The sequence below is a fragment of the Myzus persicae genome, unplaced genomic scaffold, assembly GCF_001856785.1.
Source record: "Myzus persicae strain clone G006 unplaced genomic scaffold, MPER_G0061.0, whole genome shotgun sequence".
In the NCBI taxonomy this organism is placed as follows: Eukaryota; Metazoa; Arthropoda; class Insecta; order Hemiptera; family Aphididae; genus Myzus; species Myzus persicae.
In genome coordinates this window covers 153,223-217,010 of record NW_019103941.1, presented here as the reverse complement: position 1 = coordinate 217,010, position 63,788 = coordinate 153,223, and the positions used below count along the sequence as shown (strand labels likewise).

Here is a 63,788-nt window from a genome sequence, read left to right as displayed (position 1 = left end):
GTTAAATCAAGACAATTTGTACTTACCATCTACTATTACGATATTGGGTATAATAATCAAATAACAAAATCACAATAAAATAATAGAAATTTAATGAATGAAAAAATCAATAAACAACATACTATTATTAAAGCCAAATAATCATAATTTAATATACTATAATGCAATGCACCATTTTAATATTTTATCCAGTTTACTCTATACCGTGTGTAGATACGAGTAATTGTAAATCATATTCTGATACAAGTTATTACTCTAATGTATTTTCCCAGAATATCAGTAACCATATTATATTTTAACCTCAAATAGTTTTTATTCTCCTTGAAATTCTGAATTGAATGATACCAAAATGTCAAAATCGAAAAATTGTCAGATACGAGGTATTGCCAAATCATCAACGATATTGTATATTATGATTTATACTTGGAATATAATAAAGCTGAAATGTGCACTGTTTTATTGAAACAATAAACGAACAGTTTTTTTTAATCTTGGCAAGTTAAATTGTTACATCAACGTAAATATTTATTATACAACAATTATTTTTTTTATATATAGACATATATAGTAACAGTTTTTTTAAAATTATAATGACATGTATTAAAAAGTTATTATATTAAAGATTTAACATCAATTTTTATTAATATGATGATTAGGTTAATCAGTGCAATAAACCATAGTTCTTTACATTGATAAATTATTTTTGTGAATATTCGTAATTTCTTATTCATTGATAATTAGAACTTATTTATAGAAATGAAAATCTGTGTGATAAAATTAATAACTGATGTATACGTTGTACAAATATATTTTAAAAATAACGATCGAGTTTATGTCAATAACAATATTATAGTATTATAAAAAATATAGTAGTTATCGATTGTTATTTACATTTCACCCAATGGCCGTTACTGCTCTCATGTCTACTATTTTTTAAGCACCAAAAATGTGCTTTAGGGGAATAATTGATATTAAATTTATTGTTTTAATTGTTTAATTGAACCTAGTAAATGTATATTGTGTTTGTGTAACTACATATTGCTAATTGTTTGCTAAAAAATACCAAATTGCTAAAAAACACCGAGGTAAGTATCTAACATAAATTATTAATCTTAATTAATCTTTTTTTATTATTATTTTTAATCTGATAGGTAATTGTAAAATTTGTAGAAGAATATTTTCTACAATAAATACAATTTTAGTTGTGAATTTAATTCATTTTTTATTTTAAGTTTTTTTCTAATATAAAATATAATCCAGTCAATCTGAAATTTCAACAAAGAATAAATTGTGGTCATAATATTTAATTTATTAGTTCTACTAAAAATGTATTGACTTATTTAAATTAATACATCATATATATATTTGAATTGTTATGAAAAACATAACCTTTTAAACGTTTTGGTAGCTATATTGAGCTGTTGGAGTCAAAACGAGCCCATACGTAAATGGTGTTCAGAGTCTAATGAAGTGCTACAACTCGTTTGTAGGGAAGAGAGAGGCTGGTCCACTACATACACCTTGCAAATAAGGGATGGTACCGTGAAGTTTTTTGGTTTTGCAGTGGAGATCATATCAAGATGAATTCGAATCCATTTCAACATAGCCATGGCTATGACTCAGCAAGATCAAAGATGTACCTACTAAAAGAACCCTCCTATCCGAGCAAAATCGAGTATTTGATCCACTGGGATTTCTAACACCCCTACGACTAAAGTGAAAAATATGCATGCAGCAAATTTGAGTGTCATAGTCCTCTCCCGCAGACGTTAAAGAAATATCGTAATACTCATACATTTTTTATGAGGTCAGAATCGGAGCCGGTAGGACCGCCTCAAGCTTAGCGAGCCGGCTGCAGGCGTCGTAGTACCTACTTGTCATACTCTAATTTGCTCCTTATACTTTAATTATATTGTTGTGGGTATGCGTAAAAAACACAAAATCAACGAGAAAACAACTATAATATTCTTACCTAAAAGTTCCAATATCGGTTGTTTCACTTCAATATCAAAACTAACAACACACTATTGAAACTACATAGCAGTGATCGAAAATTTGTTATGCGTCGTATAATGTTTGTTAGACGGAGAAAAGTCCACAACACATGCGGGTACGAAGTAATCTTAATATGTGTTTGATGCTGCTAATAAACCTATAGTTTTGGCTGTTAATATATACATGTTCTATTATTTTTTACTCTTATTGTAAGTGGTATTCAATATACTTCTTAAAGGTTCTAAGTCAGATTTTGTCACCGGTAGAAGCTCATCTGAAATCGATGTTCGCTAAAAAAAATGTAATAAACGTACAATTTGATTTATAAGATTATTATATATAAAATAGAAAATTCAAATCGTTCATCAATTTTGTACCTAAGTATATTGATACTTTTGTTTTATGTCTATTTTAATGATTATAATGACAACCTTCGTAAAAATCTTTAAGGTAGCAGGTTATTATATACATCACCCGCGTTTAATAAATCCACATCGTGGTAAATAGTTTTATCAATTATCAGCATTTTATACGAAAATATATATTGTATTATCAAATATAGGTAATTCATAATTTATAGCTAAAGTTATAACGAGTATTATATAGGTAGGTACCTATATAGATATTGTAAACGATGCCTGTCCGCAAGTCGTATATTATAATATTAATATATATTACATTGTGACGGGTGCTTAAATTATATTTATAATGTATATATATTAATACTTATGTACATAATATATATCATGATATATATAAATGCCTTCATAGTTATAGGTTCATGCGATCGCATCTCGGAGTTTTTATCATTATTATTGTGCGCCCGTGCGTATTAACTACCCGTATATGATGTATTATAATATTGTGGTTGTATATTACATTAAACCTGCGTAGTCCAGCGTGTGTCGGTCGCGTCGTTCGATTGGGTCTCTCGCGTTCTCTCCGGAAATCTGGTTAATTTATTTACCGATGCCCAGGTCCCTCTATATCGCACGCACTGCAGTAAATATACAAAAGTAATAACAATAATAATAATATGTTTATTTAGAGTTTGTCGACGACGGATCGATTTCTCCGAGTGCAGTCAGTATACCTATACGTATATGAATGTGCGTGTGTGCGAGCAAGGTATGTATATGTTTACTGCACACTCGCAGTCATTAATTTACATTTCTCGTTTTGTCTTCTATATACATTCGTGACGTTGCGGATCCCTTATATATAATACTACTACTACCCACACACGTATCTATCCACACAATACGTATACGTATTTGTGAAAAGGAGACGGCTGTGCAGTGGCGGCGGCGTTGAACGAGAGGTGTTGAGGTGAAGGAGCAGCAGAGAAGAGCATGAAAAGAATAATAATAATAATAATAATAATAATAATAATAATAATAATAATAACAAAAACAACAACAATATAGTGAGCGCTCGCGCGAGAGAGAGATGTACGCGCGGAGAAGTGAGAAGTGGTGTCGTCCTGCGCGCACTGAGGCGGTGGCGGGGTGAACGGACAGCTCAATCGGCCGGCCAATAGCGCTGGGCGGCGGGTCCGGTGGGCGTGGCCCGGCAGTCGCGCCCGTTGGCCCGCCAGCCCCGCGTTACCATGGCACGGTGGATGGGCGGAGCCTTCGCGGCGGCCGCGGAGGCGCGCGACCGGACGGCACGGTGGCGCCGATAGACTCGTTCCGACGACGACGATTACAACAGATCGAACCGCGGAGACGAGTCGCACGCCGCCTCCGTCGCCGCCGTTTTTCGGGTAATACGCGCGGCCGACCGCGAAACCGACGCCGCGCACACGCGCCACACAGACGCTATTTATGCAACGTTTGTATTATAATTATTATTACTAATATCGTACACATTGCCGACGACGTCGTATTGCTGTGTGTAGGTTTGATCTATTTATATACGTAAGGCCGCGATTGTAGACTTTTATCGTTTCACGACGGATCCGGGCCTGCAGGTCATGGCCCTGGAGACGGAACGTTGCAGCCCGAACAACGCTTCGAGCCCCGGCCCCACAGATAACAACCGGCGGCCCGGGCTGGACGACTGCAGCGATCAGACCAAAGAAGTGGTGTCGTCGTCTTCGTCATCGTCGTCGACGACGTCGCCGCAGCAGCCGCAGCCGGACGTCACTATCTCTGCGTTCCGGCCGGTGCGTGACGGTGCAGCCGCGGACGGTGACGACGATCGGGCCCCGCCGAAGGCCGTGGCCGAGGAATCGTCACTGTTGGCCTGCAGCAAGCCTCTGAGCATATGTTCGCCGCTTCAAAACAAGACTGCCGTGGCGGTCGACCCACTTTATAATCGTCACGCTTCGCCGCCGCCACTGCAGCAACCCGCGAGGAAAAAACCATCATCACACGTTCAGAAGGCCCAGCAAGTGACCGCCGACGTGCCACGATGGGTCCAGCAACAGCAGCAACAACACACCACCCACAACGGCGATCATGGCACTTTACAGCCACCGTCCACCGCAGCGGCCGCAGCCGCGGTCGAGTACACGATGGCTATGGCTGCGGCAGCCGCTGCTGCTGCCGGCGGTGGCGGTCACGTGCCGCCCGTGTTTCCGTTCAACTCTTGGATGTACCGGTTCAACTTCCTTCCGATCGTTCCAGCCGCGGCTGAATATTTCCGGGAAATGCAACACCACAACCTCCACCACCCGAACGACAGTGGATCGCCAGAAACGAGCGACGACCGACCACCAGTCGCGCTTCACTTGCAGCCACAGCACGCCGAATTCGCGAGGCAACTGCAGCTGAACGGTACGGTGGCCAACCTCCACCACCACCATAATCCGGTGGTACCGTCACCGCAAGTGGTGCAGTCGGCAGCTCACCAACCCCTACAGCCACCACCACCGCCGCCGCCGCCCCAACCGTCTTTGCAGCAGCCGCCGATGATGGCCTCCGGTTACGTTTCCCGGCCGGCCAGCACTTCTGGTTCGTCGGACGTATCGTCGTCTTACGGCTGCGGTGGCGGTCCCCCGACGGCCGCCGGCGCCGGAACTACAAAGAACTGCAGCAGCTACCGTTCGCCTTCACCTCGCTCGCCTAGCCCGTTCCGATTGGCGTTTTCCGTCGACAACATTCTTCGACCGGAATTCGGCAGTAAACTCCATCACCACCTACAGCAGCAGCAGCAGCAGCAGCAGCAGCAACACCACCATCACCTACATCACCATCACCACCAGCCTTTGCAACAGCACAACCGCCACGGCAGGCCGTTGTCTGCGTCACCGCCCCCGCCAAACTCAGCCAAACTGCACTTTAGCACTCTGCTGCAGAACAAGCCACACACGCAGCAGTCCACGCCGTCGCTGCACCGGCCCGCTCCGACCCGTCCCAAAGCAGCGGCTGTCGGTCCCAAAAGGCCTGCGTCCGCTGTCACGGCGGACAAGGCCAACAAGCGAAAGCCGGTCCAGCAACCGTTGCCGGCATGTTCGCCCGTCATTAACAACAACAATAACAACTGCTATGACAGCGACAACAGCAAGTCGGCAAACGGTGGCCGGAACAACCAACACCACCACAAGCCAGACGACTCGGGCAACGAACAGGAATCGGCGGGATCGGATGCGACCGGAAGCGGCGACCAGCAGTCCAACGACAAGGAGATGTGGCCGGCCTGGGTGTACTGCACGCGGTACTCGGACAGACCGTCTTCGGGTGAGTGCGAAAACGGACTTTTCATTATTATATAACATTATCGTATTAGTTTTTCGCTCCGTTGCACATCAGGCGCGAGGGTACGATATCGTCCATGCGGGGTTTTTCCAAAATTAGTGTTCTGGTTAGGTCCTTTACGGCTATATATATATCACGTAACAGTGCCTAGACCTGAGGTGCTGAGATGATGTGAGTTGTACCTATTGGTGACGACGATGTGCTGTTCCGATTTTTTATTAATATTCTCCGTCTGTGTTTGCCTATAATTTCTGGCAGCCAGATTGCCGCCGTCGCTCGCAATTATGTAAATTATATTTTATGTATATTATAATGTGTTATTTATGCACGCGCGAAATCGTTTTCAACGCGATTTAATCGAGCGAATAAACAGCAAATCATAATATGATGATTACTATTATATTACGCCATAATATTGTATATTATAAAAGCGTTGTCGCGTAGGTATAATATATATATATTTATATACGTGCAAACGTCGCTAAACGTCGTACAGTAATCGTAAATGTTTACATTATATTATGTATGCACACACACACGCACACACACACGCGCGCGCGCGCATATAATATATATATTTAGTCATTAGCGTTAAATAATATATATAAATTAACATACGAGAAATTAAGTCATTCGTCGCGTACGAGTGCAATGGCAAGGAAAAAAAAAATAATCCGCGAGATTTTCGATTCCGTCCGTACCTACCTACGTGTAATATATACGCGTTTGTAACGTATAATTTATGTAGATAAATACGGAAAAAATCAACAACAAAAAAATCGTCTCTATTCGCCGCCGTCGTATATATACATAATATTATACGCGCCGATACGGCCGTACGATATCATATTATATTATATTATTGTCGCACACGTTGAATACGATTAATGATTATGTACCTAGGTATAACGATAACGTGCACAGGTAGGAAAAAAATTATATTATACGCACATAAGGCATAGATGTGTCTATAACCTAATGTGTAATGCGCGTAGGTGTGTTATATTGGGCACACACGCGCATATAATGATATAATTATATGCATTAATGTACTGCAGTATATTGTGTGATTTCGCATTCGTGTCTTGAGCCGATTTTCGTAATGATATATATTCGTTGCACTTGTCGTCGTCGAATGATTGACGACTACTTTATCGTGTATACGACCTATACAGCTAATGTGTGTGTGCGTGTGTGTGCGTGTGTGCACACCGTTCCATTGTCTTTGGTCCGATTGTTCGCCTATTATAATATTGTTATACATTATTATAAATCGGCCGTTGAACGGTTTGTACGCACGCGCGAAACGTGCGGTGTTGCGCAATGGTAGGTGAAAAGTAAAAGTCATATGCCTACAATATAAAGGTAAAATAGCAGCAAACATACCTATTTTATACGCATGTCTATCGGACGTATTTAAAAAATCGCGACCCGGCGACGGCGCTATGACATTCCACGTGACAACTCGAGATATTATTTTGAAACTGTGTCCTATGCGTTCTCTGTATAGGCTAAAAACAGTGATTGATGTGTTGAAATCATAATACTAAACGAGTTTTTTGTTTGTTTCTCGACTATTGTCAAACGTCATTGTTTTTCCTGGCGACTGTCCGATATATTTTGCTGGCCGCCAAATTCATCGCAAGAATATATAGGTATATTAGAACTCTTATTTTTATTTACTTTATAGGTATTATCACCTTAACGTAATTATGCAATATTACATCTAATAGTTATCAAAACATTATATACCAATGTTGGTAAACTCGAGTAATTTTCGGGGAGAAAAATTCGATTTCGGTGTGGGCCCTAACCTATCATCGTGAAATCTCTGGCGTTTCGTGACCCATATAATGTACGCCGCTTTTTGGGCGTCTACGTGTCGGTATGGCTTGTCGTTGATTTTGGCACATTCCCGAAGCCCGAGCATACAGTACGATTCTTTTTTCTATACCTACATCTCAATGGGAACTTTTTCATAGTTAAGTTAGGTTGTATGCGGATAAAAATAATTTAAAAAGTGGTCGTATAATATTGTATTATTTTTAGTGATTAACATCGGGCGACGTCACAACTCACAAGTATTAGTCAACTAGATCAAAATCGACTGGCAAGTCTACCACATTATTAAGTAAACGGGAAGCGTGCCAATCGAATAACTGATTTTATTATTCGCACTCATCTAAAACATTAAATCGTCACCACATTATATTATGCACATCTACATATTTTATAATTGACGTACATTATGAGCATAATTTCAGTTGGCTTCGACTATCATAAAACATTTTCATATTGTAATATTTTTGGTTTAACTGCAGGTACATCAACGCCAACACCGTAGATCGGTTAGTGGTTATCGGCATATACCAGGTACTTATAGATATGGTAGATACATACGGTATTTGCCTAATGTGTGTGGTTCGGGTACATTTCGAATAACGTGCAGATTACAATGATATACGCGCGTTTGGCCCTGCACAATATTCACAATGTTTATGTACCTATTTAATGTATAATATTATTTATACGCAATAATACTCCACGGATGTGCTAATTGATAAATAATATTTAATTGTGGTGTCGCGTGACTCGTCATCTCATGCGACGTATAGTGAGAATTGTAAACGCGCCCCGTCACGGAATTATTTTTTCGTGACAAATTGTTTTTGAAACGGTTTGATTTGTCGCCAGAAAGAAATAAGTATCTATGTACAATTACTCCTACTAACGTGGGTATTCGAGTAGGACAACTAATTATTATATTGTGGTGGTCAATAATTACAAACATTTTGGAGTGTGGGTATTTCACTAAATCATTAATAACAAAGAATTTACTAATCAACTTATTTCACTTATACCGTAGTTGTGGTGACCGCTGTGCACAATATTTATAAATTATAATGTTTCAATACAGATCCATGTATGTAGATTGCATCGCGTGGCCCCTTAACCAATAGCTGCTGACAAAAAAATAAATACCTACTGATGTTCTAAGGTATTGTACTCGATTCGCCTACATCGTAATCACCGCGTGATGACGCGACAGCACAACATTTTTGTAATAAAAACGACGGCTGTGCAACCTACCAAAATGTTTTTCGACGTTATCGATTGGTCTTTAATGTGTTGTCAATAAATTTATGGGCTTATATATGTACATGCTCGATGATACGTTTATATTCTTTTTCAACAATCGTGGCACAATATTTATTAAGAGACACGACTACACAATTAATCATCAACTTTGTATACTGTGCACAAACTCTATTTGGTATAATTAATTTTTAAAGTCATTCGAGGTCGAGATTATAATCGACCACCAACGAACTATATAATGATGAAGAACAGCTAACGCATGCCCTTATTTTCTGTAAAACAAAAATATGATAATTTTATGAATGAGCCCTGCTTCGGGCTGTATGATTTTATTTGTACAATAGCCATCTTAATTTTTGTATCACGATACAATTATTAAACAGCATTTTGTATAAAGCAATCGTGCAAAAAGCACTAGAAATTATTTAGGAAGAGTGAAAAACATTGCTCAAACGTATAGGCGGTATAGGCATCTATACTAATTTTGTTTTCTTCTACGAATTTGTTATTCTATAGCAGTATTTTAGCGGTATTTTATACCTATCTGACTACCTATTACCTTATACCTGCGTCTATAACCATATTACAGATAGGTTAAAAATTCCAAATCGTAAGATTTGTAGGTACGTACATAAACATCATAAATGATGTAAAAATAAACGATGGAATAACTATTAAATATTTCAGATTCCGTTGAATAAGAAAACATTTTGTGAAAAAAATATAACTTTGAACAATAATATCTTCTTAAAAGTAAAAAAAAATAAACATGAGAAAAAAATATCTAAAAGAAATGTGTATTTTATTTATACGTTCTGTAGATATAAATGAATCAAATTTATAGCTGACGTAGTTGTTTCTCATTAGACAGACACAAAAAAAAAAATAAATAAAAAAATGCATACGAGGTTATTGCAGGACAATAACGTTTGATTTTACACGATACAATAATGCCTAATAATACGCGTATACCATCGTTTATTTAATATCTATGTGCTGTCGGATTGTGGTTTTGTATTATGTACGCGATATATGTTTATGTGTGCATAAAAACGACGGGGGTGGTTCATGCTCTCCGACTGCCGTTATACACATGCGACAAATCCCCAAACGTATATTCACACTCTAGCACAAACGCACACAATAAATGTTTATAAATAATACGTGTATGTGTGTGTGCGTGTGTGCGTGTGTGTGTGTGTGTGTGTGTACAAAACCACCCTAATCGCGTAATAGTCTCTCGTGTTTTTTTTTTGACATTATCTCCGTCGCAGCTTCTCACCACACCCCCTCGCTTCGGCCGGGCAGGGGTGGGCGTCGGCGGCGGCGGTGTCACACAACGCCGTGTTTAACACATGTACGCACATCGCCGACGGTACATAATGACATGATATAATATCGCGATAAATAAATGACTGTAATAATAACACAAACGACGTATAATGGTTCCCGGGCGGCTCGGGACCACATCGGCGGCGACAAAAGACGATTTTATTACATACTATATATATGTATATTATACTTCACGACAATGGCGGTTCTTTTTTATTTATCTTTTTTCCCGTTCCGCGTTTGCTTGTGTGTTATTGTACACACGGGCCTTATGTCGCCGAAACCGCAGCGGGGGCCGCGCGTACAAATTTCGAATCGTATATATAGGTATAGGTTTTTTGTACTGTTGTTGAAAAATAATGATATTTTTGATTTACCCCTCAGCGCACCCCCACCAAGAATAAATTTTTAAATCCTCGTTGATCCTCGGAGTCATATCATACAAGTACGTGAGGATCAATCGACGGATTATACGGTACTCGAAATCGATCAGGATTTAACAATCATCGCGGTCAGTGGCAGCTCGGTCTTATAGTATTTTATATAGATATTGTGTAACTGCAGATATATACAGTATAATGACTACTGTATTCAATCCACTTTCGGAATTACAATACACGTCATTTTAATCGAGAACAAATTTTTCAATTTTATCGTCACAATCCTTTAGGTATGTAAATAGATTATCCATTTCTATTCTAAAACGATTGCAAACATATTAAATTGTAAATATTTAAATGTATGATTGTATATTTATTTATGAACATTGTCGGTCACATTAAACGTATAATCCTTTAGCAAAAAAACTTGCAATTTATTCACCTATGTATAAGGTATTTCATACTTGAGAAAACAATAAATCTTATTAGGTTTTTTAAGTATACTTATAGTTAAAATGATGTCAATTATTCGGTTTGCAATTTACGAACCTCTACCAATTCTATATAGGTATCTAATACGTATATATTATATTTATTTATAAGCATCCTATAGATTAAATTCGCAATAAAAATTTGGCTTGTCTTTTCACACCGGTTTTCACAGGTTTCTTACGATTATAATTTTATTCGGCATACGTCCTTTTAATACGTATGTATGTAGTTATCTTGTTTACTTATTGTATAAACATATTGGTTATAGTCCACTGCAAAATCTTCTCATAATTTACCAAAATTGTACGTTCCATGGAGACTGTGTCTCTATTATTGTTGATGGAAAAAAATGTCAAAATTATTTACACACAGTGAGTCAATATAGGTAATAACTAATAAGGTAGTAGGTACAGCAATTACAGTACTTCGTTTACTTGTATTTATTCCATACTATCTACGGTCCTTTTGGGTTTTTGACCTTCCGAAAAATCTTTGTTTTCTCGAACTTCTTATGAATTCATGCTAGTTAAAATTAAACAAATAAATAGGTAATGTATTTAATATTTATTCGAATTTTTAATTTATGACAAATTATATAGGTAGGTACAAATTATAAAAATAAATATTACTATTACACACTACTTAGTCGCAATACATGGCCATTCGTTTAAAAGCTTAGTACTTTTGGGTCCTGCAATTATTTTTTATCCATTTATACGAAATAAAAATACATAGTAAGTAATATATAGAACAGTGACATACCGTACCACATATTTTTATATATGAAAACAAATTTAATCATTTCGCAGTTCGTTGGTTGAATTCTCTATTTTTGTACGCAACGCGCATTTTAAAAACCACTGCAGCTATTCAAAACGGGACCAGTTTTTCTCAGGTAACAATTTTTTTTTTTGGATATCCGCTGGTTTTCCGAACCCGTTATTGAATTTATCCATGTTATACCTGGGGTATATATAATGAACCTGCTCGAGCACGTTTCAGAGTTCACGGTTTAAAACTGCATTTAAAAAAAATTATATTCTCATTGTGCCTGCAGCCGTAGATATATATAAATATATATATACGAGCAATTTAAAATTTCACGAAATATGAAAACGAAAACAAAAATGAAGGTTGTAAATAATTGTATACGATTAATGTTAAATAACTACAAAAATATTTACATGGATCGAATTTTTTGTTGAATAAAACTCCATGCTCTACTAATTATTGTTAAAGAAAAAAAGAACTAACAAAATGATATCGATGGATGTGATCTCTTTAAAAAATCTACCTCCATCATATTAGGTAGTTATCACAACGTTTGAACAATATTTAAGATAAATGACTAGAAATAAAAATTTAAAAGCCAGAACATTCAACATACTTATTATGCAATTGTTGTAATAAGTTACCTAGGTTAAATATTGTATGAGGTTATTTAATTTGAATTGCATTTATAAAGAAATAATACAATTCCATTAAACACTCAAATAGTTTAATTAATTTTCATAAAATAAATAGGTGATGTAAATTACCAAATCTTACTGACTGCGGTACGCCTATCATACAACAATCACGTGTTCTCATGTTATTGTTTTACGTGTATATTGGTAGACAAAATAAATGTGACAAGTAAATCAAGAGCGTTTCAACGTTAAATATGCCGTATAACTGTAATATATTAATTTTGTCAAAAGGTCGACCCGCGTTTACGGTAAAATTAATTAACGTTAACGGTTTAACCAATAGGTATACCTTTAGGTACATATTATAGAGTGTAACGCGTTAGAAATTCATCGAAATTGATAGTAATTAAATCGTCAACGAGATTCCGTAGTCGGAGACAATCGATTTTGTTGTGATCACTATACATCTATAAGCAATACAGGTATTAATCCCACGTTACATAGCACTTCGCATCGTTCTTATAATATAATCTTGAGCTCTTGTGTCTTGAAATTCTTGGCATTTTTGCCATGTATGTGTAATATGTAACCGTATAAATTATTCCTGACCCCATTTTGTGATTTGACATAAAACCGCAACGAGATGGTATTTATGCCGTACCTATTCGAACAGGAAAACGATTTTCAGAACATTTTTAATCTTTTTTGTCGAAAAGTCGCATTGCGTCGTTTTCGTCGGTTTTAATTTAAAATATCACACACTCGAGTGGTTTCGAATTAAAAGACTTATAACAATAACATTATTAGTGTCCTAAAATGTTCTAAAATGATTAGTCAACTTATTCGTTTAATTGTATGTATCAATTTCATTGCTCAAAATTAAATTTTTAATATTCTATAACGTACATTCAAAAATCTCAGAATACCTTTATAAAATATAGAGTAATTTTTAATCAAATTCATAAAAAGATTTTATATTGGTACTCATACCGAACAAGTGTACCTACCCTACATTTTGTCCTGTAAGGGTAATGGTGGTAACTGGTAGGGTCAAGTGTTGGCGGTTGCACGGGTGTCAATCTGTTGAAGCCAAAACAAAACAAAAGTTGTATTTTTCTAATTTTCAGTGTATTTTTTTAGTTAAACCTACTCAATAATTAGGTATTGAAAAATGTACATAATAATACACCGCTTCGGCGTTGGTAAGCATTCGGTGGCCGCGGCGATATCATGGTTTCCGCCCATGTGGTGGTAATAAATATATTATGCTGCATGCACAATATTATAGAGCTCACATCAGTGATATCGTGTCACATAATGACAGTGATCTTGGAAATGTCATTGCGACTAATTTTTGCGATTAATTTCAATTTGTAATTTTCATTTGTATTATTTTAGAGTTACACATATTCACGGTTTAGGTATATCCTCCTCATATAGTCATATAATATTTAGGTACATGATTGTTGAATTTAAAATGTTATGTTTGTACATTGCGCGATTTCAATCGCCGCAAGGTTAGGTTAGGTTGTTTGTATTATATGATACTTAACGAATTGAAAAGGACGTATTGCACGAAGGTGATGGTTAGGAAAATTACAATTGTACGTATAAAATGTAAAAAACAAAATTCGAACAATATTTTAAGCATTCGTCGGACTGTATTTCAGACTTCGAAATCCGCGATTTCATCAATACACGAACGTCTGCATACCTTTGTGCTGGCAGTGCAAAACAAGTGTCGTGCATTTGATTTAATTTTCTCGCCGGTTTCCGCGTCGGAGCGAATAATTTCGATCATTCAGACACCCATTTCGCGGGGTTCAGTCCTATACATATATATATAGGTACATTTTTTACGGTAACCAAACGGCGTCGGCGTATAACGAAATAATAGAATAAATATATATACATTTATTTGCGCCCGCGCGTGGGTGTGTGAGGCGATGATCGATAAAACGCGAACGGTCTGTGCGGCACCGCTGCCGTTTCACCGCCCAATTACCGCGCGCGCACAGTGTCTGCGATTGTTTTATTCCGCCACGCGCGCACAACCGACGACCACGACCACGGTATATATTGTATATTATTTTTATACGGATATGGTGTGCACCGTAACAACGTGTAGGTATACCAAACAGCTAAAATATTTTCGAACAGAATAAATTGATAAATGGTAACACATTGGAAACAATATTAGGCAAGTAAATATAGGTACCAAGTATTATTTTGTACTTCCGCGTCACTAAATTGTTCGTTATCACAGGTGCAATATTATATTGTAATGCCACTTTTATTCTACACTTAATTTTACACTATTTTACACTATTTAAATGTATAGATATTTTATTGTACCTAAGTGTATTGTACTCACTCAAAAAACAAGACATAAGATATACAAACAACAACTTAAGATTTAGCTACCAATTTGAAAATTATGTAATATTATGCTTCGTGCATTAGAGCGGGGATGTTTGGCTACAATTTGGTCAACGAATTTCCAATTTCAACCCAAGTTGGGTTCTGTTTTTCTTTGTGACACAGCATTAACTAATTTCACTTCAGGTATGCGCAGATACTCATTAGTTGAAATCATATACAGTCACAATATAGGTAAGTCTCGCATTTCAATGAATACAGTTAAACTGTTATCTCTATAATGGTATTGATTTGGCATCGATTGATTTGTCGCATACAGATATATGGCTTATGAAATTAAATCTATACTTATGTGTACGTTCCATAGACACTATAATTCTAAATTGTAGAACCCCGCCTTTCCACCAAACTATCCAGCACTTCCCACATAATTGCGGAAAATTGATTAAACTAAAATTGCCAATGTACTAAAAGATACCTAGAAATTTGTCACACTTCTACATTTTATTACCAAAGCAAAGCTTTTTTGTTATTATATTTTTTTTAGATTCTGAGCGGAGTAAAGAATGTATTGATTTTACAATAATATGTTTTTTTTATTATTATTCATTTATGTGTACGAAGACACTTTTTCTAGTAGAAAAAATGCCCCGGTCATGAACTGGACTCTATACTATACTCGTTTGTCTGTTAACTTGATAAAAATAAATTAATTTAAGTGACAAAGTGCAATTTAAACTTCTTTCTACTATTCCTTAGTTTTGTTATTGCATTTCAAAATTAAAACCCTGAATAGTCATAGCCGAATTATATATTATATGCAAGACATATATTAAAAAGCTAAGATCTAAGAAGTACATTTTTAGTGTTGTGATAATAATACACAAGTTTCTAGTCAACTGCAGGTTTATCAATGGCGATAGTCCCTCGTTGGCCAAATCGATTTAAAAGTTCCATTCTGATATCCCAAGCCTTCGCTCCCTTTTCAATTTCACTTTCCGTCACGAATCATTTATGACTCCACAATCAACCCCTGCACGTGCCTCGCAAATCCCTCATGCCCCTCACATCATTTTTACATAAACGATGTGTGTAAACATTTTATTTGGTTTTGTTTTACTGCACTTGTTGTGTTATACACTAACCATACGCGCTTATAGCCTTGCAGTCAATTATTCATAACTCTCATTACATTATGAGGTTCATATTGTTCATACGAGACGGTATAACTCGATAAATAGATAATAATATCACGTTGAAAGTGTGGGAAACCGTTAGGGTCTGTTGGTTGATTTTATTTTGTTTTCACACTTGCGGTGCCTTAGCTGCTCCATCATATTTTTATTATCTGTTTGTTTTCGATCTTAATTTTGTTATTTTATGGTTTATTGAGGTTAGAAAATCAAACATTGATTACACTTTGTCATTATTAAATAGTTTTTAATGGTTCCAAAATATTAATTATGTACCTAATTAAATCAGCTTCAAACATTTAAGTACACTATTTTTCTATAGACGTTTTTTTTTCAATTATAAATGTAATATTACGATAGTTGATATTGTATACGATTTCGTGTTACTTATTATAGCTTTTAGGACAAACGCTGTCATATTTGTTAATATTATCGTTCTCAAAATAATACAATAATGTATACCTGTATCCAGTATAAGTATGTCAGATTTCAATTTTCCGCAGTGTCAAAAACTTGTGGATAATTTGGACTGACGATGGCGAAAATATTTCTACCTTTCTGGAAACATATAATGTTGTATTATTTTCTCTCGAGCTCGTATCAGAGAGAATGCACTTAATAACGATAATAATTTATCCACGCGTACCTTAATAATATATAAGTATGTATACACGCCGATCGGTTGATACAACAGTGTATGTGTATGTATATAACATAAGTATACGAACCGGCAAATCTCCGAAGAGATCTTATTTTAATGTCAGCTTATAAAATAATAATAATACTCTATGGGTATTGGTGTATGTGTGTATGCATATTACATATTATAAGTAGATACTCACATTATCGTAATATGCATCATGGTAATACTCGTCGTCGTCGTCGTCGTCGTCGTCGTCGTCTATATACACACATACATATATATATATATATATATTTAAATATAATGTATATAGGTTTATTATAATAATGTATATAATTGTAGATACGTAGGTAGAATTATATAATATAGTAGTACACGCATGTATATCTAGGTGCCTATCTGTAATAATAATGGCAGTGGACTCTAAAAAGCGATCACAAGAAACAAAAGAAAATAATAATAAAATGAAAAAAAATCTTGCGTTATAATATATTATGTAGGTACCGGTGCTCGTTTTACAAAGGGAGATATTACAGCCTACATATTATGTATATCGATATAACATTATACGGGCATGGACATAAGTAATATTAAACATGTATTATATACCTAAACATATATTATGAGCTCGTGTAATTTTTTATTTTATTTCTTCTAATGGCCGTTTTTGTATTTGTATAGAAGTACAACCTCGGCCATTTAATACATTGGTACCTGCAGTATGCTTTACCCCGCGGAGTTGGTATATATACCTACACGTTTTACGCACATGTATAAACTTATGTACCAGACTTATTTAATGCATGTGAATAGGTATTTATAAATGTATAATAATACTGTTTGTCGGCGTATAGGTTACTTGTAGCGGTCGCGTTTGCCTATTTCTATGTAGGTATATGAAGTATACTGTTATATAGATGTAAATATATAATGTGAGCACTGAGTATGTTCTGTAGTGTAGTCCATTATTCTGTTGGAATAAATAAAAATAAAAATAAACTTATCAATACGATGATAAAGAAACAAAATATTTTGTTTTTAACCAACAGAATTTTTATTATCATCCAATAAAAAAGGATCAAACAAAGTTATTTGGTTTTTTTACTCAAATGGCACACTGGCAGAAAATGTCATAAAAACCATGCAATAATCTTATTTTTACATTGGCAACACTGCAAAAGCTTGTACATGCATTTTTAGTTGAAACGAAAGTATGAGACAGACCTAACTGAAGTCATTGTAGGGGAAAAGTGAGGTCCATGTGGGTAACCAAGTGCAACAATGTTCTAGTAGTATAGGTATACAGATAAACAGTGGTATCGTGTAAGTTGTTAAATATGATACCTTTATCGGCGGTCGTTGTTTACGCATCAATTTATCGGAAGATGTATAAAAAGGTATAAAAATATTGAAAAGTTCAAAGTTGTACATCTCATATATATTAATAGAACTTTTAATACAAAATTCATGAAACCTGTATATTTTACACGTATAATATTAAAAATGAATGCCTTTACTCAATTCAATTTTAAATAGTTCTTAGTTAATATTATACTTATATAGGTACATATTGTGATAAAATATTAAAATCTATGAATTAATCATGATTCCGTATAGGTACCTACTTATTTTTAATAAAAATGATAGACAGTTTCTAACAAAGTTACTAACAGAAATTTTCTTCAAATTAGTAAACAATTAGCACTTTTGGCTACTGCCTACTAGTAATATTTTCCAGTTCTATTGTTTAACATGTTGATGTGAAAACGATGTACAATAAATGTATAAATGGTAAGAATTTCAGCCAATCATCAACCCCAAACATTGTACTCGAATCTTGTCATCACTCGTGACCCACACGTCTGGCGTTGAAGAACACCTTTGCAACTTTCAAACAAATAAAACCCTATCGTACTTTTTCCATCAGTACACGCGGGAAATAACTTATGCCGATTAAAAAAACCATTTTGTAGTTGGTGATTTATAAATTGAAACAACACCCTGACACGTGCAGCAGAGTACGATATCGTTTAATAGAATCGCGATATCGGCTTTACGCAGGTCGATCATAAAAATATGATTTTGTCAATCCAGCTGGTGGAGCACATTAACCGGCCTACCAAGTTAACTGTGCGCAGTACGATAGTAAAAAAGTACCAAAGTATCATATTAAATGCGCATTAACAAAATTACTTTTTGTTATTTCGTGTAGTATGGTACCTACGGCGTTTTTCCTCCGAAAAACGAGTGAGCACGCGATTATTTCGTTTTGAATCGATCGCGGTGTATGCAACAACAACGGTATAAAACTAACAACCTGGTTTGTCCAATAGAAAATATTATATAACGAACGATGCGACCGCGGTATATACTTACAATATATAATATTATACGTGATGGCCGAGGAATTTTCGTGACGCGAAACGCTCCCTCTAAACGTGTATATAATATAACCATATATAGATACAATACGGGCGTGTGTATTATAATTTACAACACATATTATACACAGTTCATCGTCGTTATAAATTATCATATTATGTAGTTATTATATACGAGACGCGTCCTATATGACATTATGATGCCAATTTATAATACGCCCACCCGGTGCGTGCGTGTGCAGACGCATACACCCCGCTTGCAATGGTTATTATTACAACGCGAATATCGTGTGTATTGAAAGTAAAAACCAAACATTTAGAATCGGCGACTAGGTTCATCATAAGCAAATTACGTGGGCATAAAAACGCTTTTTTCAAACTGGCTACTCACTTATGATATAATAATATATAAAACCCAAACCGTACAGCATAGGAAACATCAAAAGGGAAGTTGACTTGACTATGAGACCTGCTGTTAGAACAAAGAAATCATACATGGGTAGTATTATATTCCTATCAGAACTGTCTTGTCAATAGTTCCATATTCTATAATATCGCTGAATGTCAAAATAATAAAACAGGAATCTATTGACCGTGTAATAGTTAATTAAAGTCTAAAAGTAGGAATATTTTATCATCCGTCAGCCACCATATTGTACAATGGAATCTCTGCACAACAGCGAATTTAATATAATTTAGTACCGTAATAACTTCGACACTGAAACTGCAGTTTCTGAATTTCCCCGAGATCGCACTTCGAAAATATTAATTTATAAAGAAAAATAAACCGTTGACGAGAACCATAAATATAATTTTATATCAACGAGTATACATTATATACACAACGGCCGACTACAGACGTTTACCGCACGACGTACTTTGCATAATAATATATAATAGGACATAATATATCGTTGTATGTGCAGACGACCGCAAAGGCTGCTTTTGGCGAATAAACTTTGTGCGTGCGCCGTAGATAAGCCTTTCCCGCGTCCCCTTTTTCCCGCCTACATGACCCTTTCACGCCGCCACGCACATTATAACGCCCGACGCTTTTTCGTCCCGCCCGTTATTATAATAATATAATACAATGATGTATGTGGGGTATCCATCTAATACACCCCGCTCACTTTCTCAGTAAATTGTTTCGATTTTCGATAAATTTATCCACACTGTCCGATGTAATTTTGATGCATGAAAGCACACATTTGTTATTTTAATTAAAAAAAAGTCGGCACTTACATTTGGCGTATTTAGTGGTCTGAAATAGTTTTATCAGTAAAAAAAAACTGTTACCTCATTTCCTGGTCTTTAATTTTCCGGTTCGCCCTAACTTAAGCACTATAATATTATCCCAATGCGTATATATTCTATATTAGCTTTGCAGTCGTGATTTATACAAGTAACGGGCCCGAGCTACAGTTTCGATAGGCCGGTTGACATGCCAATTAGTAATAATTACCACTGATTTAATTCCACGTTTGTAAATAAATTATCGTCTACAGGTGCCATTCTTCCATATATACTTCTCTTAATCTTCTCTTTCATATTATAGTATATAATCAAGCGAGCAATTATTTTCACATTAACTTCTCCGTTCACCGATTACATATATAACTGACAACGGTTAAAAACTTTACCTGTATATACGAATTGTCTTGCCAATAATACTGTTTATTTATGTTGTTTAAACATCACGGTATGATTTCGATACAACTTTTTGTCAGTGGATGGTACAGACGGATAGGATTCCTGAAGATCGATGAGTATGAATCCGCGAACGGGTCTGAAGTCTGTTTTAAGCAGGGTTTGTAGATATACTGGTCTATGGTGTTTGTTTGCACACCTTATACATTTTTTCCTTTTTTTTTGTTAGATACTTGTATTGTTGCAACGAGCTAAATGTGACATTTAGAAGTTAAATATTGAAATAAAACGATGCGATTTGTGTGATGAATACTCGAAAGTTTTTCAAAGCATTATTATCTATATCGAAATTAGCTTAGCACGATGACGTTAATTGGTTCACACTGTATATAATAATAATATTATGATGACGTGCAAGCCCGCCTTATTGCTAATAACGTACGCACGCACCCCGGGTCTTTGTCGATTTACATTTTGAAACATTTACATAAGCCGTATTATAGGCGAACGTGGTGTACTTAGACTTATAAACTTGTGTGCGCGACGTGTTGAGATAATTATATTTGGGTAGAAATGTTTCCATAATTTTAACCTGAATAATAGGTCAGACGTTAGTATAATAATATAAAATACAACACGTACGGCTGTTGTGGACAAGCCATGATTTACACTAGATTTATATCAATTAATTTTGAATTTATAAACTAAACTCTATCGAAACGAATCTAATGAGAGCTCTCGAATCTTATTGATTTTAAACTTTTACGATTACATATCACTTTTTAGTTCATGCGTTCGTTTATAGTATTATTTTTATTAGACTTGTTGGTATCATTTTTTTTTGTGTTCCCGAGAACAATCCCGCTGTAGTCTAGGAATATCCGAGAATTTTCCCGAAATAATACCTGTGGGGTCGACATTTTAAACTCGATTTTAAGACGTCTTATCAAACCTAACTTAATCGTTGTACAGGTCGATTGTTATCCTATGATCGTGTACATGGGACTTGAAACACAATCATAGCACAGACGAACAATCGCGTCTATATGAGCCCCTGCAGACTGTTTACGACGCCCGACTACGGTATAATTAATAGAAAATTATATGGCCTTCGGATTGGCTATGCCTAACTAGAATGTCTATAGTTTATACGGTACACAAACAATACATTTGATGTAGACGCATTATTCGCGGTGAGCACAGTTCAGTTATTACAATCGCGTTATTTAGATTTTCTTTTACTCGTCGTGTGTACCATGAAAAAATAATGCATTCAGTATTTACACAAAATTAAAAAAATCATAGTATGTACGATACCATATCAGTCAAAAAGTGAATTAAGGTTATGGAACATATACCTAATGCTCGGTTTTGTACTTTTGTCCTACCGAATTTGCCCCATTATCTACCATAACATATTAACATTTGACCACGAGAATAATTATTTACTGAAAGGTCTTCTTTATTTTTACGAGGAACAAACATTATAGCCCCGTCACCACCAATTAAATAGTATAATTGATGAACTCAACTTTCGTTTTTTCGTTTTTTTTATCGAGGCCTTTATAAGTAAAAAAACCTAGGCCCAGGACCATAGTTTGGGCGCTGCCTTCCCACCCAAGAACTTCCCTGCTGTTAGTACACCTATACCGCAGTATACCAACTCTATACGTGTAACCTATACTGCGAAAAAATTGCGCACACCACGCGAATCATTTAATTATATTATTATTACGATACCTATTACACTTTACGGCTAACGTACCCACACGAAAACGATCGCCGTCAAGGTCGTTATATACCGCGGTCTACGTTATGCACTTATGCGTGTCGTTATCGGTGCCTGCCTACCTAACAACATAGCAATAATAATAATATCTTAATTATACGAAATATGCACGTGCGTGAGCCGTTCTCCATTGACACTGTAATATTATAATATTATCGCGTATATAACACGCGTAGGTACACCGTCGTACCATGACGCGGCATGAATATAGTTATTTAGTCCGATATCAGGGGCACTCGGACGAAATAAAAGCGTGAATATAATATCGGGTTACGTTGTGTGCACGCACGTGCATAATGTACGTGTGTGGGTACGCGATTTTCATTAATTTTGCTCAGCAGAGTCGGCAGTGTGTGTTGGCAGTTTATTTTCGATCTTGTTGTAATGGACACTAATTTTTGGTGTTTGCCCGGTTGACAGCGACAATACACGATTTTCAGTACCTATACCGACGGAGCACTATAAATATCATAATGTCGATGCACTTTTGAGTTTTAACACTGCGCCTAACTGCTGGGTAAATCAGCGCGCTTGGGTTTATTCGGTTTTTTTTTAACAACCCTCTATTCGAAAACAAGACAAAAAAATATATTGTTGTCGATTTACGCAGTTTTATTGGAAAATAGAATTAGACCCATATTCTGTCTAAAATTGTATTCGATTAAAAACACTTTTCGTCTTAATCGATTCATCCACGGGTCTTTCATCTCACACGTATAATATTTGATTTATGATTTGATTAAAAATACCTGGAAAGAAACGACAACGTTCTGCTGCATAAGAGTCTTAATTCTCATATGGTTATAAATTATAATGGCTTATAATATATAGAGATTGTATAGCTGCCGCCCAAACGCCTGATCCATTTGAGGTTCAACCTTCAAAATATCGAGGCAGTTCATAATTGATTATAATTACAGTTAGCTAGATATTACTAATAACTGATGTTACGAATATTATTGCAGAGGTACAGTTTAATACTTTAAGTGAATGGTGTATTAGTGTCAGCTGCTTCTAAATGTTCTTTCAACTGTCTCCTAAATCAAATAAATTGTCTTACGAGATCCATGATAGGTCCTGTTTCATATTTTACAATGCTCTTGGCCAAATTAGCCGTCGGCCCTTCTTCTTTTCTAACTATATATTTTTGTTAAAACATTGCAAAATGATTAAAATATAATAAGTTTGGCAATAGGTTTCAAATTTAATTTATCTTTAAATTAATAATAGGCGTGTTATTGAACAAATTAATACTACAATCTCTGTCAATTTAATCAACTTTGTTCATAATACTTTATGCTGTCAATATTATTCGTCATATTTATAACAACTTAAATGTTCTGCAGTACCTATTTAATGATGACCGATGGGCCCTTTGCAGTGGTGTTCTCGTGCGCCCACGTTATGTCCACTATGTCAACATATCGTTATGCCACTGGTTCTATGATTTCTAATTATTTTATGTTTAATAACTTATGTTAAAATCGTTCAGATTTAAGTCTTCATTTGTGCAGAAGCATGTTGAATATTTTAAATATAATTATAACCTTATAAGCGTGCATTCTATTTATAATGAATTGTAACCATAGTTTATTGTTATAATTATATTTTTGAAATAGTTGATTGGATCCAACATGATTATGGCCAATTCCATTTGTCAGTCATGTTGCGTTCATACGTTGCACCCTGTACATATGGGCGCCTAGCGATATTTATATTGTACAGCGGCTCGTCGCCGCGAGGTCTCTCGTGTTAATAGTCTACGTTATTATATAACTCACTATACAGACGATATACATACCATGCCTGCCTACCTACATCGACAGTGGATCGCAATGAAAACGATGTTCGTCGTATAGATATTTCCTGGCCGCCATATTATTTTATACACGCGTACATCGTGTGTATATGCTGTGGTTACATCGCACGGTCCGTCGCTGTAAAATATTACACGTTTTACGATGCAGCAGATGCGAATATATTGTTGTGTGCATCACACGGCGGTCCCCCTCATAACATTAGCCGCGACGACAGAAGACGTGTACGACATATAATAATATCGCAACAGTCGGAAACCGCGATGCAGCGGGGTGGGGCTGCGGTAACAAAGTAACTGCTGCCGTGTACACAACAATATTATCGGCTGCACATTTTCATCACAGAACGGCGCCCTCCATTGTTGATTGGCAATTTCATTTTTTTCCATCCACTCGGTCCAAGTCCTATCCCCGAAAACCGAATAGACGCGCGGACCCGCGCGAAGCGCTTGTTTCTGTCTCTGTGAACAGACGACGACTATATACGACACGAAAACCCTCAGAGGTTGATGACGTTATATTAGGATCTGCTATGTCGCTATACCACCGGTACCACGGTACCTACCTACCACGCGTGGTATACCAACGTGCGGCTGTTGTGTGCGACCGACGAGCACCGTCGTTTTCCCGTGCCCGGTGCGTTTTGGAACCCTCGGGGCTATCAGATCCGACACGGGCCACGCCCCGTCGGGCCGGAGCAACGTCCCAGGAAGGCTCATTTTTTTCCATGCCTCGTGCACGCTCGCTGCACGGTACACACCAGCGCGACCATACACGGTAATGATAATAATATTATTTTTATTATTGTACGACGTACCCATAATTTATAACGTGTATTCGTATATAAAATATAATTCCATTCCGTCGTGTAAACAACCGGCGCACGAGTATTATATTATAGACGTAAGTACAATATATAGGATAGGTATATAGACACGTTATGGATGACCGTCGTGTGCATTACATTGTATAAAGACGCTATGCCGATAAACGTAACGCGAGACGCACAATTTATTATAATGTTATAATTTATATAAATATAGACACTGTACGTTCTATTACAGAGGTTTGCTATAGTTGTCGAACACAACAACAAATGGAGAATGGAGTTAAACATTCTAAAGCAACTCCGCAATAACAGTTGAAAAACCAATTATTATTATAAGGTATTATTTGAAAATATATATTTATTTGAAAAAAGTTCTTCCGTTTTGGCTTCTTATTTGAAAAGTTGGACTATATAATATTTGTTATATTTCGACGTTCTTTGACCTATCTCTCTCACGATATTTAATATTGCTGCGATATTACTGCAGATTCGATTTTGATTGTTGACTGATTGTATTTCTTAGACAATTTTTTATGAACGGGATTTTTTTTATATACCGCTCTCATTATATGTATATATATAGAATAAAATGACACACGATACTGTTAGAACAAGAGTTAATATCGCTGTTCATTATTTTTGATACGACTTAAACCAGGCACCTATGTTTTATATCACCGCGATGTTATTTTCCGTGTATATAATAGTTGAATATGACGCGTACATCGTATGAAGAAATACGAAACGAAAACAGCCAAGTTGTAGTAAACATTAATCTCGTAGGGATCAAGTATATCCTTATACAATTGATAAATTGTCTTTAGATCTGCAGGTTGAAGTATTAAGCTCCTTTGCATCCCAAGGTTAATTGTTAAATTGATACATTTTATTCGTGTAACAAAGAATATATGAAAAACATTTCTATTTTGTATTGTTTTTAGACTTTTGTGCTTTTCAAAACTGTTTAGGGGTTGTACTTTAGAATAAAATAAAAATTTAAAAAAATATATTAATTGGCTTTGCATAATATTCTTTTCCATTATATTTAATATATATATATTATACAGGCATAGGTATACAGATAAATTATGTACGGAAAATATTTTTGTAAGAAATCATTTTTATTTGCACACGCATACTATAAAATAACCTACCAACTATAATGAAATTGTAAAGGATAAATTATATATATATAATTATATATTTGTATATATTGCACAATACATAATTGAATTTGTGATTCTTGCAGAATTATTTTTTCGTAGCATAATTCAAACAACTAACCTATAATGCGGGGCAGTGGCTTAACTTCGCAAACCCACCCTTGGTTATGGACTTGCACGTACATATAATGATATATTATCACACAAGGCGATTCACTGAACGCTTTCCTCACTATTTTATGTCATCGTGGTTGAGTGGTGAGTAATAGGAACTGCAGCATATAAAGCATAAATGGGGAGCGTTTAGTGAACTACCCTGTATGTATAATATACACCACGCAATTATGCAGTATATTTTAATAATATATTATTTTATATAGTTACTATACGGATAGAATGCGGTATCGCAATGCATAGGTCACTATGTATAGGTTGCAGATATATAAAAGGTACCTTATATCCCCGTGGCCCTGACTGTATGGTATAATAATATAGACGAGAACAGTGCATCTAACGTCGTGTAATGTATACGACAAGACTTGACGATGTGTCGTACAGGACACACATTCCACGACTGTTTCATATGTATTGTAACTATAATATATATAGGTATGGTTATAGGTTCCGTAGTCGAGAGCGTCCGGATCTCTATACAGGGCGATCGCACAAGTCCATATATACACACATATTGCAACTATGAGAATATAATGATATACGTGTTACGGAAACGGTCCAGATGGGATTCATATAGGTACATATAGTATTATATGCACAGTACTCGCATATGAATACGGACCGCTGAGTGACGTCTCGGAATTCCGATCACCCTGTATCATGGTCAGCTATACATACGCACAAAGTCGTCTCACGTAGATAGGTTTGAATTCTTAATCAGTCTCTGATACACGTCTCAGCGTGTACACACACGAGTGTGTGAATCGTGTATGTGTCTTATCGGTAGTCGGTTTTTCGTTGCATCGTATCATATTATTATTATTATTATTATTATTTATTTTTCTATAGCAGTGCCCATGCAACTGTGTATGTATACATATATTATATTTTATATTATTATATATATAAGTACCTACACCGGGATATTGACGCATAAAGACCTACACGTCGAACGACATGTTCCCATATACACCGCAATCGCATTTCTATGTGTGTATGGTGTTATTGATTTTATCGTCTGAATATAGGTGGTACGCAGGTATTACGCTGATATACAGTCATACACTCATACACAGCAGTACAATAGATTTTACTCCCCTATTTCACGATGACGAACCTATATTGTGTGTGTGTGTGTGTGTGTGTGTGTGTGTGTGTGTGTGTGTGTGTGTGTGCGCCTTACACAAAAATAATAGTATTTCTCACGTTCGGCGCTGGAGGAAGTTCGGTCGTTGACGCTTAGGTTGCACTATAGATACTTAGTATTATATTATTTTAGTTCACATTTTTTTTTTTCATATATATTTTAACAAATTATTATGTACTTATTGTTATGTACCTAACATACAAAATTACAAACCCTTCAGTTATACGAAAAATTCAATCAATACACATTGAGCAAAGCACGTATTTAATCGTATTGAGATTGAAATTTATTAAGCTTTTAAAGAAATCTTAAAAGTTAAAATAGTTTTAAATAGTATAACTAATATGTACGTTGTATGACGCCGAGGGATAGTTTATAATTTATATTGTCGCTATAACCAACGAGTCATGTAAGAGAGTGGTTGTGAACACCAAAAACGCGTCTACTTCGAGGAGCACCAAGTAGTACACTATGGCAGACAGTTTCCCTAGGTAAAGCGAGTCGCGCCATTGCGCTTTTTAAAGCCGTCCGCCACCCCTTTTTTATAATATTTGCGGCCCCGACGCACTCCACGCACGCGCATTGCGATCACCGGTCCGATGACGGGCTGTAGATTCCCTGAGTTTATTATTACCAAATTTATAAAGTTTATTGAGATGCATATAATAGTGCCTACTGCAAAAAAATTGGCCATTGGTCTTCTAATAAAGTTTCCGCTTGATGAGACTTATCTCATAATTTATTTTGGCAATTTAAATAATTAGTTTCGGTACTTACTGTAGAAGCAAGAAAATCCTTAGAATAAATCTGATATATATGAGAAGCATTCATATAAAATTCTAAATATATTATAATATTATACATTTATACAGCACTGAATAAACGACTTCGCTCGTAGAAATCGTAAAAATTGTGAAATTATTAACATGCTTCACCGAAAAACTGGGAGATACATGTGGTTCGCCGCAGCTGGATTGAAATATTCATTATTATTATTATGACGTACCTTGGTATTCGTCGTATTTTTGGTCTTCATACAAAACGTTTCAAAACTATTATCGAATCACCTGCGGGCAATTTATTGTACGACTAGAAACTTGATAGTAATAACTAGATTCTATCTACTCGTTGTATAAACTAATATAAATCTTTTTTACAATGCGGTGATCAATATTTCGTTTTTTAGTTATTATTTTTATAGTTCTAACTTCCTTTATATAATATGCATCATTGGTTTTTTTCCAAGTAAAAAAATGTAGTTGCTTCTTCTTTGGGTTATTTTAATTGCATATTTTAAGGACTTTTAGTGAAGTAAGATATAAGATGCCCCGAACTATTTTTATTACTATCGATCATTTTAAACATAAAAATTAAAATGTTGACATGATACATTGTATCGAGCGAGTTTCACAACGTCCGCCCTCCGCTGCGTTATGATATTGTAGGCAAACATCTATATGACGAGCATATTAGCTGCACATTGGTTACGCTCACTAAATATTAAATAAAACAACCCTCTATAGCCCAACCATCTCCCGTCTTGATCAGTGACCCGATGAATGTGTGCGTATGTGTGTGTGTGTGTGAATTTAATCGATACAATATAAATGAATACGTCGGAACAACGATGAAAAGCGTAATAAATTAATATCCTCGCGTCACGGGGTTTTAATTAAAACTCTATATCGCTTCGTCGATCTCCGTCCAGGTATACAGGGGTGGTACCTGCAGTATATACCACGTCATCAACGGACGGTTTTATTCTCGTCGCGTTTTATGGTTTCGGCGTCGTCCTAGACTTACCCACCCACATAGCCGCCAGTAGTAGGGTGATAAAATATGATGGCGGAGGGGTGTTGCAATAGCGCCCCACTGTAGATGTCTTTCATTACGGGTTTTTAACTTGCTTTAAAATTATTTCATTAACAACAGTAATTTAAACGTCAGTCATGTTTGGTACACGTTTATTATCCTAAAATATCTCTTGGGCTTACTTCGTGTAAGATATTATAATGTATAATATATCTCTCAATATTCAGAAAATCAAACGACGAGAATCCATTTCGTGGTTCATTGTCGAGTTGTAGGTAGATTATTTTATTTATTTACATATACCTGGGTATGAATATATTATTGTTGCCCAATAAAAACAATCACTTTCACGATTCAAACATCCCGACAATATTATCATCAACGTGTGTACAAGATTTTCATAGTTCAGCTGGCCCCTCCCCGCCACTAAATAACACTATGCGATGGGTCTACACGGCGTGCCGCGAAGGCCGTATAATCGGACATCTTACGAGTCGTCGCGTCGGTCGCGTCCGGTAATAGCCGGTATAGATATCATATTACACTGGTACGATGGTGTTTTTCCGTACACACACACACACACCCGCAGACGCACTTTTATTATTACTTTTTCCGTATCATTACGTAAACGCGTATATAATAGCAGCCATGGTGTACCTGCAGTACAATATACGACGGACCTCGCTCGTCCTTTTTTCTTCTGTTTCGTATTTATTTTTATTTTTCGATTATAATCGGTTTGGACGGAACGGACTAGTATTTTTTTTAATTTTTCATCTCTTCGTCCCAGTCCACCGCTCACCGTGACATCGACGCGCGTTTAATGGTCTAAAAACAACGCGTGAGCACAACGGAATACCAGAACCGCGCGCGCGCCTGATGTCCGTATACCGTCACCGCGGTAACGTATTTACGCCGTCACCGGCCGACGATAAATTACTACCGCTGTTGTATACATATTAATATATTTTAGTGTGTATAGCATGGTAATAATATCGTCATAACATTTTGTGTATATCTATTACATAGTACCCATTATAATATCATATCGTCATTTCGTAGTCGGAACATTAAAAAAACAACGTTGTGTAGGTACGCGTTTAACAATACAAATAAAATGCGCCTGCGTGAGTTTGGCGGTCCTTCGCAGTGTTCTGAAATAAAAAAAAAATACATTTTTAATGAAGGTATTTAGATTCTGAGACGTATTCAAAATGTTAGTATCATTCTTTTTACCAATCCTGGATAAACACAGCGGGGCCCCGTTAAACAACAACAAAAAAAAATTTTCACTGGAAACTGTTTGGATACAAGAAGTTTGCAACAGCTTACACTCACTGAACATACTAACAAATCTTTGTTGTCATCAAATAATTATTTAATTTAAGAATTGTATTGTTTTTATTATAAAAAAATTATCAAATTGTATCAACCAATCTGAAATAATTTTAATACAATAATCAACAGTTATATTAACTTTAACCACGACAAAACTGAAAATAAGGTTTAAAAACAATATTAAAATAATTCACCGAGACTATTATTATAGTATAATACCTACTGATACCTACATAATATTATATACCAAAAAATGATTTTAAAAATGTATTATTAATGCTATTAATTATATACTTACCACTATCATAACTATTGTTATACAATTACTTAGTTGAAAAATTAGTTAGTTTCAAAGTTCGTGAAAAACTATTAAAAAATATCATACTTTATGTACAACATATTCTGTACACTTAAATTTTGTATTTTTGGTATGTGGTTTGACATAGGTGATAAAAGCATTCGGTTATTTCCAAATTAAATCTAATTATTTCACAAGCAGCCTTTATATTCACTTGACGCTTGCTCAAAGTCAATTTACAATATGTTTGGATATCCGAGAAAAAGTTGCGTTTGTATAAAATACTTAACATTTTTTTGTTTTTCTTTGACGCTTAAACAATAAACAGTGATTACAAATACATCTCTTTTTGACTGTATTCTGTATATCTCTTATTTGCTAAGACAAAAAGAAAAAAATCAGAAAAATTATTAAATTTTAAAATAACATAATAAGTTTAGTGTACAATTTTACATTCGTAAAAAATATGTTCCTACCTAAATAGAAAGAAACACGCAACGGAAAAACTAACTCAAATTTTGTTCGTTTTCCCCCTCTCATGTCTTTTGCCAATGTATACGCTATCAAAAAAAAAAAAAAAAATAATAATGATTTCTAATTCAAGAGTCCCTCTCGTTAATTATTCGATGCATTTATATACATATATGTTTTACATGGTTAATATTTACTATTAGGTACTTCCGATGCATTTAAATAGCCATCCACTATGACAGTAGGCGACGACGGATGTTGTCTCGATTTTTATCGCACACGCAATATACAAGTCGGCATAGGTAGTAGAACGAAGTAATATATTGTATGCATACACATGACGTCGTCGCGCTTCGTTTGGATTTAGACGGGAAACGTTAAAAACGCAAACAGATGACGATAGACACCGACGAAAAATCGCGTAAACACGTCCGTGGCAGCACCCCGGAAAACCGCCGTCGACACGTCGTCATCGTGTTATTTATGTACTCGCGGCGTTTTCATTTGTCAAACGTCGTGATTTACCCGTTTACATAATGGCGAACACGTCAGTCGTCTTCGCGCCTCACACACACATGCACAATGCGCGTGCGATATTTTATTATACTCGCGATTTTTCATCGCCCGAGTGATAGGTAGGCACTGTATAAGTGGTAAAATGATAGCACTTGTCCGTATCACTGGTGTGTGTGTGTGTGTGTGTGTGTGTGTGTGTGTGTGTGTGTGTGTATAACACACACGACCACTTCCGGACGATCGCGGGCTAATGGCATCTGCCTTTCAGACGTCCGGAAACGTTATTCGTTATTAATGAAACGCGCATATTATTATTATTATTATTGTACGATCGCGTATACACTTCCGAAACCGCGGTTCTATGCGGTTTGTGCGTTCGCGAGCGTCATTCGAGGCGGTCCTGCGAGTTTCTCAAATGCGTACCTATACATACCTAATACCGGAAACGCATTAGCACGACAAGTGCCGTCGTACAGTATTGTAACGCGATTCTCCGACGTTCTGTCTAATCGATATCTTCACACCACACGTGTCTGTATGTAAGTTTGATTTTCGAGATGCTGTGAAAATAATATTTGTTTGTATACACATCACAGTAGCACTCTGCGCGTCTAACTTATACATCGTTCGGTAATGGGAAAATAAAACTTCAGTGAAAAAAGACAACGTTTTTCTATAGAACATTTAATTACATAAATCTATCCTGTGAGACACAGACCAAGTATACTTTACAGTGTACCTACACACGACGTAAACACAAATGGTTATAAATACATTACGAATGATACAATTATCTTATCGGTAATTAGGGATTACTAACGAGGGATGTAAAGATACAACATTACGAATGCCAAATAATATTTTAATGATAATTATTAATTCTTGAATAAAGACCAAAATATATAATAAAAACAACATTTTGTAGTTCAATAATAATAATGAATATTAAAAATGTTTAGACTATTGTGGGCCACATCCAAAAAAGTTCACGGGTCGTTTGTATGAGACAATCGATTTAGGCTATGTATAGGGTGCCTATATATTGTACTCATTATAAATTTAACGCCTTTTTTTAGTCATTCACTTTACTTTTAGTATTTTTCATTTTTTTAACATTTGAGTTACAAAAATAAATTGTCGATAAAAAATTTTATAAGATTCAATTGCTATAGAAATAAAATAGTTAATATAAATCAATAAGTTGGTTTTGTAACCAGTGGCCTTTATTTTCTTAGATTCAAAAAGTACAACTATCGGTTGATAAAAATAAAGTTAAAAACTGATGGCTAATGATGATGCTATACCTACATGGATGACATTTTTATACGCATTAGTTTATTGAAAACTGTAGATATACTTATATCTATTAATGTTTTGCTTTGGGATGTCATCTGTTTTTGTATAAAGAACAGCGGAATGAGATTATAGCGTTAATTTCGATAGAAGGTGTCAATAGAATAAAGAAATCAGTAAAAATAGTCTACAACAAACGTGGAGTTAAAAAGTTCAATCGAACTTAATTGCTCAACTAATTAGGCAATGTCGCCTAGACGACGGTGAATGTGAGATGACAACGACGATGAATGATGGTGATTATAATAACGTGCACTAGTCAGACCTAAAATACGACTTCCGGCTGTCGTAGGGATATGCGTACACATTGTGATGAAATATTTTTGAGATGGAAAGACGGGAGAAAAAAACATAAAAAGATCATGGGACGTGGTGCTGCGGGTACCTACACGCACACATGTATTATATATATATAATATATGGGTACGTTAGATTTTTTTCACGATGGTTCCCAAATAATAATCGACGTTGCAACAGGCTCGTAGTATTATGGGTTGCCGAGGGGGTTCGTCCGACGGCTCCGCCCACTCGGCGGCGGAGCACAGGTGAAACACAGGTATATAATAATAATATTATCATCGCGTAGACCTACATAATATTGTTATAACGATGTAGATACGAATAACACAATATGTATATATATATATTATAAAGTATCATCATCCCAGTAGAAACGACTTTGGCGGCGGTTCGTATAATAAATATCATAATATGTTATCGTTGGTTGTCGTCGTAATTACGTTAGGTATATAAGTATATATTGTTATTATACGCGTCTTACGATTGCCGACCCGAATCGAAAAATTCCCGTCCAACGGTGGAAGACGTTAGGTCAGGACGTCAGGTACATACAACATTATACTCGTAGGTACTCAGAGCCGGATTCCGCCATTCCTATATATAGACAGTTCAGTATAACGCTCGTACAAACATAATGAGGTTATCCTTATGGGGACATCTTGTACCGAGGATACGGGGTGTGGTGTGCTGGGAGGGCTTCCGGTTTGGCGCCCAAAAATGTATTTGCCGAATGAAGAATAAACCCCTAAACATTGTATTTTATTACCTAATAATGGTTCCAGTTGTCATATATTTTGATTTCAAAAAAACACTCTTGACATACAAAGGTAATGCCCCGAAATACCTTTACAAACATTATCAAATAATTCTTATTTTTTTTGTTAGTGGTCGCCGGCGGATGTTATTAGTCCCTGCACCATATACTTTTTTTGTGTTTGAATTTCGATTAAGACGAAAACCTTGCGAATACGAATATTAGGACTTTCTATTTAGTTTTGTTTCATTGTAGCACTATAGTTTTATGATTATATATTTGACTTCCGCTGAGTTAAACTTATACGAAATAATGTTGTTATAAAAATTGGTTTGTTGGCTGTGGGGCTAATGAGTAGGTAGGTCATCTCTAATTATTGTTGGCTGAAACATTTTATTTATTCATAAGACACGTGTTACACGTTAGCTCAACCGCAAACAAAAATACCTATGTATTGTATAATTAAGCATTTTTGCGGTAGTTGGATATCAATGAAAATTGGCAACGGTAGGAAGTCGCGATATATTCGACATAATAGTAATATGTATCAATCTAACTCATTGTAAAAATCGTTTATTAATTATTTCCCAAGGTACAAGGCGGCTTCGGTTTCGGCGAAAATATCCACCTTCTTAATTATGCCCTTAACAGTTAATATTCGCCCTATAAAATAGTTTTATACCCTTTGTCTATACTAGCATGCGGCCTAACTTCAATTTCATTTTATTCCGTACCTTGTCTAAAATTATGTAATTCTATTGAAAAGGGATAAGATTAATTTTATTTTTAATTAAAAAACGTGAAGATTAATATTTTAACTATAACAAAATGAAAATATTTATCTGTATAAATATATATATAAAGGTGGGCAAGTGAGTATACGGCTCTGCCGTATGCAGTAGGTACACGTAGCAAGTGGTTCATTGCAAACAGAATGTTAAATTTTAATTCAATATGATATGATTATTGTGTTTACGAAAAAACGATTCTGAGCGGATGAGCTGGGCTGTCAATAGATACATTCTATCAAGTACCATATCATTTCATGATACGATACGTTTTCTATAATTGCTAAATAAGTATACTAGTAGTATTGAGTTCGTCGATGCTGTTGGGCAGCTAATTCGACCGCAGGTTGCAGGGTTGCTAAATACAGTAAACACCTAGTTTACCTATACGTAAACTTCATTATCGACTCGTGTCGGCCAAGTTTATTTTACCCAGTCGGCGCGGTTGCATTTACCTTATAAAGTCTGCCGGGCACCTTCATGAATCGTATATATACGAAACGTAGGTACAATGTAAAGTTTGGAAACGTTTCGCTTTACTAACAGCTCTATATAATATATTAACAGCAGCATTTAAGTTGACGTTTCAGCCAACTCCATGTACCTAATAGCTGTTGCGTGGAGACACCCTCATTACATCTAATGAATATAATAATATACCCACCCATATATTGGGCTTCCTACATTTGTTATATGTAAGTACTAAGTATAAACATGTCTGACGTTTTGCGGTGGGGCGCGAAAACTCCGTTATCGAAAATTCGGAAGTGTAACATCCGTGCTGCGCGATGCTGGTGAAAGGGTGAATAGTTGGGTCGAGCCCACAATCCCGAAACTAAATAAACAAAAATATATAGGGTATATGGTTGTACAATTTCATGAAATGTAATTTTGAATTTGTGTAAATTAGATGGCGATGACATGGTTTCACGCATTTAACTGATTTGTTGCTTTGTATCAATTTTGAGTAAGTACTTCGTTTTATTTTTATTGATGATTCATTGATAGTAATGGCCTCTAGGGCAGAGAGTACAGTAAGGTACATAGAACACAGGTTGGAAATAATATATAGAAATAAACTAAAAAACAATTAAACATTTTTTCAACTATTATCAAAGAAAAAATTTAAATCAGATAGATGTTCGTTGCTGTAATCATATAACGTAAAATTCTACTGATGGAACTATGGACATTTCAGCCAAATTAATTTGTAATCTCGTCTATGACCTAGCGGTAATGATATATTAGACTGGTTCTCGATTCCGGTAATTGGGAGTCCATAAATTTTTTTTTCATTTTTACGAATTATAATTTCTGATTTTCGAATTTCTGTCTGCAGGATTGATATTGTTTTTGGCATTGATAATGGAGATTCGAGATAATAAACATTTTAATTCATAAACAAACTTGACATTTTGGTACTCGAGAAGTTAGGCCAGCAAAAATTAATTTTATGAGTTGAAATTATAATCCCAAGAATCAGATATGTAGTAGGTATTTTTTACGAGGGGGTTTGGTGTGGCAGTAGCTTATAATATTACTAATTATTATTTTAAATTTAACTATTTTAATCACCTATCTCAACTACAACACCGTGTTATCATTACCTCTGTTGTTATTATGTCTGTGAGCAACCGTTATTGTATTAAAATAATATAATATACCTATTAATTTATTACCACTGGCGTCGCGCGAACGTTTGCATACGAGCTTGATTTTTTTTTTAATTGCGATCGTGCGGCGATCACAATATCATTTATTACTCGAGTAAGTACATTATGTTATACACACACACACACCCGTCGGACCGAATCTAACTCGTGTATAATAATATTATGATGGTAATAATTGACGTGGGAACTCTGCACGTTGTACACATCGCTATAGGTGGGCAGGTATATTATACTATATAGGCAGTTCAGGCGTACATATTAAATAATATTATTATTATGCTTATACCTACTGCAGGGCAAAGATCGCCGGTTTTCCACCGTATTTATAATATAATATTATACACACCCGCACGCGTATGACAAAATATAATATGATATTAATTTATTATCTCGGTATCGATGTGTGCATCGCGCGTTTAAAACATATTATAATAATACATTCGCCGCACAGTCGTCTGTCGTCGTCGTCGTGTTTGGCGCGGTGCCAAAAACCTGCGCAATCGGCCGACGAACAATCGTGGACGAGGGACAACGCGTTATGCGATAATTAATACAACGCGCGTGTTTGTCCTGTACGACATGATATATATTATTATTTTATAAATATCCTCAGCGCACCGAACATTATTACCGAAACGAGTGTCGACGGGTAGAGTTATATCGAAGTTAGTCGGTGTTCAAGCTCTTGGGCTGTGCCCTAATGTGGCGCAAGAACCGCCATATCGGCAAAAATAAAATATGTATTAATAAAGTAGTGAACAAAATACACAAAATGATATAGACGATGTTAATATTTTTATCAATACAATAGATGATTTATATGAAATTTCCAGAAAAATATTCTTGTTGGGATGGAGCTAACAGGGAAAAAGTCGACCGGCGTTTAAAAATCTAAATACATCACTGTGGTGCACCTTGCAACCATAGATAATAAAGACATGTATAGGACATACTGCCTTATAAGTGATGAATGAATCAAACCGATTGAGGCCAAATAAGTTTACCTATATCGAGTATCTGACTATTTGTTTATCAAGGTGGATTGATACAATATCAATATCAATCCACCTTGCTGTGTATATAACAAAATAAACCTATACAAAAATGTAAACAAACTGCCTCAATTTCTTATCATGTTGGACCGCAAAACTAATACATAATACGTCATGTCCAATCCATATCTTTATTATCTATAATATTGCACCATTCACGAAATGTATTTCAATTTAACATTGTAGCTCCTCATCCTCATCCACTCATTTTTTGACGGTACACTTCAAGAACTGTTTATTAAAGTTTTTTAAATTTCGACTACTTATACTACGTATAGGTAATCGCGTGAATAAAGACACAATTAATAATTTAACAGTAGCCTAACCTAACCGTTTTTAAAACATTTGGCACCCGTTATTACCAACTCACCCAACAACTAAAAGTACCTAGGTATCTGCAATATACCTATATATACTTACGTGCAGTTTTTGTTTGTTTTTTTCATATAATAATTGAATGTTTTTCGGACCATTTACAGGGCCCCGTTCGAGGAGGATGAAGCGGAAGGACAAGTGCCCGGAGGAGAAGCGGCCCAGGACCGCGTTCAGTGGCGAGCAGCTGTCCCGGCTGAAGAAGGAGTTCAACGAGAACCGGTACCTGACAGAGCGCAGACGCCAGGAACTGGCCAACGAGCTGGGCCTGAACGAAGCCCAGATAAAAATTTGGTTCCAGAACAAGCGGGCTAAGATCAAGAAGTCTAGCGGCTCCAAGAACCCGCTGGCCTTGCAGCTGATGGCACAGGGGCTGTACAACCACACGACGGTCGCCATGTCCGACGAAGAGATGGACGACCACCTGACAGTCACGTCCTCGTAATGTCAGCTGACTCCATCCTTGTCTCTGCTTCATGTTTACCAGTCGGCTGTGTACAAATTGAGCGTCTTTGCCGTTGGAAATTGTTTTTCTCTCTAAAATCTTTATACGCGGGTTAACCAGAGTTCCTTCTGACGGTACTGTGCATGCTATATACAATGCAAACATAACCGACGGCACGTCCTCCATTTACCCTTTCTCATTTCTATCATCATATCCTCCAACAGGTGGATTCCGCGATAAGTGTACATTCGTTGGTTTTTTCTTCCGTTTCTTCCACTTTTTACAGAGTCCTTTTCGTTTCATCTTCCGGTAATCGCACGTCTCCTCTCCCGCGACCAACCTCTAACTCATAGATTTTATATTATTTATGTGCGATATTATATTATAGATATTATAGTTATAATAAATATATAGTCGACGCTTTTATTTTATTTTGCTAAGACTTTGTTTTTCGTTTCTATGCACATACAATGTATAGGTAGTTGGATAATGTGTTTAAATTATACTAAAATTTTAATTGTACGAACCCGGTTTCGTACACCGCGTACGAGTGTACATATTATTATATATTGTAATCGTAGTACGTGCCGTGTAAATAATGCGTAATATTATAGATTTTAGGCATATCTCTTAAATAGCAGTCTTACCGTAAGTCTTTGATAATAATTATTAGTGCGAATTTATACGAACGACATATGTTGATGATCTATCTACTGTTGTGCGCCCAACTATTATATGTATCGCCGTCGCGTCTATTCTCGCTTCATTTTTTTCTGCAGGTATGTAGAACAATCGCGTTTCGTTTTCTGAGTTTCTTAGGCGCTCATTTATGTATTATGTGTGGACGCGAAAATATAGATACCATGATAACCGGATTGTTCGATCTCTAAGATCCTAAAATTCCATAATATTTTCGAAGAGCGAAATTAGTCTTAAAACACTGTTCAACCGATTGTGTTGTCAGGCGACGGTCGTAATCGACATGTTAAAGAGTGTCAAGGCGCATTTTGATCAATACAATCCTTTGTCTCTACTTTTTTTCGAGAATAAATTGTATAAAAAAAAGAAAGTAATCATTTTTGTAAATACCTACATATCGTTAAAAGGTACTAGATTATGCGATAATCGTGGAGCAGCGATAATTATCATCGGTGATTTTCATTTCAAAAAACAACATACATTTTTTATGTGATTCAATATTCCCGTTCTCTTGAACGAAACACTACCGTGGGTATATTCGTGATCCTGCTATCGAATATTTCTGTATGCGAACAGCGTGGGTATCCTATCTCCATTTTCGTGTCTTATAATTTGTTTATAGGTACCTACTATTAACTTGTAGCCATAATTATTGTGGCATATTGATGAGGCTTAATTTACTCACAAGCACTTGCCGCTAAATGGTTCGTTTGAACAAATAGAAATTTATTTATTCCTATGACCCGTAGGACGACAAAGCGTTGTCTTCCTTATCCGAGGCAGCTCAGAGTATGCAGAAGGCGTAGGATAGACGGCAATTTAATGTAGGCATAGGACCAATGAGCTTGAAATTATAATATTTCATTGGACTAAATTGTTGTACGGCGCGGCGGCGTCTCATCGTGATACGACGTAGGCAAAGACAAAAAAAGACGGTGTGAATTATGTTAAGTATTACAATGTATGTGTTTCATGGACATGGTGTTCATAGGTGTAATAGGTAGGTATAGGATGTGCGTGTTAAACCTGCGCATCTAGCAAATACGGCTCTATAGCATGTAAGACATTTTAGAAATAACGTAGACTGAAATATTTAGATTTTATTTAAGAATTTTACGATTACATATTTTTATTTTTAATTGTATTTCTAGTCATTAATAACTATATATGTATTATTATATTATATATTATATCATTATACGCTAAATGTATTCATGTACAATTATATTGTCGTATGCAGTGTATACACATATATTTATATACCATGTATGTACTCGACTTCTATATTATATGTATTTGTGTTTAGGTGTACCTAAACGATGTTTCGTTTGATCAAATTACGTTTACATTTACCTACATAATTTTTTTCATAGATACATACGTACCTAATTACATTATAGGTATATAATAATTATATAGGTAACTACACACATGTAATTATCATTACGTTGTCTTTTTGATTATTTCGTATACATATAGGTATATATATATATTATATATATATATAATGTTAAATATCCACTGTAAAAATACAATGACGATAAAAATAACAATAAAACAATTAATATAATCATATTATACTTCAATGTTTCATTTATTCCATTTGAACTCCTTTAACCTAGCATAATATCATATAACATAATACAGCTGCGTTCCTGTTCAAGATCATTGGTACAGACGGACACTCGAATTAATGATGATGATAAAATATAATTTTATATCATAAATATTACATTGTAACGAAAAAACAAGAAGCCTATAATTATGGTGTAACACAGCCCTTTATCATAGAGTTTGCGACCGGCACGATAATTTTATTATTACGTAAGTTTATATCACCAAATTATTATAATTAGTGGCAGTATCGCCGACCGTTCCACGCACTTCCACCTCCCACCCGCACCACACACATATCTCATACCCTATCAGTGAATTATATTTTGTATACTATTTGTGTGTGTTAATTATTTAAATATTTTTGTTTAGTAGTAGTAGTGCATCGATCGCAAACCCGTATGGTTGAATGTCCGATAAAATGTATAGGCGCAAATCGCCGACGATTTTTATTGTTATAAATGTATTGGTGCTAATCGCCGAGCTCATATTTTAGTATAATATTTATCTATCCGTGTGCGCCTATAGCCGCTGTGTTGTTTTTATTATAATTCTTACATTATTCGTTGCTATGTTATATATTACTGTTATAGCTGTTACGGCTCGTATAGCCACTGTCATTTTTGTGATATTACTATTTGAAAATTGTATTATTTTGAGTGCTAATCGCTGTAATTTTAGTGTAACAATTATTATTATTATTATTTTTTTTTTTACTTCAAACCATTTTGATAAACAACCAAACAACAGTTAACGCAAGATACTATAGGCTTAAAGTGAGATTGAAACTGCATTTTGTGTCGTCAAAGGGATTTTAGAATGTCTAAAGTACACTTAGTACACTGGTTGATACATTCATTGCACTTCTTCCCAAATGAGGCTATATCCCAGTTTATTACCTTTTCGCCCCTCTTCCAGTTGAGCATTAACATTAACGCTTCTCTGACTTGCCCAAACATACCCTCTTCACACTAACCACCCATAAAGGACATGATCACTCCTTCTGTCATCCTCTCCCTAAGCCATTGTTGGTGACTGTGCTCGAAGCTCTCTGTTTCATCAACTAGGTTGGTGTCTTTTAGCTCTGCTAGTTTATTCATTACTGTGTCTCCAATAAGGTTTGCTGTGAAGAATAATGAATTTATACAGAATGTAGTATATGAGGGTCCCAGCTTCATAATTGCATTGGTCCTCACACAAAGTGCGAATTTAGAAAGCTCAAACATCTGTGCCTTCTTGACAAATTTGGCATACTCTTATTGTCTGGGCTTTAATCTGATGGCCTCAAGCCCTCAACCACCAAAATGTTCACTCTGTCTGACGATTCCCTAGCATGCTGTGGGCCTCTTATCATAAACCCATGGAAGTACCTTTTCACTGATCCTTCATCATCTCTGCAAGTTGCATATATAGGCATGATTGAGACGATAACTTCCCGCTGCCTACCAGGCATGCACCTCCAATCCTTGAAAAAAGTTTGGTCATTTTCCTCGTTGTCATTGTAGCATAAGTGATATTGAATGTTTAAACAAGGTCAGTAGCCTTGGTCATTGACCACTTCAGCTTCTTCCCTCTCAAGATGACTAAATGGTCTGTGCTCATTGTTTGTGAAACAAACATCCAACGTCGACCATCAAAGAATCAAACCATTCCATGTAACTGCACTTTTTACCCCACTTTCCCAGAGCCAACCAAAGCGTGGTGCCGATAGTGGGCTGAAGTGTTGTTACACCTTCTTCACAATGTCTTCTACTGCTTCTATGTGAATAGCCTTAATCAAAAAACATACAAAAGTCGCAATCCATGCCTTTTTACTAGGTCTTCCTCTTATTCCATAGCGACTAGAGAAGGGGCCTGCAAAATCCACAACTGTGTTGGTGAAGGGTCGTGTAGTCTGGACATGTTGCCTTCGCAGGTGTCCCATACTTGAAGTATCAAATGTGGGTTTAGCCTTGATACATTAAATACACCAACGAAAGATTGAGCGAGCTATCGTAGATAGAGTAATCTCTACCCTTGATCGGCCAATAACGATGCCTGACCTGTGCAAGTAACGATTGAGGGCCGCAATGCAATAATTCGGAATGAACATGGACGAAAATCATCTTCGTGATTTTATGGTCACATGCGAGAATAATTGGCTCCTTTTTAGATCTTGGTATGTCGTTTCTTAAGCGTCTATCAACTACTATCAGCTCATTTTTTTTTATGGGTTGTAATGATTTTAGCTTGCTTCGACAGGATATCTTCTTTCTGAATATTAATGCTAAAATATCACTATTAAACGAGTCTATCTGCGCTCTTTTTAGCTGTGTGTCAGCTCTTTTGAACTCTTCAGCAGTAAGGTAATGTTTGTCTGGTTTTGTATGTTTTGATTTAAGATAATCTACAAACTTATGCATACAGGCTACTCCTCACCGAAGTTTATACTATCAGAGTAAAAGTTGCCTAGATCTTTTGTTGGTTCCATCGCTATTAAACCTGACCTTATAAGCTTTAATTCTGTGAGATCTACTGGTTTTTTAAACACATTTGGGTCTTCCTTCCAACCCTTGTCGTCTTCTCTCAGCCACAATGGCCCTTGCCACCATAACAATGTTTCCTTCAAGTCTTGAAATCTTATTCTTATGGATAAAACATCAAGCGGATTCTCGTTGGAACTGGTATGGTGCCATTATTGATTATTTGTCATCTCCAAAATTTGACATATCCTATTTGATACGTATGTCTTGAGACGGTTAGGGTGACTGTTCATCCATCCAAGAACTATTATTGAATCAGTCCTTAGCCACAATTGAGAGATATCAATTTTCCCCAGAGTTCGCAATCATTAGGGCTAACTAGGCTAAGACTAATGCACCACCAATCTCTAGGCGTGGAATTGTAGCTCTAGTGAGTGGTCCTATACATGTTTTAGCGCATATCAATTTGACATGCCATCTACCAAGGTGATCTTTGTTTCTAACATGCATACCATGCATACACCGTTTATAAACAGATGACTGAAACTAAAAGTTTAAATATTTTGGATTTTGGACGTTTTAAACCGCTCGCTGCGCTAGTGTCGTCGATGCGTCTACTATGAAACGTTCCATTTAGTACGCTTGTCGGCCGACGGGTGTTCATTCATTTGAACGTCCCCTTGTCCGTCAGTTGGTCCTGTATGACAGTAAACAAATTTTTTCCCATTCTACTTACCGTAGCTGGTAGTAGTACAGTATTTTGTGTCATAAATGATTAACGATGAAAAGAAATTAAAAATCTTTATGTGTTAACACGCAGACCTGCAAATTAATATTGTATGATCTTATTGTACTTAAATAATACTGAAGATGTGAATAGTCACGATTATGTGGATGGTTGTCATATTTGTTTTACAATCGTAATGAAAATACGTTTGTGGTTACTGGTGTAATAATGAACACGATATCTGCGTGGGTACGTTCTGTCTTCGTTGCGCGATATCGCCGGCTGTTTCAATTTTGTTTCGCGTGCAGCTGGTTTTCGTAAAGTGTTAATTGCTTGAATTGCCATTCACCTGTTAAATAGATGAACGTTGTCTTTAGTACAATATTGATAAGTGTCAAAAGTTTGCAAGACATTTTATATATCCCAAGTAATAATAATTTCAATGTTTTATGTCGTTTTCCAATTACCGTGTTTTAAACACGGTGCATACACCGTTTATGAACAGATGATTGAAACGTATACTTTTCAATATAAGAGTTTAAATATTTTGGATAGCTATAATTTTATTAGACAATAGTAAGTCAGATGATATTCGGACCTTGCGAGTGTGTTGTAAAATTGAAGCATGCTCGGTCACTGCTGTCTGCGTTTTGTACCACTCGCTGCGCTAGTGTCGTCGATGCGTCTACTATGAAACTTTCCATTTCCTCCGTTTGGCGTCCAACGGGTGTTTTCATCTCTCATTTGAACGTCGTCCCGTTTGGTGGTTGGTCGCGCGCTCGTGTGTGGCATTGTACGAACTTTTTCCCATTCTACTTACTGTGAGGTTGTAGTACAGTATTCTGTGTCGTAAATGCTTCACAATAAAAATAATTTGAAAATCTTTATGTGTTCACACGCAGATCTGCAAACTACTATTGCATTATTTCATCGTACTATTATTATTGAAGATGTAAATAGAGACGATGTATGTCGATAGTTGTCATATTTGTTTAATACTCGTAATGAAAACACGTTTGTGGTTACTGGTGTAATAATGAACACGATATCTGCGTGGGTACGTTCTGTCTGCCGGCCGTTCCAATTTTTTTTGGCTCGAGTGCAGCTGGTTTTTGTAAAATGTTCATTGCTTGAATTGCAATTCACCTGTTAAATATATGAACGTTGTCTTTGATACAATATTGATAGGTGTCGAAATGTTTGCAAGACATTTTATAAGTATCCGAGTGATAATAATTTCAATGTTTTATGTCGGTTTCCAATTACCGTGTTTTATAGACGGTGCATACACCGTTTATGAACAGACTAGTAAAACTTATATTGTTCATTATAAGAGTTTAATATTTTGGGTAGCCATAATATTATTAAACTATTCATAGTCAGATATTCGACCCTTGCTAGGTTCTTACAGTGTGTTGTAAAATTGTAAAATTGAGGGGTTGGAATGAGAATGTTCTTAATTTTCATTACGCATCACGCATCAAGTATATCGCAAATATTATTAAGTACGTGAGTTGCTCACTGTAGCTGTTGTTTTTATCGGTGTCCGACGTTATAAAAATGCTTGCACGTTCCACTGTTTGCGTTTTAAACCGTTCGCTGCGCTAGTATCGTCGATGCGTCTACTATGAAACGTTCCATTTCTTCCGTTTGGCATGTGACTACTCCGTTTGTCGGCTGACGGCCGTTGCCATCTTTCATTTGACCATCGCCTCGTCTGTTGGTTGGTGCTGTGTCGCAGTATACAAATTTTTTTCCCAGCCTACCTACCGTGGCTGGTTGATGGACAGTAGTGTGTGTCGTAAATGCTTAACGATGAAAACAAATTAAAAATCTTTATGTGTTAACACGCAGATGTGCAAACTAATATTGTACTTAATTATTATTGAAGATGTGAATAAACACATTGTATGTCGATAGTTGTCATAATTGTTTAACACTCGTGATGAAAATACGTTAGTTTGTGGTTATTGGTGTAATAGAGAACACGATATCTGCGTTCTGTGTCTACGTTGGCCAAGGTCGCGAGACAATTTTTGAAAATTGATTAGAACAAAAGTTATTTCAACTGTCAAATTTGCAAATATTTGTATTTGGTAATCACTAATAAAATAGCCTGATACGCTTGCACGATGACACTGGTCATGATTACAATTATGCATAATGCGAGCAAGGTTATATTATAGGTATGATAAATAATATAGTGCTGATAGTAAATTTGAAACCTATGTACTTATTTTAGATATATTTCTAACAATTATTCTTGTTCTAACCTTGAAGTTGCAAAACTACATGGTAGACAGTTGGCATATATGCATAAAGAAACAAATAAATACTAAAAATATAGTATATAAACATGAATGGACGAAATGTCTTTTCTTGTTATTTGTTTAATGGAAAACAATTGCCAAAACCTGATCTTAAATGCTTAAGTGCAACAACTTTTGAGGAATGATATATCAAATTGAAAATTTTAAATATCCATAAATAATTCAAGTAGAGTCAAAATACTTTTTAAATTATACCATGTAGGTACATTATTTGCATAATTATGACTTAAAGTATGTATTCTTACTATCAAGTACTTAAAAATTACATACAATTGTTAACCTATTTGTTATTTTAATATTAAAGATCTAGGGCTTAAAAAAAAATATAGAGAAGTGTTGCATAGATGTTTTATTAGTTATTAAGACGCCAAACTGCCACCTATGTATTATCTTAAAATGGACATTTTTTATATGAAGTTCAATAATAATAATCATTAACTTGAGCTTTGAATTTGAATTTAAGTGTAATCTGTTGCACCTACAGTACTTGGAAATCTAGCAATTTTGTTGATACATGTATGTAATTTTTACACTCGTTCATCTGTAGTTGGCATACAAAAATATTGATGACATAGTCGTGCAATAGCTGTGCTAACAGTTCGAGCAATTATACAAGCAGAAGATTTACTAACACCGAGAGTCACTAATAAGAAAACTTCCTGTTGCATTGAATCATAGCGGTTATATTAATTTGTCTATTAGATGCTACTGCACCATTTCTTAAGAAATAAAGAGCAATGAAAACATATGATTAAAAAATTGAAGATTATTAATTGAAATCAATCCAAATAGTAGGTATTGACGGATTTTAACATATAGTAGGTAGCCATTTAAAAAATAGTAAGGTGCATCTTATTGACATGGGATAGTTATAAATAAATATAGAATGATGTAACAAGATGGTTAATGATGTAATGATTTAATTCTTGTAAATACTTGAAAACTTATATTTTAATTTCATAAATAGGTATTACCTTACTATTTTTGTACAAAATAAGAAATACCTACAATTATTTTTATATCTTATTTGTTTAAAGAAACTATTTTTTTTTCAAATAAAAATTTACCATTGGTTTTCTGCAGATCTATCATTCCTTTTAAATTCCAAAACCTGTTCAGCAACTACTTTAGAATATCTAAACTTTATCCTAAAACAATGGTCATCCCATTTCATCTTATGATTAATTCTACCTCGTATAGTGCTTGGCCTTCAACGATAATTAATTAATTATAATATTTCCTCATCGTGGTCATACAATAAAATATTTGGCTGAAGATTCTTTATATTATTTTAAGCTATTTATCCTCAAAAAAACTTAACAAATATATAGGTCAGATACTTATACAATTTATGTATTTTTAAACAGGAGTAGGTTCAATTAATTCATATAATAAAGAGATAGATATTTTTTTATTATATTAGATTCTTATTCTATGTTTTAATCTTTCAGTTAAAAGTGTAACTAGTAGTAAAAGTTATAGTTAAATTAACTTTTATTCTACAGTTATATTAAACCATTAACTGATAAACTGAAAATTATCAGTTAACTCTCTATTAAATTCAACTGACACTTTAATGTCTCTAACTAGCAATTAAATATGAGTTAAAAAAGGGGCCAGAGAGTTTTAAAAACATGCATTATCAGAAGCTCACAATGCATAGATATTTGCAGGTATCACATTTAAGTGTGTTGTTAGGTTAATGAACTACAAATCCAGCTACATAAAGTATAACTTCTTTTGAAAAATGACTATAAGAATTATCAGTATAGTTATCAATATAATCATGATGCATTGTAAATTAATTAATATTTTATAAATTTTCTTTAAGGTGTACAGGAAGTCTGACGACCGTGTGTCACTTCTCTTGTGCAATTCGTACGAAAACAACTTCCAGAAGCCTTCTGGAGGGCTGTGAAATATCTTGATTTTATAAAACTGGAAACAAATACAATAATAATGATAAGATTGTTAACACTACTCCATTCAAGTTAGGAACAGTCCTCGACGGCAATACATTTTCGTTGACGGTGGTCGGGCACATTGTTATATATTTCTACCGAGTAGACGAGCAAAACCAGTGATTTGGAACAAGGCCACTCCCATGCGCAGAGAGGGCGTCCGAGGTGTGTTCTTGAACATGTATTTCAATGAACAGAGGGTAAATCAACTCAGTTGATAAATTCAGGGTCTTGTGCGGTCTTTTTGTCATTTTCATCTTTTGTAGCAGGAGAATTTATGGCTTTTGTTAATAAGCTGTTAACTGCTGAACGAGCGGAAGCTTTTACACGAGAGTGGTTCACAGACGGAATAATTTCCCCGCTATATAGATGTATAACTCCTGTTAAGTTTGACAACGTAGATCTGCCAAATAATCAACATCTGGTTCTTTTGCGTGTCCGAAGACAAGACTGTCTCAGCAGTTGCATTGCCAATAGAGGGTACATTCTAGACACCCCTCCGTTGGGATCGGGCTTGCTGATACGAGCCCATCCCCAGTTGCCGTCCCGTGAAGTCCGATTCCTCCCAGTAGGAGGGCCTCACGACGAGACTCAGTATTTTTGTTTACATCCGTGTTTCTTGTGTCATAGCTTTCCGCCCACCGACGACGTCAGCCTCACGTTGGCTGTCTGTTTTCCGGTCTTTGTTCCTGATCTACTAGGGCACTGGGGGAAAATCGCTTCCCCGGTGGTGAGCTTGTCCACGACCGCTTATTCGTCCATCCCGAAAGTGTGGCTTATTTCGCGATTACCCTGTATCCCTATAGGGCGTTCCCCTATCCGCAACCTAGGGACGCGCCCGATGGCTTGCTTATGCGCACTGGAGCTATAAATACTTAAGGCTGGTGATAGATAGTAAATGAACATTCAAAGAACACGCAAACACCGTTGTGACTTACGTTGAAGGCGAGTAAAGTAAACCTAACCTACGCACCTCCTAGTAGTCTGGTAGTGGTAGATGACACATACCATACCATACCATATTCGTATGCGATGCTTCTTTCTCTAGGAGACGGGACGCCGAAATCCTCCTCGGCACCCAGATCACTAAAGAGAACCTAACCTAACCTAACCTAGGCTGATCCACGAGATACTCACAAGAAGGAACAAGATGAAAGGAAGAGTCAATCTGGCGAATAAGGATGAAGGCTCCAGTTAAACTACTAAACTACTAAATTTTAGTTAAGTTATTTATTTGTATGCCGAAGTGCAATTAGTTGTGAATTGTGGAAACAATAATGGGGATATGGGACGTTATGCGCTCTCTCAATGGATTAATCCATAAAACTAATGAACTCATATGAAAATGGGTTTTTGTATTTTGCTAGTTACTGTTTTTACATGAATTTTTTTATTTTTTTGTTTGTTTTACTGAGTAATTACGATCACTGTTTGTACTGTGTAGCGCGAGTGGTAGGTGATTGCAGCTTTTTCCCTTTCTTTCTGTAATAGCCCAAGGGTTTCTGCTATTATAAGTCCAATGATAAACTTGTATTGCTGAAAACCGCTCCTAATTTAATCCATTCAAACATTGTAATATTTGATTTGGTTGAAAAGGTATGCTCAAAAGTATAGCATTTTTTAAATCTGGATTTGTAAGTTCTGGTTTATTTTTGAAATTAATGTTTCGTCTTAACCTTCGTCTATAATAATATTACGAATCAAACAAATGGACTTTATGATTGTGGCAACATGTTTTGGATCAATTTATATTTCAGTTTTTAAACACCTCCATTTTGTTGATACTAAAATACCAAAAGTACATTCGATCATTCGTCTAGCACGACTTAAGCGGTAATTGAAAATTTCTTTTGTTTTGTCCAAATTATTATCAAAAGGATTATGGTCTTATTAGGTAAACTTTTAATGGCTATCCTTGATCACCCAATAATACAAATGGCATAGGAAAAGTTGAATGAGGTGGTGTTTTTTTTTGGTTGCAAGTTAAATGTATTTCCCTCCAAATGCTCATAAATATTACATGCCGTGAAAACTGCACTATAGCTTTGTCTTCCGTATGCTCCAACATCTATAGCAACGAATTTATACTTAGCATCGCATATTCCCTGTAGATGGACAGAAAAATGGTGCTTATATTATTATAGAACATGGAACCAGTGTTCTTTGGGCATTTTATACGAATATGTTTGCCGTCAATACAGCCCACACAATTAGGAATGTTCCATAGCATCTCAGTCTTGAGAAATTTTGTAAAACATATCTGTAGTTGGGAATGGCATGTGAATGTTGGCAAAAAGTTTCCAAATAATATTGCACGTATCATAAATAATTTCTCCAACTGTATTATGGGCCATACGAAAAGAAAATACTAAGGACCTATATGACATTCCGGTTGAAAGAAACCTACAAATAATTGAAAAAGTCCGTAAATAGCAAATGTCAAAATACTTTGAAAATTTATATGGTGTATAGAAAATTATGATGTAATACAGTCAGTGAAAATTTCATGTATCTACAGTCACCTGTTTAGAGTTATACCAAAAACTCTAAATCAATTTTTTCAAAAATCAATTTAGCGTAAACATTCGAGGTTAAAAAATATTAAATTTTTAAATATATAGGAACGGACTTTTTACTTATGAAGTTTAAATGTCGAGAAAATTTGTTAACCAAAAAAAATTTCATGGTTTATAAATCTCATTATATTAGTTATCTTTAAAAGTTTAAAGTTTCAACGTTTACAACTAGTTAACATACAATTTGCAAAAAAAAAAAAATTATACCATATCATCTTACGAAAATTCTTAAAAATATCGTATATTGACAAAATAATATCTCAAAAATTTGAAATTGTAAAACAATAAATTGTGCTATTTTGTTATTGTTATTGTGAAATTTTTTGAAGATTCATAGCTTAATATTATATTGTTAAACGTTTGTTGTTGACAACGGCTGAATAACTCTCCGAGTAGTTTTCGTGAATTGTTATAATGGTGTACTTATTACCATTGATTTTAAAATATACAGATAAGCCATCCTATTGTTAATATTGGTAGCTACTAATTGCTGTCAATATTAACTATTGGATGACTTATCTGTATATTTTAAAATCAAAGGCATTACGCATCAGGTATATTAAGAATAGTACGGGATATGGTCCCCAGAGCGCTAGTTTCTATTGGTGTTCAACGCAATAAGAAAGCGGGCGTCACTGTTGTCTGCGTTTTGTACCACTCGCTGCGCTAGTGTCGTCGATGCGTCTGCTATGAAACTTTCCATTTCGTCCGTTTGGCGTCCAACGGGTGTTCTCATCTCTCATTTGAACGTCGTTTCGTCTGTTGGATGGTCCTGTGTGGCAGTATACAAACTTACTGTCTGGTTGTAGTACAGTATTCTGTGTCGTAAATGCTTCACGATAAAAATAATTTGAAAATCTTTGTGTTCACACGCAGATCTGCGAACTACCTTTGCATTATTTCATCGTACTATTATTATTGAAGATGTAAATAGAGACGACGATGTATGTCGATAGTTGTCATATTTGTTTAACACTCGTAATGAAAATACGTTTGTCTGGTGTAATAATGAACACGATATCTGCGTGGGTACATTCTGTGTCTGCCAGCCGTTCCAATTTTTTTTGGCTCGAGTGCAGCTGGTTTTTGTAAAATATTAATTGCTGGAATTGCAATTCACCTGTTAAATATATGAACGTTGTCTTTGATTCAATATTGATAGGTGTCGAAATGTTTGCAAGACATTTTATAAGTATCCGAGTGATAATAATTTCAATGTTTTATGTCGGTTTTAAAAGCCGGTGTATACACCGTTTATGAACAGACTAATAAAACTTATATTGTTCAATATAAGAGTTTAATATTTTGGACAGCCATAATATTATTAAACTATTCAAAGTCAGACATTCGACCCTTGCTTACAGTGTGTTGTAAAAGTGTAAAATTAAGGGGTTGAATGAGAATGTTCTTAATTTTCATTACGTATCACGCATCATGTATATCACAAATATTATTAAGTATTTGAGTTGCTCACTAGAGCTGTTGTTTTTATCGGTGTCTAACGTTTTAAAAATGCTTGCACGTTCCACTGTTTGCGTTTTAAGCCGTTCGCTGCGCTAGTATCGTCGATGCGTCTACTATGAAACATTCCATTTCATCCATTTGGCCACTATACACCGTTCGTCCAGCGTTGCCAGATTTAGGGATTTTTCCTCTTTCCGGGGATTTTAGACCACTATAAGGAAATTTTAAGGAAACCGAAGATTTTAACTATTTTTCAAGGATTTTTCATATACTGGAAAATTACAGAAAAAAATTGTTAATTAATAATTATTTTATTGAACATAACACATCCTTAATGAGCTTTATAATTCTTTAATATCATCATTACAGTAAATTTTATTAAAACTGTATAGGTACTATGTAGTTTAAATAAAATAACTATTTTTAGTCAGTCTTTGAGAAAAAATAAATTTATAAACCTTTTATAAAAAATACACAGAACTGAAAATTATTATAATATAAGTAATTATAAAAATAACATAACAACAAATGAGTAGGTATACATTTAAAATTGTTAACAAAACATTAACTGAAATATAATGAACAGTAGTTAAAATAAAATAAATATTTTTAGTCAGTCTTTGAGAAAAAATAAATTTATAAACCTTTTATAAAAAATACACAGAACTGAAAATTATTATAATATAAGTAATTATAAAAATAACATAACAACAAATGAGTAGGTATACATTTAAAATTGTTAACAAAACATTAACTGAAATATAATGAACAGTAGTTAAAATAAAATAAATATTTTTAGTCAGTCTTTGAGAAAAAATAAATTTATAAACCTTTTATAAAAAATACACAGAACTGAAAATTATTATAATATAAGTAATTATAAAAATAACATAACAACAAATGAGTAGGTATACATTTAAAATTGTTAACAAAACATTAACTGAAATATAATGAACAGTAGTTAAAATAAAATAAATATTTTTAGTCAGTCTTTGAGAAAAAATAAATTTATAAACCTTTTATAAAAAATACACAGAACTGAAAATTATTATAATATAAGTAATTATAAAAATAACATAACAACAAATGAGTAGGTATACATTTAAAATNACATTTGAATTGGGTGTTTTTGAACCAACTTCACAGCATTTTTATCGCGTTCTAATCTAATGCATTTGAGAACAATGAATAATTTTTCTACAAAATTTTCTAAAGTAGAAAAACAGGAAATAACAGATTTTAGTTTCCCGTTGAAACTCTCTAATCTATTATTTGTTTTATTCATAAAATTTCCTGTCATGTAGGTCATGCCTATCACCCATTCATCCCTTATTAAATGCCAGTTTTTATTGTAATATTCCATGACTGTTTCTGGTGCTATAGTCTTCAAGTGTTGGTATAAATTATTATATTCCATTTCTGATTTACAATAAACAATACTTTGAATTACTTCTTTTACCGTGTCCCTTTCATTGGGAGTGATATTTCGCTTATCACAGGTAATTTCGCGGTTAAATGTTCTCAAAGTATGAAATAAACATATTGTGAGTGCGCTATTAGGAAAGACTTGCTTGATAACATTTCTTTCCTTCATGTCCTTGTCCGTTACATACACCCGAGTTTGTGCCGAAATTGGGTTTTTTTTTTTAAAAGTTTCAAAAAACCAGCGCAAGGTAACTTCTTCCTCGTTCACTAATAAGCCAATTGCTGCAATTTCACTCTGTCCGTTGCCATCCTCCGTCATTAACACATATACTGGCAATCTTAAGTCGAGCAGTTTGTAAGTAGCATCTGCAAAAACTACCTTTAGAAACATTGGAAATTTTTAGTATATACTGGATATTATATAATTTTGTAGTGTTTTAAAATTTAAATAAAACATATTACTTCAGGAAATGCTTCAAACGATTCAGTCATGAATCTGTCCTGTATAAAAACACCATTGAGGTTATTTGACTCATCTGTTGATATTTCAACAATACAATTAAATTTGGTCTTTAATTTATTAACAACCTCCACTAAATTGTTCTTTGAATCATTATTTCCTTTAAAAAATAAAATAGTTATAGTAATATTATAATATCATAATATTAATATCAAATTCTTAAGAAAACCACTAAATTAAATTATAATTTTTTCTTACTGCCTGTAGTATGAATATTTGATAAGTCTTTTAAAGTAACAATCTTCCCACTTTCGTTCATTATTTTATGTTGAATCATTTTTTTATTTGCTTTGAGGTCCATAAGCTCCAATACGGTGGCCTTATTTTCGGGGGTTATTTTCCTTTGGTTAGGGAGATGATCATACAGTATCTTGGAAACCTCATGGTTGTGGTCCTCAGTCATCTTTGTGATGACTAGAGATTTTCCATCATCTGATGCCTTCAGGTAAATGCCAGCATCACAGCCTTGGCGCATTGTACTTCAAACATTTTAATATTTTAAATCTTGAATTTTACAACTTAGTAATAAATAAATAAATAAAATAAATGTACTCACGATGTAGAACGTTGGTCAAGGGTTTTTTTTTTTTTGTAGCATCCTCCATGCACACAACAAAATTTAATATAATAATATTTTAAGTCACTGGATGCTGTCATCATTCTGCCATTTGGAAATTTCGCGTTAATGGAGGTTAATGTCTGGCAGTCTTTTATAAAGAAATCTACAAAATTCACGTCTTTGTAGACCCTAAAGCTGCTCTCGAACTCTTCAAATGATTTATAGCTATCTTGGAGCTTCATAATAATTATATATATAACAGATAATTTACTTTAAACACTGAAAAATAACTGATGAACACTGAATAACTTGTACAAGGTTAGTGCAATTAACTTTTATAGGTTAGTACAGCTTTATACTTATCATCGGGTTATACAATGGAAAGGATATAAAGGTAGGTAAAAGCCAAATAAACAATTAAAGTTTTCCTAATAAAAATCTATTATTAAATATTTAAATTACGCGCCCAATGCAGTTCGGTGTGATACTCAACAGGTAATTTACAGTGTGACCCGGTACAGTGTAATCGAGCGCCCGGTACTCTTTAATATATCCGGGCGCCCGGCGCTCTACAGTGTAGCCGGGCGCCAGGTACTCTATTACATGTCCGGGCGCCCGGCGCTCTAGACACAGTGAAATATAATGAACAGTAGTTAAAATAAAATAAATATTTTTAGTCAGTCTTTGAGAAAAAATAAATTTATAAACCTTTTATAAAAAATACACAAAACTGAAAATTATTATAATATAAGTAATCATTAAAATAACATAACAACAAATGAGTAGGTATACATTTAAAATTGTTAACAAAACATTAACTGAAATATAATGAACAGTAGTTAAAATAAAATAAATATTTAACTATCTAATAAATTTTAGGTTCATATATTATACATATTACATATTATTATACATAGTACTGGTATGCTTGCTAATCATATCGGAAGATATATTAAAGTTGTAGCAAGACTTCTGTTGGTTGTTTAATATATTTTTTGAATGCAATATACCAGTTATAGTAACAGTAGAAAGTCTATTACGGAGCTTAGTTTTATTAATATTAATTGTGCTGAATAGCCTTTCAACACACGCGCTGCTATGTGGTAATGTTAAAATGTATGAAACCAATCTGTTCATAAATGGATACTTTTCTTTATCATTACCATATTTTTCAGTCTTGATGATTTTCCAAAAGTCCATTAAATCCAAAGTGAAATCAATATTAGAATTTCTAAGAAGTCTCCATTCTCTATCTATGTCGTTCATATTTATATTTAATTTAGGAAAATGTTTTGCCGCTAAAGTAATGCTTACAATGGTTTTTATGTTCTTTGGTTCAATAAAAGAGAGTGTCTTCAATAATTGCATATGTGCAGAATTGAATGGGAATCTCTTGTAAATTTGTGAAGTGCATTCAACATAGAAATTCAAACAGTTGGAAATGAATTCATTTTTTGCCAATGTTGGAAACTTGTTACCATCAGATAATGCCAAAGTACACGATCCTCCTAAATATATTTCATTGTGTGTTAAAAAATGTGATGGATTTCTGTACTGTACTAACGAAATATCTACATTTTGAATATATTCAGGTTTTAAGTAGCATTCCAGGATGGATATAAATCCATGAAGCTACCATTCTATCATAAGCGAGATGTATCTGAGGACTTTGTGACTGAAATAGTATGTTTAAGGTGGTTAATATAGGTAAAACAAAGTCTAAAAACTGTAAGTACAGTTCAGTACATGGATTTAATATTTTTTCAAATATTTGATTGGCTTTTTGGTCAATTAGTAATTCACCTTGAAAATATAGTTTCAAAGCATTGAACTGTTCAAGAACTTTTTTTACACACGAATGAAGAGACAGCCAACGTGTTTGGCTTGGTTGTAGTAATTTATGTGGCTTACTTTATACAAAAGATTGAAAATTTTTAAATTCGGATTGCCTCTTAAAACTTTGATGCATGTATGTGTATACTTCTCTTATAAAATCTTCAACATAATTAGGTAGTTTTTCTGCAGCATATGAGGCACATAGTGCTAATGAGTGGCACATACATTTCATGACAAAAATGTGTGGAATTTCATTCTCTAATAATGTTTTTACAGAATGTCTGACACCAAACATCGTTGAAGCGCCATCAGAAGCGAATCCAATCAAATTATCTTTATAGGGAATGGAGTTATTATTAAAGAAATTGATAATTTCGCTGTAGATATCATTAGCAGTTGCTTGAGCCATCTCCTTTAAATAACAAAATTCATCTTTTACAACAAATTTGTGTAAATCAATAATGCGGACAACTAACGCTAAATGCTTAATAGAACTTTTATCAGTGGATTCGTCAATAAGTATGGAAAAGTATTGATTCTTCATTCTAAAAATTAGGTTTTCAAATGCATTTTTTCCAATTACTTGACTAACTAAAGCGGTCGCTTTTGTACGGTTACATGTCATAGTTTTTACTACTTCCGATTCTGGACATATAGTTTTAAACATTTGAACAAGGTGGTCAGATGTCCTTAGTGAAATATTGTGTTCAGTTATGAACATAGCTAATCGAATTTCAGCTTCTTTCTTTCTAAATTCAAGTGAATTATGATGCGCAATTAATTTATCGACCGGTGAAATATTGGAAACTGCCTGTGAATTTTTTTTATGTTTTTCTGAACCTGAATGTTTTCGCACAGCAGAAATACCACCGAGGTATTCATCACCACACACCTTACAATGAAAATACATATTACCTTTTTTGCCACTTGTGAGCCACGGAGAAAATTCTTTATTTTGCTCCCAACTTTTTCGGTACTTTTGCGTATAAGGTTTTTTCTTTGGCCAGTGTTTCTTATAACGTGTTCCAGGAGATTCATCACTTGACGACATTATAGTATTATACACAATATTTAAATGAAATTAAAATGTTTATTCTAAATATTTCTATTTTGATTTGACTTTTATGCCAAGTCAAGATTTGAAAAAACAAAAAAAGAAAACTACTCTACGATTGCTTGATGTTTGATATTTGATAACAAAATTGATAACTATTATTCTATATTCAATCATTATTCTGTGATAATAATAAGATTAAAGTGACAGTGACGCAGTGCAGGCTGTACTCATTACGCATGTACATTCTGTACTTCTGTAATTCACTTTGTACACTGTAATACAGTATTACTGTAGTGTATAAATTGTATTTATTAAGTTTAAGTGCATTGGGAAATTTTTTTAAGGAAATCCAGGGATTCATTGGGAAAACAAGGAAAACTGAGGATTTTTAGACATTTAAATAGGGATTTTTTAATTTTTTGTCTGGCAACACTGCGGTTCGTCGACCAACGGTCGTTGTCATCACTCGTTTTACCATCACCTCGTCTTTTGGTTGGTCCCATAGACCTATTAACTAAATGGACTGCGCCTTCTACACCCCCTGCCTACCGAAGAACTCAGACAACATCAGATAAGCAAAAAGGGGTATTGTGGAAGAAAAAATGAATTATATCTTGTTTCTTCCATTTATTATATTTCCCGCCTATCCATTAAAAAAAACAACCATTTAGAATATATTTTATATTATTGTTATTATATTGTATTTATAATATTAATTATAACATTTATAAAATCTCATGAACACAATTAACTAGGTGGGAATCAACTGGTTAAAAACTCATATTTACCTCATGTTTTTTATAATATTAATTGAAATAAAAAAGAAATATACCTTCATAAAATATTAGACTATCGTGATTATTAGGATTATAATTTTAGTTAAGTCAATAGTTAATAGTTGAAGAAGTTCATCATCCAATAATGAGTTGAATTAAGTTCTCATAATTTTTATTTGCATGTTAAGACTTCTTTTTTTAATCATGTGATGCAATCACTCTATGACAATCTGCATTATTTCAAGTTGTACCTTAATTTATTGTGTGTGTGTGTGTGTGTGTGTAATAGACCTATATGACCAAGTGGCGCTCGAACCCACAAATAAGATTATAATGCTCTACCGGCTGAGCTTGCCAGTTAGGTAAGTTTATATTATTACAAACAAAGAAACACATTTTTATACGCTAAACAATTATATATTGTTATATTATAAAACACATTGTTATAATAGATAATATAAAAAAAAATAGTAAAAATAATAATAATAACAAATATTTTAACTTTCATACATGTACATGTTAAATAAATATATGGGACCATCCATTAGCATACAAAATTTAATATTTATTGGTTTCTGAAATGTACGAGTTTGGTGAAATGAGAACGTATTCTCTCTTTTGGCTGACTTCTTGAGCTGTTAAAATGGTGTATCCGTATATTGAAGTAGGTTTTGAAAATGTCTCTGATTAACTGGATTAAATGATTATTTATTGGATCTTGATTGTATATGTGGTTAGAAATTTTTAAAAAGTATTTATTGATATTTATTTTAGAAAATGATTTGATAATGAATGTTTCTCTGATATTCGTTGCACCGCTGGTTGTATATACTGATTGTTGAGTTCGAAATACATTTTCAGCGATTCGTCACAGCTCAGTCACATCACTACTTGGCTTAATTAGTCTACCTCGATTTTTTATTGATATTAATGGTGTAGGAGCTGTACTGGATTCAGATAAAACTTGAAGACATTCTGAACATTTTGTTAATTTTAGTAATGTTTTTGTTACAGCTCCACCAATGTATTGGGTCGTGTCCATTAAATATGATACATATGGTGAGTTCTTTAAGTCCATATACAAATTAGTATCCTCAGCTGTCCCAGCTACACAGGTCAGCTCTAAATGGTTAGAATTTTTTTTTTTTGATGCACTAGTGGTTGATAATATTACAGTTGTGTCTTGTGATATACAATTTGCTTGAGAAGAAGTTACTAATTCATTGTGTATTAGTAATCTTTTGTATGCCGCTTCAAATTGGCTGGCTGTTGGGTTATCACAAAATCCACCACGAGATCTTATAGCAGAAAAAAACATTTCAATGTGGTCTTGTGAAACTTTGTAAGTTTAAATAAATTCTAATTTATTTGATTTTAAAACATCATCAAATAACTCGCCAAGACTTCTGAGGCATACTATTAAGCCATTGAAACCAGTTTTTCTTCCAGAATTTATTATTGGAATAAAATTATGTGATTTTGACACTTTATTATAAACTTTGGTCTGTAGGGATGATAGATATTCAATAGACGAAGAAATGAAAGACTTAAGAAATAACTCATTATTTAAGTAAAGTGGTCTTTTAAATTGAGTTTTACCCAAAAAATTTCTAGTGTTTAGAATATCAAAAATGTCATTTATTTTCTTGCAAAATTCTGAAGTAGCATTGGTGTTTTGAAAATTAGAAAAATTTTGTTCACTACAATACGTCAGGGCTTTAGCAACAGATTCACTCAATGTTTGAGCCGCAAGCTTTACCTTCATTTTTTCTTTGAAAAAATTGATATGTCTTGATCTAATTTTGGTGGCCAAGTGTAGTTCAGCATTTTCTTGTAAAATTACCAACTGCTTAAATAAGTCCCATTTAATCTCTTGTCCATCCTTATCGTACAATGTTTGCCAGTCACCAAGTGTATTCCGACATAGTTTCAACATGTGACATGGATCCAAAAATATAAATATTTTTTCATTGGTGATTGGGTGCAAGATATATGTTTTTACATCTGGAGGATACAGTTTAGCTCCTAATGATGTAGCCATTGAAATATTTGAGGCGGCTCCATCAAATGTCAAGGTCTTCACTAGAACACCGGTATCGTGGACAATGGTTAAAGCAGTTTTAATTAAATTTGCTTTTTCTTCTCCAGACAAACCATTAAGTAAAAAATAGCCGATTGGAATTTTCCAATTAGAATTAATAGCAACAAGCATAATGACGAGTGCTTCTTTTGCTAATGGAAGGGCATCAGTATCATCATTTATACCGGTTCCTAAACTTATATAGCCTTGGTTCCTTGTGCCATTAAAATGTGTACCCTGTTTAATACTGACTTCATCCATCATCATACCACATACTAATATTTTGTTTTTTAATTTCATTTCCGCCACTTTAATTTCTAGAGCATTCATTGATTCTTTGGTAAAGCCAGGTGATCCATTGATTACAGCATACCATTTTCGTAACGTTGATGGATGTGGAAGACAATTGTTAAAAACTTGTCTTACATATTTATAAGCTGCAGCTGAATAAAAATTAAGTGTTAATGCAAAAGCCCTAAGTTCAGGTGAAATTTTCTTTTCAGTGTGACGTTTTAATTGTTTCATAATCATTTCTCTCTGTGCAGTAGGAAGATTTTCCTAAAATAAATCTTAAGATATTGTACAATGTTAACAAAATATTTAATTAATTCGCTATTTCTACCTTAAGGATAGTGAAACAGTTATCAGAAATTTTTTTCTCTTCCTTAAGATGATTAATCAACTGCGATAGATTTTTTATCTTCTTTCTTAGCCATGCATTTTTATTCTGCAGACTTTTTGTTTTTATTTTGAAGTCTCTTACAGTTGCTTGAGATACATTCCAATATCGTTTGCGTTTTGTTGGAGTTCTTAGATCTTCAACATTAAAATCACCAAATAAGCTTTTTCTTTTCCTAGACAATTTTAAAATTAATTTTAATAAATAATATTACTAAAGTAGAGAATAATTAGAAGGGCTTATATGTTTTTTGGTTAAAAAATAGTAACTTTAATTATAATATCATACTATCAAAACATTTATTGTTAAGAATACAATGTTTAACTTCATAAATTAATAAATAATACAATAAAATATACTGTATATTTTTATTTTTTATTGTATTCTTATAATGATTTATGTATTAACATTAATTATAAATACTATAATATTTATAATCAATGGTATTCATTTTTTAATTTTTTAATAAAAAAAATTAAAGTATAACATTTTAATGAAGAATGGCATATTTATTATTTTAATATTAAAATTTATATTTACATAGTGCTGGCCATTTTTTTTGGAGTAACTTGAACATTTTCACTAGGTTCACAAAGTAAATCCAAACTGTCATCTATTGTTGGTATAATTTCTTCTACAGCTTCAATGTGAGATAGCCCTGTAATATTCAAACTATTACCTTGGAGATCTGATTGTGATAATGTAATAACACTATCGCTCATATTTTCTGTCGTATCTTGAACAACAATATGGGATGGTTCATGTGTATTCGAACTATCATATTGTTCTTTGTTGAAAATATAAACACATTCTTCAACATCAAATAATGAGGGTACTGCGCTATTAATAAGTGAAAAAGATTGAGATCTTGCAGTTTTAATAAAATCAATTTCCCTAAAGTGTTTGCTACACACTAAACTGCTATGGTTAGTTTTAAAATTAGGGTAATATGATTTTATACACTTTGCCCATATATTTCTGAGTTTTTCGTCAGCTGGAAACCTTTTAACAAAAAACATAAATCTATGAATAACGATACAAGTGAAACATATATATTAATATCTTACTTGTGTAGTTTAATGTTGCATTGTTTTGATGCAGCACCTTTACAAAGTGGAATCGAGCATATCTTAACCATTGTGATATACAACCAAAGACAATAATAACTAAAACTAAATTTACTCTACACTAAAAGTAATTAGTACAGTTAAAAATTCAAATATTATGAAGTCAAAATTCAATTATCGCAAAATTAAGGACCAGTCACAACGACAGTAGAACACGAAGTCACGAAGTGATAAATGAAAACAAACAAAATTTCAAAACAATAATCACTGGCCACTGCGCATACTGTTTTTTTTTATCAGTCGTTATATTCATGGAATAAACGAAGTATATGTAATATTTTCTTCCCTGATACCCCTTTTTGCTTATCTGATGTTGTCTTATTAATTATTGCCCAAGGCGCAGTCCATTTAGTTAATAGGTCTATGGTTGGTCCTGTCTGACGGTTAACACATTTTTTTCCTATTCTATTTACCGCATCTGGTTGTAGTACAGTATTTTGTTTTGTAAATACTCACGATGAAAACATATTAATAATACGTTGTAAAAGTGAATTGCTTAAATTGCCATTCACCCTTTTAATAGGTGAGCGTTGTCTTTTGTGCAATATTGATGGGTGTCGAAATTTTTGTGAGTCAATAATATAGGTATTTACCTATAAAGTACATGAGACAAAATGAAAAACTGTTATTTACGATTTATAGTTTACATTCCTAGTTCACAGTCTTCACTTTATCTTGTACCACCTCGCAGAAACTCCGCGATATAGAAACCAATATAGCACCATCGTCGCGAGAAAATTTTTAAACACTGATTAGAACAAATGTTTTTTCAATTGTCAAGTCTTCAGAACATTTGTATCTGATAATTCCTAATAAAATAACCTGATACGCTTGTAAGATGACATTGGCCATGATTACAATTATGCATAATGCGAGGTAGGTTAAATTATAGGTATGAAAAATAAAACAGTACTGATAGTAATTTTGAAACCTTGTATGTCTTTTAAATATATATCTAACATTTTTCCTGGAAGTAGCAAAACTGAAAGGTAGACATTGGCGTGTATACATAAAGAAATTAAAAATACTTTAAATTATTATATGTCGACATGAACGGGTTTCAAACGCGCCGAACTGCCAAAATGTCTATTCTTACTACTTGTGTAATGGAAAAAAATTGCCAAAATCCAAACGTTTAATGCTGAACTATAACA

At 34.4% G+C, this 63,788-nt stretch overlaps 2 protein-coding genes across 2 annotated transcripts; one reads left to right on the top strand and one right to left on the bottom strand.

The window, feature by feature from the left end:
- Positions 1-3,694: 3,694 nt before the first annotated feature.
- On the top strand, positions 3,695-40,156 carry LOC111036703 (segmentation polarity homeobox protein engrailed-like). Its single transcript, XM_022318829.1, has 2 exons — positions 3,695-5,678; positions 38,405-40,156. Exons 1-2 carry the CDS (start codon positions 3,971-3,973, stop codon positions 38,740-38,742), a joined length of 2,046 nt encoding a protein of 681 aa, XP_022174521.1. The 5' UTR covers positions 3,695-3,970; the 3' UTR covers positions 38,743-40,156.
- A 13,521-nt stretch (positions 40,157-53,677) lies between these two features.
- On the bottom strand, positions 53,678-55,604 carry LOC111036702 (zinc finger SWIM domain-containing protein 3-like). Its single transcript, XM_022318828.1, has 4 exons — positions 55,077-55,604; positions 54,719-54,999; positions 54,463-54,620; positions 53,678-54,379 (listed from the first exon to the last, which is right to left on the bottom strand). The coding sequence occupies exons 1-4, from the start codon at positions 55,319-55,321 to the stop codon at positions 53,678-53,680; spliced, it is 1,386 nt and encodes a 461-aa protein (XP_022174520.1). The 5' UTR covers positions 55,322-55,604.
- Between the last annotated feature and the right edge of the window lie 8,184 nt (positions 55,605-63,788).

What these genes read in the sequence shown, in the direction of transcription:
- LOC111036703 (XM_022318829.1), top strand. Translation starts at nt 3,971, where the DNA reads ATGGCCCTGGAGACGGAACGTTGCAGCCCGAACAACGCTTCGAGCCCC. An exon ending in CTCGGACAGACCGTCTTCGG is followed by an intron (nt 5,679 to 38,404) that starts GTGAGTGCGAAA and finishes GACCATTTACAG; the next exon opens with GGCCCCGTTCGAGGAGGATG.